Source organism: Acipenser ruthenus, chromosome 52 (genome assembly GCF_902713425.1).
Source record: "Acipenser ruthenus chromosome 52, fAciRut3.2 maternal haplotype, whole genome shotgun sequence".
In the NCBI taxonomy this organism is placed as follows: domain Eukaryota; kingdom Metazoa; phylum Chordata; class Actinopteri; order Acipenseriformes; family Acipenseridae; genus Acipenser; species Acipenser ruthenus.
The window spans coordinates 1,367,340-1,439,428 of record NC_081240.1 but is presented as its reverse complement, the minus strand read 5'-3'; the positions used below and the strand labels follow the sequence as shown (position 1 = coordinate 1,439,428).

At 40.2% G+C, this 72,089-nt stretch overlaps 4 protein-coding genes and 1 long non-coding RNA gene across 5 annotated transcripts in view; 3 read left to right on the top strand and 2 right to left on the bottom strand.

The window, feature by feature from the left end:
* LOC131723003 (uncharacterized) overlaps positions 1 to 720 on the top strand; it is a 5,306-nt gene extending 4,586 nt beyond the window's left edge. Inside the window, exon 3 of the long non-coding RNA XR_009320097.1 lies at positions 589 to 720. This is a non-coding gene — a long non-coding RNA (uncharacterized LOC131723003). The remainder of the gene's footprint in view (positions 1 to 588) is intronic.
* Positions 1 to 11,573, bottom strand: part of LOC117432639 (tripartite motif-containing protein 16-like) — a 12,444-nt gene extending 871 nt beyond the window's left edge. The window contains exons 1-6 of the mRNA XM_059016246.1: positions 10,911 to 11,573; positions 5,459 to 5,554; positions 5,057 to 5,290; positions 4,743 to 4,902; positions 4,392 to 4,457; positions 1 to 642 (exon numbers count right to left, since the gene is read on the bottom strand). The exon at positions 1 to 642 is cut by the window's left edge and continues 871 nt beyond it. Coding sequence (XP_058872229.1) covers positions 110 to 642; positions 4,392 to 4,457; positions 4,743 to 4,902; positions 5,057 to 5,290; positions 5,459 to 5,554; positions 10,911 to 11,492 — 1,671 coding nt within the window. The 5' untranslated portion in view covers positions 11,493 to 11,573 and the 3' untranslated portion in view covers positions 1 to 109. The remainder of the gene's footprint in view (positions 643 to 4,391; positions 4,458 to 4,742; positions 4,903 to 5,056; positions 5,291 to 5,458; positions 5,555 to 10,910) is intronic.
* A 13,701-nt stretch (positions 11,574 to 25,274) lies between these two features.
* LOC131722937 (tripartite motif-containing protein 16-like) lies at positions 25,275 to 35,654 on the top strand. The gene is made up of 6 exons (XM_059016097.1): positions 25,275 to 25,897; positions 29,696 to 29,791; positions 29,972 to 30,205; positions 30,360 to 30,519; positions 33,569 to 33,627; positions 34,679 to 35,654. Exons 1-6 carry the CDS (start codon positions 25,316 to 25,318, stop codon positions 35,210 to 35,212), a joined length of 1,665 nt encoding a protein of 554 aa, XP_058872080.1. The 5' UTR covers positions 25,275 to 25,315; the 3' UTR covers positions 35,213 to 35,654.
* Positions 35,655 to 43,995: 8,341 nt separating this feature from the next.
* LOC131722976 (tripartite motif-containing protein 16-like) lies at positions 43,996 to 50,364 on the top strand. Its single transcript, XM_059016211.1, has 6 exons — positions 43,996 to 44,617; positions 46,311 to 46,406; positions 46,593 to 46,826; positions 46,981 to 47,140; positions 48,071 to 48,136; positions 48,818 to 50,364. The coding sequence occupies exons 1-6, from the start codon at positions 44,036 to 44,038 to the stop codon at positions 49,345 to 49,347; spliced, it is 1,668 nt and encodes a 555-aa protein (XP_058872194.1). The 5' UTR covers positions 43,996 to 44,035; the 3' UTR covers positions 49,348 to 50,364.
* A 7,467-nt stretch (positions 50,365 to 57,831) lies between these two features.
* On the bottom strand, positions 57,832 to 65,514 carry LOC131722973 (tripartite motif-containing protein 16-like). The gene is made up of 7 exons (XM_059016204.1): positions 64,925 to 65,514; positions 61,026 to 61,121; positions 60,616 to 60,849; positions 60,302 to 60,461; positions 59,861 to 59,917; positions 59,572 to 59,637; positions 57,832 to 58,603 (listed from the first exon to the last, which is right to left on the bottom strand). Exons 1-7 carry the CDS (start codon positions 65,504 to 65,506, stop codon positions 58,074 to 58,076), a joined length of 1,725 nt encoding a protein of 574 aa, XP_058872187.1. The 5' UTR covers positions 65,507 to 65,514; the 3' UTR covers positions 57,832 to 58,073.
* Between the last annotated feature and the right edge of the window lie 6,575 nt (positions 65,515 to 72,089).

Genomic DNA, 72,089 nt, shown 5'->3' with positions numbered 1-72,089 from the left:
CCCTAACTTTCATCCAAAGTTGTGTCAGATTGAACATTCCCTTCACCCGAGGAGTGGAGAGGACAGACAGGGAGTTCAATACAAAGGGTTTCTTACAACACAAAACAGTCTAGTTCAGCTGGCAGATTGTTACAGGGGAACCAAAATAAATCCAAAACCCAGGATAGAGCGGCTCAGTGAATGTGGTTTGGAATCTGTGCAGGAGGGTCATTGTGTCAGAGACGCCATAAAAGGACAGCGTGCCGGCATTAAAGTCCAGATACACTCCTATTTTGGGGGAGTGGGGGGCAGTTATTGTAGTTTCATTGTTATTGTGCCGGGCAGTGTAACTGGAATCAGAGCAGCGCAAACTCCAGGACTTGTCATTGTATCCAAGGCCACAGGAATGATCCCCTCCTTTCCTGCTGATTCCTTTATATGTGACTCCTATAGAAGCCCATCCCCCACTGCACTCAATCTCCCAGTAACAGCGAGTCCCAGACAAACCCTCTCTGCAAAGCACTTGAGGCCAGATATCAAATCTCTTTGAGTGATCATCAGGATATCTCTGGGTCTCTCTCCTCCATGTCACCTTTCTGTTCCCTTCAGACAGACAGAGATCTCTATGCGCTGTGTTGGGGTCCAGTGTGAGCTGACAGGAATCTGATTGAAGAGAAGAGGACGGGTAGAGGAGAGACGGTTAGAAAAGTCAAATCACTGAGAAACTCAACAGTCATTGTCTGCTGCATCCTCACATCCTGTTTATGGAAGGTGTGTGTGTTGTTTTAATTATTTTTTTTAATACATTTTGACCACTTTTTTAAACTTTTAAATTGCATTCCCTGCCTCAAAATGGCTTCCTGTGGACCGGCATGGACCTCTCAGAACTACATTTCCCATCATCCTCCTGCTCACTGGTAATTCCATCTCAATTACATATGTGAGCAGGAGGATGATGGGAAATGTAGTTCTGAGAGGCCCATGCAGTTACATGTGAAGCCATCTATAAGTATAAAAAAGTGGTCAAAATGTAAAAAAAAATAAAAATAATTAAAACAATACACACACCTCACGTAAACAGTTGTAGCAACACATGGGAACATGCAACACAATAAAATACAAAGGTCCTTATGAACCCTTTAAACCCTCTTGCTGTTTGATTGTTTTGTTCATAATAATTCCTCGATCTTATCAAACTTCTTCAATTGGAACCAATCAAATGCAGCTCTGCATAGAATTACAGTTCACTTAATGTTCCTACAGGGTATGTGTTGCCATTTTACCCAATCAGACCCCTTGCTTACTAAATATCTTCAATAGAATATCATCCACTCTTCAAATATCTGTCTAATATTTTAATGAGCAATCCATCCCACAAGTGCAGTGATACTGCAATATACATTTACTACCAGCACAGGATGACTGGGAGGGATAGCTGTTCATTTTACCCCACAACTGGTTTCACATGCATTGTACATGTATTAAAAGATGGGATGATTATCTATTCAGGGATACCAAGATATTTAGGGAGAGAAAGGTCTGAGTGGAAAAACAGGCAACAAATGCCCCTCCCCCAGTCATTCTGCATGTATTCATCTGAACCAATACTTGTTGGAGAGGAGTGTAGATTAATGGCTTCACAATTACTAATAAATAATAATAATTGCTGCCCTCAAGCTCCACCCCTCCCTGTTCTGTAGTGTTAGCTCTTCTCACAATGGAGTGACACATCTTTCAATCAAATGTTTCAGTGCAAACAGACTTACATTTTAAAAACTCAGCTCTGTTCCTTGGCTCTGGAGCCTGCAGACTGTAAACTGCAACTTCATTCACTGGGCAGAAAAAAAGAGAGAGAAATAGAATTGAAACATACAACAGTCACTGTCTGCGCCATCCTCAAATCACTCCCTCCTCCCTGCTTCATCAGTCCCTGTTCCCTGCTCCCTACTCCCTGCTCCTTCCTCTATGCTTCCTTCTCCCTCTTGAATGCTCCCTCCACCCTCCTGCCTCCTCCCACAAGCATTATCCCTGCTCCCTTCTCCCTACTCCATCCACCCTGCTCCCTCCCCCCTCCACCCTGCTCCAACCTGCATCCTCCCTGCTCCCTATTCCCTGCTCCCTCCTCTATCCTCCCTGCTCCCCCCTGCCTCCTCCCACCTGCATCCTCCCTGCTCCCTCCTCCATCCTCCCTGCTCCCCCCTGCCTCCTCCCACCTGCATCCTCCCTGCTCCCTCCTCCATCCTCCCTGCTCCCTCCTCCATCCTCCCTGCTCCCCCCTCCATTCTCCCTGCTCCCCCCTCCCTCCTCCCTGTTCTATCCTCCCTCCTCTATCCTCCCTGCTCCTTCCTCCCTGCACCATCCTCCATCCTGCCTGCTCCCTCCTCCATCCTGCCTGCTCCCTCCTTCATCCTCCCTGCTTCCCCTCCATTCTCCCTGCTCCCTCCTCCCTGCTCCCCCCTCCATTCTCCCTGCTCCCCCCTCCCTCCTCCCTGTTCCATCCTCCCTCCTCTATCCTCCCTGCTCCTTCCTCCCTTATAAAGAAACCCGTCCAGCCCTCCCTGATCAATCCAAGAGAAACCTGCGTTTCCAACATCGGAACCACCTCGGCAACAGCCGCTCCGCATCCCATCTGAGGACAGAGCTGCACTTCCATGAGGGAGTCACCGCGAACATGGAGAAACCGGACACCCGAAAAATCACCCGGACCCACACCAACGGGCTTTGAAATACACTCTGATTCGGACTGAAGGGAATCCACTTCACACAAAAAGGGTTCACAGAAATGTGAGCAAACACAACCACCCTCAGAACAAACCGGTGAACACAGAAATGGAAAAATAGAAATGTGAAAGCGCGTCATTTTAACACGCTCCCTAACAATTGCCACGGAAACCCTGACGACAGAAAAACAAAACAAAAACAAAACAGGAATGTCACTCTGCAGAGAAGAAGAATTCAGCCCCACAACACCTGAAAAACTCCAGGAAACGTTAGCTTATTATCAGAAGAGTTTCTTTTTTTAAATGTATTTTTATTTATTTATTTTTTAAAGTGGTTGATACCCATTTCGTGCTTGAAAGGGAACGGGCTGTTTTTAAGTTACAAGTTGAAAGTATTCTCTTTGGTTGCAGTCTCGTATCACTCCTAGTACAGACCACAGCAATCGCGGTTTTCTCTGTACTGTCTCACACAATGCAAACCTTATTTTAAACTGTGTTCACGTTATCAAAGTTGTTGCTATTTTAAATACAATTCTTTATGGAGTTCACTCTCTGTTTAAAAACTCACTGACATAAACTAAGCAGAGTAAGGGAAAAAAATGCTCACCTGAGATTATAAAAATACTGCATGGGGCAGCGTGTGAGTGTGAGTGTGTGTGTGCGTGTGTGTGTGATAGGCAGTGTGTGTGTGTGTGTGTGTGTGTGATAGGCAGGGTGTGTGTGTGTGTGTGTGTGTGATAGGCAGGGTGTGTGTGTGATAGGCAGGGTGTGTGTGAGTGTGTGATAGGCAGTGTGTGTGTGTGTGTGTGTGTGTGTGATAGGCAGAGTGTGTGTGTGTGATAGGCAGGGTGTGTGTGTGTGATAGGCAGTGTGTGTGACCTTTTCTCCCCCCTTTTACAAATTCAATTGATGATTATTGAGTCATTAGTGTCTCAACGACAATGCAAAAATGTGTCATTTCTGTGCTCTGTTTTGTTTCACATCTTGGTTTTTCTAAATATAACTTTGCTATATCTTACATGACACAGTTTTTCTTTTTGTATCCCATGTATAAAAAGAAGCTTCTTCTGAATAGCAGAGTTATCTAGTTTACATGACATAAATATAAACACTGAAAAACTTTGATTAGCGTTCCTCCAGTTCACATCAGTCTAGACAAACGCATTTGAATCACGTTTAAAATGGAAAATGAAAGATCGCACCTAATTTAACTCCTGTCACAATTCACACAATTCACCTGCTCCCTCATCTCTCCTGCATGCTCCCTGCTGCATCCTCCCTCCTCCTTTTTCCCTGCTCCCTCCTCCCTGTGCCCTCCTCCCTCTATGCTCCCTCCTCCCTGCTTCCTCATCCATGCACCCTTACTGCTCTCTCCTCCCTTCTCCCTCTATGCTCCCGCCTCAATCTTCTTTTCTCCCTCCTCCCTCCACAGTGCTCCCTCCTCCTTCCTCCATTTTCCCTGCTCCCTGATATCTTCTCCATGCTCCCTCCTCCCTGCTCCCTCCTCCCTGCATGTATTCATCTGAACCAATACTTGATGGAGAGGAGTGTAGATTAATGGCTTCACAATTACTAATAAATAATAATAATTGCTGCCCTCAAGCTCCACCCCTCCCTGTTCTGTAGTGTTGGCTCTTCTCACAATGGAGTGACACATCTTTCAATCAAATGTTTCAGTGAAAACAGACTTACATTTTAAAAACTCAGCTCTGTTCCTTGGCTCTGGAGCCTGCAGACTGTAAACTGCAACTTTATTCACTGGCCAGAAAAAAGAGAGAGAAATAGAATTGAAACATGTGGATTAATACACAACACACACAAGACTCCAAACAGCAATCTGAAAAGAAACAAGGCTTATTCACGGCATTTCAGGGTGTAAAAATCCCTCCTCTCTGCTCATTCTTCCCTGCTGCCTCCCTCCTCCAATATTCATATAGTCAACAATCTGCAAGAGGTCTTTATTAATGTCTTGCAGGTCCTGTCCCTCCTCAAGCCATGGTCTATTTGAGAAATCTCTACCAAATGGATCTATTTCACACCAACCTGTTGTGGTTATTTTGACTAATTCACCCTTGCAGAAGTCCTCAATATGGTCTTTAAGTTCAGATACAGCTTTCCTCACAGCCCCAAAAGAGATGTCTGTATTGACAGTAACGCTGGGTAAGTCTCCAGCTTCAGGAGGGGCACAGAGAGACTGGAAATTCTACAACAGGAAAGTGGGGAAAAGGAGTTTTCAGTGAAACAAAATGGGGTCCAAAACATTCCTGGGGGAAAGCAAGGATTCATTCAATTGGAGAGGTCTGTCTGAAACCGTCCCAGTTATGGACTTGAGATTTTCTAACAAGCAGTGATGTTACCTGTAGAAAATGGATGTGATCCTCTGTCTCTGAAAGCTGTTTCAGCTCAGTGTTTCTCCTCCTTAGCTCAGCAATCTCCTGCTCCAGTTTCTTCATGCGTCCTTCAGCCTGATTCACTGCAGCCTTCTCGTTAGCTCCAATCAGCTCAATAACCTCAGTGTGGATCTTCTCAATGGATCGGATCAGCTCAGTAAAGATCTTCTCACTTTCCTTTATTTCTATGCATGCAGATCTCTGAGTGAAAGAACACAGTAGAGGAGACATGGTTAGAATTGATATCAAAAACACATCAGGGATAGACAGTAAACTTCTGTAGATGTGTTCCAGTCCATCTGTTAATAATAATAATAATAATAATAATAATAATAATAATAATGATACCCCCCTCTTGTCAATACCCACTTTCAGTGTCTCCACAGCCTGTTTCAGCTCATCAGTTTCTTTCAGTCTCTCCTGGATTCTCTGTCGTATTTCTGTCTGTGTCTCTCCCAGCTGCTTCTGTGTATAAACACAGTGACACAGTGACATTTCTGACAGGGCATTGAGTGATATCCTGTCACATTCAATACAGACTATTTCAGAGCAGGCTGTGTTTTCACACCTCTCCCCCCTTTATATGAAGTTAGATTAACATAAGAACATAAGAAAGTTTACAAACGAGAGGAGGCCATTCAGCCCATCTTGCTCGTTTGGTTGTTAGAACATAAGAACATAAGAACATAAGAAAGTTTACAAACGAGAGGAGGCCATTCAGCCCATCTTGCTCGTTTGGTTGTTAGTAGCTTATTGATCCCAGAATCTCATCAAGCAGCTTCTTGAAGGATCCCAGGGTGTCAGCTTCAACAACATTACTGGGGAGTTGGTTCCAGACCCTCACAATTCTCTGTGTAAAAAAGTGCCTCCTATTTTCTGTTCTGAATGCCCCTTTATCTAATCTCCATTTATGACCCCTGGTCCTTTTTTCTTTTTTCAAGTCAAAGAAGTCCCCCGGGTTGACATTGTCTATACCTTTTAGGATTTTGAATGTTTGAATCAGATCGCCGCGTAGTCTTCTTTGTTCAAGACTGAATAGATTCAATTCTTTTAGCCTGTCTGCATACGACATGCCTTTTAAACCCGGGATAATTCTGGTTGCTCTTCTTTGCACTCTTTCTAGAGCAGCAATATCCTTTTTGTAACGAGGTGACCAGAACTGAACACAATATTCTAGGTGAGGTCTTACTAATGCATTGTAGAGTTTTAACATTACTTCCCTTGATTTAAATTCAACACTTCTCACAATATATCCAAGCATCTTGTTAGCCTTTTTTATAGCTTCCCCACATTGTCTAGATGAAGACATTTCTGAGTCAACATAAACTCCTAGGTCTTTTTCATAGTTCCCTTCTTCAATTTCACTATCTCCCATATGATATTTATAATGAACATTTTTATTGCCCGCATGCAATACTTTACACTTTTCTCTATTAAATTTCATTTGCCATGTGTCTGCCCAATTTTGAATGCGGTCTAGATCATTTTGAATGACCTTTGCTGCTTCAACAGTGTCTGCCACTCCTCCTATTTTTGTGTCGTCTGCAAATTTAACGAGTTTGCTTACTATATCAGAGTCTAAATCATGTTAGTAGCTTATTGATCCCAGAATCTCATCAAGCAGCTTCTTGAAGGATTCCAGGGTGTCAGCTTCAACAACATTACTGGGGAGTTGGTTCCAGACCCTCACAATTCTCTGTGTAACGATACACACATTATGCACACAGATACCCTAAGGGTCGAATGCACCAGCGTGGATTAACCACTAACCCAGATTAAATCAAGGATTATATTTGAATCATGTTGCACAAAACTTTAAACCAGGATTTATATGTAATCCTTATTTAAAATGAATCCAAGGTTAAACATTTAAAAGATTAAATATAATGAAATTGCACCACTCATTTTAATCCATGTTTAAATGTGATAGCTGAATTAATTTGAAAACTTCCTTGGAGGTGGTTTAAACTTGGACAAAGGCAGCAGTTTCAGACAACATGTGTGTATAGTAGTAAGATACAGCACCATCTAGTGCACAGCTGCCAGCAATACAAAAGGACACTTGATCCACAGTAGCTGTCCACTAGATGGTACTGTTTCATACTAGTAACAGTGAATGATGGCTGATCTAGCATGTGTTACATGTTTGTTTTGTCAAGCACCGAGGAAACTGAAGCAGCTTTCTCTTTAATGGATATTTAGGGCTTCTGATTTCCGTTTTTAATCGATAAACACAGATAAAACAGCACTGATACAAAACAATGAAATCAGTGTAAAAAATGCCTAAATACACAAAATCCCCAGAAGAATGAGCCCGTGAGCAGAAGGACTTCACTGTGGAAGAGAGCAAAGGAAAGAGGGGACTAGTAGGGTGAGCAAAAGAAATTGTAGATTTTAACAAACAAAATCCTAAATAGGTTATTAAATTTCGTTTTAAACTAACTGAAACATATCTGTTTTAATCATGTAAAAATGTGTTTTAACGCACCAAATTAAGCTATTTTTTCTGCCTGATTTATATTGAATATCATCTTAATATTGTGTATTGCATATCATATTAATCTTGTATATTATTAATATTATTAATTTATATCTTAGCAGATGCCCTTATCCAGGGTGACATACAATTGTTACAAGATATCACTTTATTTTTTACATACAATTCCCCATTTATACAGTTGGGTTTTTACTGGAGCAATCTAGGTAAAGTATCTTGCTCAAGGGTACAGCAGCAGTGTCCTCCACCTGGGATTGAACCCACGATCCTCCGGTCAAGAGTCCAGAGCCCTAAACACTACTCCATATCATATTAATCTTGTATATTGTATATCATATTAATCTTGTATATTGAATATCATATTAATCTTGTATATTGCATATCATATTAATCTTGTATATTGAATATCATATTAATCTTGTATATTGTATATCATATTAATCTTGTATATTGAATATCATATTAATCTTGTATATTGCATATCATATTAATCTTGTATATTGAATATCATATTAATCTTGTATATTGCATATCATATTAATCTTGTATATTGAATATCATATTAATCTTGTATATTGTTTATCATATTAATCTTGTATATTGAATATCATATTAATCTTGTATATTGTATATCATATTGATCTTGTATATTTTATATCATATTAATCTTGTATATTGAATATCATATTAATCTTGTATATTGAATATCATATTAATCTTGTATATTGAATATCATATTAATCTTGCATATTTAATATCATATTAATCTTGTATAATGAATATCATATTAATCTTGTATATTGTATATCATATTAATCTTGTATATTGAATATCATATTAATCTTGTATATTGAATATCATATTAATCTTGTATATTGTATATCATATTAATCTTGTATATTGAATATCATATTAATCTTGTATATTGAATATCATATTAATCTTGTATATTGTATATCATATTAATCTTGTATATTGTTTATCATATTAATCTTGTATATTGAATATCATTAATCTTGTATATTGTATATCATATTGATCTTGTATATTTTATATCATATTAATCTTGTATATTGAATATCATATTAATCTTGTATATTGTATATCATATTAATCTTGTATATTGAATATCATATTAATCTTGTATATTGAATATCATATTAATCTTGTATATTGAATATCATATTAATCTTGCATATTTAATATCATATTAATCTTGTATAATGAATATCATATTAATCTTGTACATTGTATATCATATTAATCTTGTATATTGAATATCATATTAATCTTGTATATTGAATATCATATTAATCTTGCATATTTAATATCATATTAATCTTGTATAATGAATATCATATTAATCTTGTATATTGTATATCATATTAATCTTGTATATTGAATATCATATTAATCTTGTATATTGAATATCATATTAATCTTGTATATTGAATATCGTATTAATCTTGTATATTGTATATCATATTAATCTTGTATATTGAATATCATATTAATCTTGTATATTGAATATCATATTAATCTTGCATATTTAATATCATATTAATCTTGTATAATGAATATCATATTAATCTTGTATATTGTATATCATATTAATCTTGTATATTGAATATCATATTAATCTTGTATATTGAATATCATATTAATCTTGTATATTGAATATCATATTAATCTTGTATATTGAATATCATATTAATCTTGCATATTGAATATCATATTAATCTTGTATAATGAATATCATATTAATCTTGTATATTGTATATCATATTAATCTTGTATATTGAATATCATATTAATCTTGTATATTGAATATCATATTAATCTTGTATATTGAATATCGTATTAATCTTGTATATTGTATATCATATTAATCTTGTATATTGAATATCATATTAATCTTGTATATTGAATATCATATTAATCTTGTATATTGTATATCATATTAATCTTGTATATTGTATATCATATTAATCTTGTATATTGAATATCATATTAATCTTGTATATTCAATATCATATTAATCTTGTATATTGAATATCATATTAATCTTGTATATTGAATATCATATTAATCTTGTATATTGAATATCATATTAATCTTGTATATTGAATATCATATTAATCTTGTATATTGTTTATCATATTAATCTTGTATATTGAATATCATATTATTCTTGTATATTGTATATCATATTGATCTTGTATATTTTATATCATATTAATCTTGTATATTGAATATCATATTAATCTTGTATATTGTATATCATATTAATCTTGTATATTGAATATCATATTAATCTTGGTCTTTTCTGCTTTTTTAAATTAGGTGCTTGACTTTTCTGGGAATGTCATTTTTAAAAAGTTTAACTAATTAAACTATAATATCTTAAACAATGAAACTGATCTATGATTTTATTATGTTGCAAGATACATATAAAAAAACACTAGGAATATAAATCATGCTAATTTTACACTACAAATTCCAATGCACCACAAAACAGCTGAACAATTCCTTCTTACCCTGTGAGGCAGGGCTGAGGTCCTGCACGTGTAAACAGTGTGTTTTTATTTGATTGTAAATAATGTTTTTGATAATCAAGTGTGTGCTAGATATGGCAGGGCATATTCAAATCCAGGTGTGGAATGTGTCCAGGTGCTAATTGATTAATTGATTATCAATTAGCCCTGGCCACATGCCTTTAAAAAGGGTCTGAAAAGCCAGTTTCTTGGTTCTACAAGTAGGGATACAGACTGTCTGGGAAGGAGAGTGTTGCTGTAGGATCCTCACGACTGCGTGTGTTAACCAGGGTGAGAAAAACACAAGAGGAAAAATGTATCTCGGATCACTGTGTGAGTTAACCAGGATCGCTAGCACTGGATGGAATAGGGAACAAGTTTAGGGGATTTTAATCCCACCCAAGTCTAGAGAGGAGGTGTCAGGGAGACTGTTCCTGGAGCGGGACCTCCTTTCTTGTTTGGTCAACTTTTATTTTTTAGTTGTTTTCAAGCAGTGTTTAGTTTTTAAATGTTTTGTGTTTTTTGTATCATAGAAAACCTCCTGTGTCTCTCCTGTCAATCAGCGATAGCCACACCCGTAACAACGCCCCTGTTACACCCTGAAATACATTGTAGCACATCATAGTTTAGATAGAGCAATTAAAAAACTAGGGCTCATTAAATAGCTCTTAATATACAATTAAAATCTGATCTGATGTGAAACTGTATAACCTAGTAAACAGACATGTTAAATATCCCTGGGAATTCTTATCTTCTAGGATAGCTACAAGGAAATAGTTCAAACCCTTACCTGTTTCCCAGTCCTTTCTTTCTCAGCTGAGACTGTATCATGGCCTTTGTGATCCTCGTCTGTACACAACCAGCAAATACACGTCTGATCGGTTCTACAGAAGACCTCCAAAACCTTCTGGTGTTCAGCACAAAGCTTCTGCTCCAGATCTCCAATTGCACTGACCAGCTTGTGCCTCTTGAAAGCAGCCCCCTCATAGTGAGGCTTGATGTGTGTCTCACAGTAAGAGGCCAGGCACGTCAAACAGGATTTCACAGCTTTGAACTTTCTCCCAGTGCAGAAATCACACGGCACATCTCCAGGTCCAGCATAACTTTGAGCAGGAGGAGGATTGAGTCCTGTCTTCTTTAATTCCTCCACAAGTTCGGCCAGCATGGTGTTTCTGCACAGATCAGGCCTTGGGGTAAAGGTCTTTCTGCACTGGGGGCAGCTGTAGACACCTGTATGATCAGTCTGATCCCAGCAGTTCTTAATAAACCCCATACAGTAACTGTGTCCACATGGAATAGCGACTGGGTCCTTCAATAGCTCCAGACACACTGGACAGCTGAACCGATCCTCTGACCATACTTTTGAAGCCATTCTTGCTGCAGCGAGACAGAGAGACTGACGATTTCACAAGAAACGAAACTTCACTGCGCTGATTTCCTGGAGTTGTGTAAAGCTCTGAGAGGCGGGGTTTGGGACTGCGGCCAGGTTTAGACAAGCAGGGGGAGCAGAAACTGCCGAATCAGATATTCTATGAAACTGTTTCTAAATCCCCCAACAAATATTACAATGTTAAGATTAGGAATTAAACAACTGATATTAACAACTGTTTAATATCAGGGCTGAAGAGTCTGACTTTGTGTTTTAGCCCCAAATCTATAACATGTAAAATTAAGGAATGTTCTATTACACGTATGTTTGTGATGACGGTTTGAACGGCATCTCGTTACTTTAGTAACGCCTTACTGTAATAATATTACTTTAGTCAATAACGAGGTAATATGCCGCGTTTAGCTTTTAATGGCAGTAATAACATTACAGTTACTTTCCAAACAATAAACGCGCTTGCCTCGTTCTCTTGTCTCTGCTGCGCAGCTGCATCGGTTGTCTTTTCTTGTTTTAAAGCCAGTATATTTCAGTGCGGTTATAACCGGAAACGCGACGCGCTCTTTATTATTTATTTATTTGATTTTTAATTCTTTATTTAGGAAGGCCATGTGAGCTACAAGTAGCTCGTTTACAAAGGCGTGCTAGAAATAAAAGCAGCAGGTTACAGGTTTCAAAAATAAAAATAATATAAACGCACAATGACAAGACAATACACAAAGTACACCTCAGATTTACACAGCGCACACACAAGCCTGTTTAAGCACTAGAACAACAGGGTTTGTTTTTTTAATTCCCACAGGAGATGTCAGGTCTCAGTCCTGCGGGTAACAGCTTCCAGTCTGTAGCAGCAGAACAAAACGAAAGACTTTCTTCCCGCAGCACTTTTTCCAGACGGTATATTAAAGTATTGTGTGTCTCAGACATTACGATAGGCTGTATTTACAGGGAAACTCAGAAACAAGCTGTTTAAATAAACTGGTAATGTGTTGTGTGCCCCTTTAAAGAGAATCCGATTCCAGTGCTAATTCCTTGTGTTAGCAGCGATCGCAAGTTTAATGTCGAATACGCGCTGCAGTGATGCGCTAGCGGAGTACACGGGAGCACACAGATACACATCCTGTTACACATTGTATCGATCTTCTTCAGCGATTCCTCACTAGCAGACCCGCACATCACATCATTATAGTCTAGAATAGGGAACACAAGTAACTCATTTAAACCTTGCTGTAAAGCTTACACAGTGGCGCTGACCACACAATCCTCCAAGCTTCCTTCCAATTTTACTACACACATCTTTAATGGGTTTATCAAATTGAAGAGTTGTGTCAAAATAAACCCCTAGATATTTAAAAGTGTCGGCTCTCTCCAATGCTGAGGTATTTCAAGCAACAAGAGAAAAAAAAATTCTAAAAGGATACACGTGTTCCTAATGTTATAAATATTTTCAGTTCCCGGGGTAGAATCTTAATGGGGCATATTGATATAGCGCGGATATTAAAAACAACGCATCCAATTCTCTGCATGCTGCCACATCAGACCCTCCCACAGCGAGGTGTGAAAGATTAAACACAAAGAAAATATCAATGAAAGAATTTAAAATCAGTCAAATATAAATGTAGCCCACAAACAACAAACATTTCAGTTCTTGTTCTGTCCCTGTATATTTAGAGATTCACAAACCCCATTAAACACGTATTTGTCTGCTGATTGCTCTCATTCAACCCTATTGGTTTATCTCTTTCATAGTATTAAGTTAATATCATTCATGCAGTGACAGGTTGGGGGAGTGATTTCCAGATCTCTAATTTGTCACAAACAGTAACACTTAAGCAGCTCTGGGCTGCACATGCGCGGGCCAATAGCAAGGCTCATGCATGGTAATACGTGTTACTAGAAGGGAGAGCTAGCCTTGAGCTTTGCAGCATAAAACAATACATTTGAATGGTCTTTATGCAAAAGAGCTATTCGTCCAACATTGTGCCCCACGCCCACCTTTTTATACTCGATGGCACCTCTGATTTGAAGCAGAGAATGTACAAAAGACACATTGGGCAAACATTTGTTTACATTTTTGAATTTCATTCACGCAGACGTGTCGGCTTTTCTACACATCCATCCCTTTTGTGGAACAGCTGACATGTCGCAAATGCGGGAATCTCGACTGTGTCGTTTCTGGGAGTGGGGGGGCTGCGTTCGCGCTCTCCTCTGGTGTTATAGTCCAAGTTAAAAACACCGGTATCGAAAGCAATTAGCGATTATTCTATATATCTCCAGCAGGTGGCTCTGTCAGACTGGGAATGAGATGTTGTTTTTTCTTTCGGAGTGTATAATGTTCTAGAAAGCACCTCAGTGTTTTATGTACATGTATTGTGAAGTGTTTCATATTGAGAAGACAAAGTAACGAGTCAGCGGCACGTGTATCAAAGTTACAAAGTTGCTCATATTAAGAAGACGAGGTTCAGCGGTCCAGTTGTTTTTTTAAACATAGTGTTTCAGTGCTGTACAGACGTTCTATGTCGTTAGTAGTAATATTACTATAGCTTATGTCAAAAGTCTGATTTATGATCCTTTGGACCTTTTGACCTTATATGTATGAAAATATGAATATATAATGAGGGGGCGTGGATTTTATATAGGAGTATGAGAATATATATATATATATATATATATATATATATATATATATATATATATATATATGCCTTAAGCTTATTGCACGTCTTTTATAAGATATGTACAAAAATCAGTGTTTAATATGTTATTTATGTAATCAGGGGCTAGGGGGGTTACCCAAGTTTTTATAAATGCTTATGTTAACTTATGCTTGGTGCAGACAACATTAAAGTCTTAGTATTTTTTTACATAAGACACTTAATGAAAAAGAGAAAGTTTAAAAGAGGGTAATAAAAGGAAAAAGAAAAAAAGAACAACTTATTCGACATTTAAAAGCATTTAAACAAACATTACACACAGAAATCACAGTAAAACTTGGAGCGTTTTGTGGTTTTAAAAAGGGTCACAGACATATATGCTTATAGTGTAAATTATATATATATATATATATATATATATATATATATATATATATATGCATATACACTTATTGCATTTGTCCATATTTACAAAAATCCTTGTTTAATAAGACGCATGAGGTTGTTCAAAGGTTTGAGGCGCAGTGATTTTTTCATTTTGATATGCTCATGTTATCTTATGCGGGGTGTATACATATTTTTTACCAGGCTACGTTAAAAACAAAAGATATTTTCACATACGAAAACCAATAGTTGAAACAGGAGAAAGTTTAAAATAGCGAATCACAAAAGCAAAAGAAAAATTCAGAAAACAACTTATTCGACATTTAAAAAGTGTTTAAACAAGTATTACACACATAAATCACAGGACAACTTGAGCGTTAGTCGATTTAAAAGCGTATCGCCAAAACAAAATAAATAAAAGAGATACTAAATTAAATATTTATAAAAGAACAAAAACAAAACAAAATCTACCAGAGTACAATTTCCGAAAAAAAGCTCTCTTACCGTTTTCATAAAAACTCCCCGGACAAACGCATAAATCCTGCCTGAATTCTCTCTCATGCTTCTTCTCTCTTCAAACTTCAGCTGAGGAATCACTTCAAAAGCGCGTCTGTGACTTAAATAGGGGGCGGTTCCTTTACACCAAACATGCGCGCTACTACATATAGACACACTCACACGTGCGCGCACACGCACACACACCACCACACACACACACACACACACACACACACGCACACACACAGACACACACACACACACCACCATACACACACGGACGCACACACACACACAGACACACACACACACACACGCACACACACACACACACCACCATACACAGACACCCACTCCCACACACACACACAGAGACACACTCCCCCCCCCCACACACACACCACCATACACACACACACACACAGAGACACACTCCCACACACACACAGACACACAGACACACACACACACGCACACACACCACCATACACACACACACACACACACACACACACACACACACACACACCACCACCACACACAGACACACACACACACACACACACACACACACCACCATACACACACACGGACGCACACACACACACAGACACACACCACCATACACACACGGACGCACACACACACGCACACACACACCACCATACACAGACACACACTCCCACACACACACACAGAGACACACTCCCCCCCCCCCACACACACACCACCATACACACACACACACACACAGACACACAGACACACACACACACGCACACACACCACCATACTCACACACACACACACACTCACACAGACACACACACACACACACACACACACACAAACCCCCGCGGAGAATGCTTTTTGAAAATGTGTGAATCTTGATGCCGTCTGGTCTAGGCATGATCCGAAAGCGAGATGTTATTTCAACTTGAATATACAGCTGCAATCAAAAAGATTAGAAAAGAAATGTTTTAAGATAAAATAAAATAAAATTGAAATACGTGTTATATTGCAAATAAAAATAAAAGAGAACAATATTGTAAGTGCTTTTTTCACTAACAGTTTTGAATAGCCTCATACACGACCAGACTATTCACCATCAGATTTGAATAGCCCTCAAACACGATCAAACTATTCTGATGATTTTCAAATTATTAATAAGTTTTACTGTTTAGTAAAACTTATTAATAATTTGAAAATCATCAGAATAGTCCTACACCCTACTGACAGTGGTATGGCAGGTGATTCAGTCCCAGGGGGGCTCCTACCCCCTACTGACAGTGGTATGGCAGGTGATTCAGCCCCATGGTGTCTGTTTTGACACTGATGTGCTCGTCTGTCTGTTTAGATGTTGTTTCTTGAAGGGTTTTTAGGCTCCTCTGTAACAGTTCGTTCTTCACTCTTCAATAATAGCAATGCATTGGAGCAGCTGTCCAGCAGATATTTCACATGATTCCCTTTGATTGGAATTGAAGCAGCTCACTGTCACTCGTCACTGTGTAATATTGCATTATACTGGAGAGGGATCCTGGGTTTGTCTGCAGGCATTGCTCTCTGATGAAAGCCTAGGTGACGGACGTCAGAGTGTTTTAAAATGCAGAAGAAACCAGTTTGCAGTTCTGAGTGTGGCTCTTAATTATTACCAATGCTTCTGATTATTTTACAGTCGCTCCTGAGTTAAGCAACATCACTTGTGTTGAAATTCTGTAAAATGGCACTCTTGAATTCAATAAGATGATGACGTATTTTTGATTGTATTTATTTCTGTTCATTTTCACAGTAAAATAAATCCATTATATGTGACAAAGGTTTAGTATAAAGAGTCTGATTCCAATCCCACACCTCTTACCACGCAACCCCCTCCTCTCACACATCATGTGTTATATATTATATTTGAAATGGTGAGGATACACAGGTCCTTATTATCACAGCGTTTACGACTGGTAACATTAGAGCTATCAGGGTCGTTACTGATCTGAACAGCAATGCAGGGGGATTCCTCAGTGCGGTAAAATGCTCTAAAAAAACACCTTGATCAAAGGGAAGCTGCTATCCAACCACCCTTGTATTGAGGAGACTAAACTGCAGTTCTTTGTTTCTCCCAGCAGGGGGTGATAATGCTTCAGTGTTGGATGTATTTTAACCCCTATAGTTCTGACTAGCACTTCTGGATTTCTTCAAAGGGAACACAAACACAGGAAAACCTGCTACATGCAGCACACACTTTTGTGACATCCACATGACTGATTGAAACGGTATCGCTGACATGTATTCTGTGATGTGTAAAAGATGCATCTCCCTGACACAAATCCGTTTCAGTCACGACTGGACCACAGGGCAATAGATCTGACAGACTTTTGATAGAGGGCTGATAAGAGGTGCTTGGTTGGCAGATGTTTCCATTTTCAGGGCGGCACAAATTACTACTGAGGCTTTTTCACAAGGAACAGTCTCTAAAGTGATGTGACTCTCTCTATGTATGGGCCATTCTGACTTGACTGCAAATTTCCACCCCCAATACAACACAACCTGAAGGAATTAGAGGCTGGTAATCATTGAGGAATGGTCCCGTATCCCTCCAGCACAATTTAAAAAGCACCTTGCAGAATCACTACCTGCCACGTCCAATCAGTGTCGTGCTGGCTGCCCATGGAAGCCCTACACCATATTGACACTGCTATGGCAGGTGTTGCTGTTTTTGTACAAATAATGAAAAACCATTAAATAAGCAGATTAATTTAAAATAAATGACCCATACAATGAAGTGTAAATCATTTGTGTTTAATGTGATTTGTCCTGATTTGTTTACAGCTAATATACAGTTTTATATTTAAATTTATTGCAGATTTCTTAGATCTATTCAGTATTTATAACACATTAGTAAATGCTGTTATTACCATGTATTACTTGTTCTATAATGCATTATAAAAACATTATAACCCATATTTTAAGCATCTATAACGGGTTAATAAAGTATTTCAAAATGACACCTTCATATAAAGTGCTACCATCAACTTCAGCATCAAGTTCAAACGCTATTCAGCTAACAGGATTCTACTGTATACAGGAATCTGCTAGAAACTATTGTAACGGACACTTCATTTACATGTAGTATCCAGCTAGAGCGAAGAAAAGGAATCCAGGACAGTTAATATGCATCAGCAATTACTACTGTTTAGTGTCTATCCCACCAAATAGCTGACAACAATCCGCACACTCGCCATGCCAATAATACAAATGATACATCTGCCCAACCCTGAAGACATCAAAACATATTCAAAAAACGACCATATGGTAATTTAAATAAGCTGCCGTGCAAACAGATACTAGTATAAACGTTAGCATAAACCCCCCAATAGAGAAACGCCAGCTCAACCCCTTCTGCATAGATAAACTGCAGCGCAATCACTGAAATGATCTTAAAAGGAAAACTCGTCACTACAGTGAAATCACTACTTCATAGTATGAAGCAAAACATCAACAGAATGACACAGCTGATTGCAAAATGCAGAGATATTAGAAGGACCGCCAGACAATAACAGCTTCAGTTGTAAAAGACTGTAAAATAGTTCAAATAACAGTCCAAATCCAGAGATCCGCGAACAGAACAAAAAAAATGTCTCTCACAAAAAACAAAACAGAATGGCCATTCAAAAACAAAATGATAATCCATCAGCAAGAGAACAAACCCGGATCTCACGCAGTCCTGTCCAGGTTCGTGGAGTAGAGTCTTCTTCAGAACAATGAAACGATCCGGACCTTTTAAACCAGGCTTCAAAAACCCGGAGCTACCGCACTCACAGCGGCGCATCAAGATGAAAAGAGAAAGAGACGACAAAGCTCGGGCTGACCAAACGAAAATAGAAAAAAACAAATAAAAATAATAAAAAATAAAGCATACAACTTGAGTGTAAGAACAAACATTAGTAAAGCTGGGTCGACACTACAATGTCTATGTAAGACCGAATATACCTAAGCAAAGGAAACTGTGACTTAAAACAACCAGACCTGTAGACAACCCAGACTAATGAAACAGAAGATCAATCTAGATGGTAACTTTACCAGTACAGTTGTGGGGCTTGCTTTATTGGGAAAGTGGTCAAAGCAGCTGATTTGTGTCAAAAGTCACGTTGTTTACTGATTGTCTCGTGCTTAGAATGTGCGAGAATTTGAAATTTCTCAAAGTTCTATGGCAGTTAATTCAACAGCGGGAAGCAGCCTCCTGAAAGAAGTTGATGCTGTTACTAAAACAGCTGCACCTCTTGATCGGTAGACGCCATTCCTGTTTTGATTTCATATTTGAATAGCAGAGAAGTAGAGGAAGATTTCATTTCCTCTAAGTATTTGTCTAACTTGTTGGGAAAGTGGTCAAGATTTCAGTTTATTAAAAGTTAGAGAAAATTTAGTTGATGCGGTTACTAAAACAGCTGTACCTCTTGACTGGTAAAAGTTATTTCTGTTTTGATTTCAGATTTGAATAGCAGAGACGTAGAGGAAGATTCCGTATACTCTCACTTTTTGTCTTACTTGTTGGGAAAGTGGTCAAAGCAGCTGATTTGTGTCAAAAGTTAGATCGTTTACAGGAAATAGAAAGCTGGAAGTCTGGGAGTTTTTAAACAATGGGGAAAAAAGTCCCATTAAAGTGAATGAAGATGGACAAAAAAGGAAAAAAACTTAATAGTTTAAAAAGTATAAAATATATCAAAAAGTTGTATACAAGCACCCTCTTCCAGACCGGTCTACACGTTTGAAAGTTTGAACGGCGTTTGTAGCTTAAACGGTGTAAGAGGAGTAGCGTGCCGAAGAAGAAGAAGAAGTATGTCGAAGATTTAAAGTGGGGACTCTTGCTAATAAAATCAAACTTAACCAAAAATTCTAAAACGGCAAGTCTTAAGAGCGCACAGCGTACCAAACAAAACACACCCAGAGATGTCATCACCATCTTTTCTAAATCCCCGGCTACCAAACACACGAGGAAAAAATCAGCATTAAAACTATGCAAGCCGATAGGGCCAGAAAAACGAGAAAAGCGCAGCAGTAATTAGAAAGTACTAAATCTCAGCAAGGCAATACCAGACATAGAACTGCTGCCAAAACGATTAGATTAGAAAAATAAACTAATGAGCATAGTATTAGTTTATAATAAAGTATCCATTATATATCATATTATTCACTGTTGAAAAATATAAAGGGAGTATGCATGTAGTATAATATTAGCAACTAGAATATAAGATAGGACAGAACCTGGCCAGGTCCTCTGCAATTCATTTAAGAATTAAGCAGGTGTTGCGCTTTTTGCAACACATTGTGTGGCAGTCGCCGCACAGTCTATCAATGATCGCTGTGTCCCAGTTTGAATTGCAGTCTATCAATGATCTCTGTGTGCCAGTTTGAATTGCACAGTCTATCAATGATCTCTGTGGCCGAGTTTGAATTGCACAATCTGACAATGATCTCTGTGTCCCAGTTTGACTTGCACAGTCTGACAATGATCTCTGTGTCCCAGTTTGACTTGCACAGTCTGACAATGATCTCTGTGTCCCAGTTTGACTTGCACAGTCTGACAATGATCTCTGTGTCCCAGTTTGAATTGCAGTCTATCAGCGATTGCTCAGTCCGAGTTTGAATTGCACAGTCTATCAATGATTGCTGTGTCTCAGTTTGAATTGCACAGTCTATCAATGATCGCTGTGTCCCAGTTTGAATTGCACAGTCTATCAACGATCGCTGTGTCCCAGTTTGAATTGCACAGTCTATCAACGATCTCTCTGTCTCTTGTTTCTCCAGATGAGGAAAGCTGAAGGAGGTTTGGGAAGCAGGGAGCATCGGATCCAGCGCTCTGATGCCAGGAAGAAACCACACTGTCAGGGGATGAAAACAATCACACAAACAAAGCATCTAGATCCTAAAATAAAATAAACTGGATTATATGACAGACTTGAGTGCTTTATTTTGTATTGACACCTTTCTGCAATGTGATTCTGTTTGGTATCTGACCATGTGGTGCTCAACTTTGTTGAAATTATCTATGATAGATTAGCCCGTATTTTCAATGACTTTTACTCTAGTCTTTTTAATTCCTTCCTCTTTCTTGAAAGGGGTAGAACACAATTTCACAGAGCCTTGTGAAAACTGGAGGGTAGATTTAAAGATGATATGCAATGAAAAAATGTCCGACCGGGGGGTCGTTGAATTGAAACCCTTTCAAAATAAAGATCCCCCTGTCAATTCTGTAAATCAGTTTTTTCATTTTGCACTTTGAATTTCATTTTGAATTATCCCGGGTTTAAAAGGCATGTCGTATGCAGACAGGCTCAAAGAATTGAATCTATTCAGTCTTGAGCAAAGAAGACTACGCGGCGATCTGATTCAAGCATTCAAAATCCTAAAAGGTATTGACAATGTCGACCCAGGGGACTTTTTCAACCTGAAAAAAGAAACAAGGACCAGGGGTCACAAATGGAGATTAGATTAAGGGGCATTCAGAACAGAAAATAGGAGGCACTTTTTTTTACACAGAGAATTGTGAGAGTCTGGAACTAACTCCCCAGTGATGTTGTTGAAGCTGACACCCTGGGATCCTTCAAGAAGCTGCTTGATGAGATTCTGGGATCAATAAGTCTCCAGACAAGCTTCCCAGCACCAGCAATGTCTGTGTGTGTCAGTACCTGTGTGTGTGTGATTGTGTGTGTGTGTGTGTGTGTGTGTGTGTGTCAGTACCTGTGTGTGTGTGTGTGTGTGTGTGTCAGTACCTGTGTGTGTGTGTGTGTGCGTGTGCGTGTGTCAGTACCTGTGTGTGTGTGTGTGCGTGTCAGTACCTGTGTTTGTTTGTGTCAGTACGTGTGCGTGTCAGTAACTGTGTGTGTGTGTGTGTGTGTCAGTACCTGTGTGTGTGCGTGTCAGCACATGTGCGTATTTTTGTGTATTTGTGTGTGTCAGTACCTGTGTGTATTTGTATGTGTCAGTACCTGTGTGTATTTGTGTTTGTGTGTGTGTGTTTGTGTTCTTGTCTACCTATCTAAGTGGGGTCTTAGGTGTGGTTACACATCCACCAAGTGGGGACTCGGTAGCCAGGTGGGGACCAAATCCAAAACCCCACAACGGACTTGTTTCAATTGTGTTGCAGAGGAGAAACACAGCTAACTGAGGAACGAGTGATTCAGTAGAGAGAGGCATGGACCCGACTCCAAGGAGAAGAAGAAGGAGTAAAGAGAATGACCCTCCTGATATGTCACAAGAGCCTGCCAGGTACTGAAAGTCTTTTCTTATTAGTTCACGGTGCGGCGGCATGCTGAATAATACCTTTACTAAGAAGCTGTTCAGGAATCCAAATCACTGAGCTGAGTCTCAAGCCCAGGGTTAGAGTCCAGCCCTCTCTGTGCTTTACAATGCTTCCCTATGCTTTACCAGACCTCTCTGTGCTTTACAATGCTTCCCTATGCTTTACCAGACCGCCCTGTGCTTTACAATGCTTCCCTATGCTTTACCAGACCTCTCTGTGCTTTACAATGCTTTTGCATTCCCCTCTTTCTTTCTCATTCTCATTTATAAAACCGTGTTAATGAATACTGCTTGTAACATTTTTTTTTTTTTTTGGTTCCTGGGTAGTAAGTGTTATTTCCTAATTGCTTATGCCTCAAAAGTATAGAAAATGGCTATTATTCCCCACAAACTTTGCTTTTGTGACCAGGACAGTGATATTTTGAAATTTACCTATTTTCCAGAACATTCCAGATAGATTCAGTGCTGAGTAAACTTGGAGTAACTTCTAGAACTTTCTAGAACTTTCCAGTAATATCAATAGTAGTATAAATACAGGGGCCTTAAGCCCACCAGTTCAGTTTAGTTCCAGCTGCCTAAGTGGATACATATCTGCATTTTTCTGAGATGGCATCAAGAGGCTGCAATGATGGCATTCCTGATGCGTCTCTAAGGCGGTTTTACCAAGTTTCCCTGCTATCTTTGTCTTTGGGACAGCAGGGACACCAAGGCGCACTACCACAGGTGGGACTGGCCACAGCGGACCGAGTTCTCTGTGGGGAGGAACAACGTCAAGTGGGAGCCACTGGTGGACCCACGGAAGGTGCTGATGCCACCACTGCACATCAAATTGGGCCTTATGAAACAATTTGTCAGAGCTCTAGATAAGGAGTCGGCAGCCTTCAAGTACCTTCAAGACTTCTTCCCTAAGCTGTCTGAGGCAAAGGTCAAAGCCGGTGTCTTCGTCAGACCACAGATAAAGAAGATCCTGGAGTGTAATGAATTCCCCAAGAAGCTCACTAGTAAGGAGAAAGCGGCTTGGAACAGCTTTGTCGCAGTGGTTCGGGGCTTCCTGGGCAATCACAAGGCCGAAAACTATGTGGAGCTGGTTGAGACTCTGGTGAAGAACTACGGCACAATGGGCTGTAGGATGTCCCTCAAAGTCCATATCCTTGATGCTCATCTTGATAAATTCAAGGAGAACATGGGAGCGTACTCGGAGGAGCAAGGCGAGCGCTTCCACCAGGATATACTGGACTTTGAACGCCGCTACCAAGGACAGTATAACGAGAACATGATGGGAGACTACATTTGGGGGCTGATTCGTGAAAGTGATTTACAGTATAATCGTAAATCTCGAAAAACTACTCACTTCTAAATCTTTTGTAGTCATTTTTGTATTACTTTAGTATAAATACATGTTAATTTGGATTCATATGTTGTTTTTTTCTGACTTTATGTGAACGAAAAGACACAAATTCGCCCGTTTTCTCATTGGAAATAGGTAAATTTCAAAATATTACTGTCTGGTCACAAAAGCAAAGTTTGTGGGGAATAATAGCCATTTTCTATACTTTTGAGGCATAAGCAATTAGGAAATAACACTTACTACCCAGGAACAAAAATTGTGTTACGTAGTGTTTTATTACACAGGCTACGTATTAGCAGTTACCTTCATAACATGTGAATAAGTTAGTTCACATGGATTTGGCTTCAGAAACAGATGGATTTACTGTTTAATTTATTTAGAAGAATCAGGATACAGTTTCATATTTGTCTGTTTCCTGACTGGGTGAATCAGTCGGCTGCATATGAACCCCAATTCTGCAGACTCTGCTGTGTAACAGAAGCAGGGCTTGTGATTGTCGATGCTTTACCTCGAGTTCTTCTCCGCTCTCCTTTAACAATTCAATTGATACCTGTGAAGACATTCGTGTATCTCAATCACACTGAGAAACTCGTTCATAGTAACATTGATTTAATATACTGTTATTTTTCTGTGTAAATAGGCTTTTAAATCGGCCAAGCCTTCATGTTTCACTAACAAGCAGAACGAGATCGCAACATGTCAATAAGCGACTCATCTTTATTAAAACCATAATGAAAAATAAAGTTCTGTGCTGTTCTGTTGTGTCTGTCATTGCTGGGAAACTGAACGTTCTGACTTCACTGTGATGTCACAGTGTCTGTGATGTCACTGCGAACACTGACACCCAAGCTGAAGTTTATTCATATGGTAAACCAAGTCAAACCTTTTGTGAAGGAGGGCTGCAGAGCAAACTCAGATTTCACCTCTGGAGTATAGTGATAGTGCTGCTTGAATCACTATACCTTTTCTTCACTCCACAATATTAGAAGAACAAATCTGTATCAAACTACAGCATGATTTCAATAACTCTGCCAGCTAATGTAAGTGAAGAGGATCTGGTGGCTGCTGTATGTCTTTTGAGAAGTGAAAACCCAAAGCTGAACCGTCCGTCCATTCCAGATATATCTGCAGGTGTGATGAGGGACCAAAGAGCTTCATAGCTTATCATTGCCAAGCCTTTCATCACTCATGAAGAACACATGACCTGTCCCTGCAGATATACTGAGAGTCCTCGATTTCTCTCCAGTAGAAAGGAAAGATCTCTTCTGACTCACTCCAGGATTTCTCATGCAAACCCATCACGTGTCCTGTATATAGGACTGGGTTCTTGGAAGGAGGTGGGATTGTTTGTGTGGCCAGTGTCCCGCCCGCATTCAGAGTCTCTACTGGGAATTGGCCTGTCCCATTGGGAGAAAGCTTCAGTCTTGAAGGAGTGCTGTGACAGAGGGTGCCATTCTCAAACTCCTGTCCCACTCTCTCCTCTCCGCCCCTCTCACACTGATTCAGCAGTCTCTGCTCAGCCTGCTTGTCTAAACCTGGCCTCAGTCCAAACCCTGCCTCTTAGAGCTTTACACAATTCCAGGAAATCAGCGCAGTGAAGTTTCTGTTGTGAAATCGTCAGTCTCTCTGCAGCAAGAATGGCTTCAAACTTGTGGTCAGAGGAGCACTTGAACTGTCCAGTGTGTCTGGAGCTATTGAAGGACCCAGTCGCTATCCCATGTGGACACAGTTACTGTATGGGGTGTATTAAGAACTGCTGGGATCAGACTGATCATACAGGTGTTTACAGCTGCCCCCAGTGCAGAGAGGCCTTTACCCCAAGGCCTGTTCTGCGCAGAAACACCGTGCTGGCTGAAGTTGTGGAGAAATTAAAGACGACAGGACTGAATCCTCCTCCTGCTCAAAGTTATGCTGGACCTGGAGATGTGCCGTGTGATTTCTGCACTGGGAGAAAGTTCAAAGCTGTGAAATCCTGTTTGACGTGCCTGGCCTCTTACTGTGAAACACACGTCAAGCCACACATTGAGGTTACTCCATTAAAGAGGCACAAGCTGGTCAATGCAATAGGAAATCTGGAGCAGAAGCTTTGTGCTGAACACCAGAAGGTTTTGGATATCTTCTGTAGAACTGATCAGACGTGTATTTGTGTGTTGTGTATAGACGAGGATCACAAGAGCCATGATACAGTCTCAGCTGAGAAAGAAAGGAGTGTGAAACAGGTAAGGGTTTGGACCATTTCCTTGTAGCTATCCTAGAAGATAAGAATTCCCAGGGATATTTAACATATCTGTTTACTATGCTATACAGTTTCACATGAAATCAGATTAATATTAAGAGCTATTTAAAGAGCTGTAGTATTTTAATTGCTCTACCTAAACTCAAGGCCGTAGCCAGCTATGAGGCACGGGCCTCGGTTAAAATCATACTCAATTATTTATTAGGTGCTTTTACACGTTGCTTTGCGCATATATATCGCTCAGAAATAAAACACCAAAATCTTAAATATCCATTCTGCTGTATTTAGAAACATTTGACTTTTGCATTTGAAGTAAGCAGGATAATTCAAGCTACTTATTTTCACTGTACAAAACCACACAGGTCCTGCAAATGTAGAACCTCAGATACTCAAAATACTCTAAAAGGATCTTATTCAGAAAAAAAAAAACCTGGACTGGGGGGGGGGGGACTTGGAAGACCAAGATTAATATGATTGTTACAGGATGAGAGAGGTTGAGACTCAGAGACAGTGTGAAAAGTTTAAAAATAAAGCTTTTAATACTCAAAAATACAAAATAAACCGACACGAGGGCCAAACAAAAAGGTTTCAAAAACACAAAATACACACAAAATGAAACTTACAAAAATACTGCTTCCAGGCTGGGCATTGCCTTCACTGGATTGCCAAAAATGAACAAAAACAGCACACACAGAAAAACCACTCTTACTTCCTCAGATACTCTCCTCCTTCTAGAACTCTCCCTCTACTTGGAGGCTGAGGCCTCCTTTTATGCCAGCATTAATATGATATGCAATATACAAGAATAACACCGTGTAACAATTTTTTTTTTTTTTTTTTTGGTTCCTGGGTAGTAAGTGTTATTTCCTAATTGCTTATGCCTCAAAAGTATAGAAAATGGCTATTATTCCCCACAAACTTTGCTTTTGTGACCAGGACAGTGATATTTTGAAATTTACCTATTTTCCAGAACATTCCAGATAGATTCAGTGGTGGGTGAAATAAATGTATTTTTGTAGGATGGTACAGAGGGGAAAAGAGAGCCATGAAGTTCGCTATCCCAAGAATTTGGCGGGAACCCACTGACCACTCAAGGAACTGCTACTTCTGCATGGTGGACCCTTCCAAACGTCGGACTGGCAAGAATGCACCTGCTATCACGTATCCGGACCTTCCTTCATCCATCGCTCCGGTGCCACACTGCCATAAGCTCCCCGTACCCACTCCTCCAGAGAGAGAGCAGCCGTCTTTAGAAGAGAGCAGCAAGTCACAGAGCGAGGAAGACATTGTAGATCCAGATGACAATTTCAGAGGTGGAGCTGAGGAGAGAAACCCATACTACCCCAAACAAAAAGACCTCAACGACTTGATTAGAGATCTTGGTCTCACCAAGTCCACTGCCGAGCTTTTGACATCTAGGCTCAAGCAGTGGAACTTGTTGGATGAAAGTGTGCAAGTCGCAGATCAGAGGAAGCGTCACCAACCTTTTTCCAGCTTCTTCACCCGTCAAGATGGGCTCTGCTTCTGCCACAATGTGACCAGTCTGTTCGAGGCAATCGGAATCGCCTGTAACCAGAATGAGTGGCGCCTCTTCATTGACAGCTCATCCAGGAGCCTCAAAGCCGTGCTGCTCCATAATGGTAACAAGTACCCGTCTCTTCCCCTGGCTCACTCGGTGCACCTCAAAGAGGATTACAACAGCATCAAGACCTTGCTGGACGCCTTGAAGTATGATGAGTACGGCTGGGAGGTCATAGGAGACTTCAAAATGGTGGCATTCCTGATGGGTCTCCAAGGCGGTTTTACCAAATTTCCCTGCTATCTTTGCCTTTGGGACAGCAGGGACACCAAGGCGCACTACGACAGGCAGGACTGGCCACAGCGGACTGAGTTCTCTGTGGGGAGGAACAACGTCAAGTGGGAGCCACTGGTGGACCCACGGAAGGTGCTGATGCCACCACTGCAAATCAAATTGGGCCTTATGAAACAATTTGTCAGAGCTCTAGATAAGGAGTCGGCAGCCTTCAAGTACCTTCAAGACTCCTTCCCTAAACTGTCTGAGGCAAAGGTCAAAGCCGGTGTCTTCGTCGGACCACAGATAAAGAAGATCCTGGAGTGCAATGAATTCCCCAAGAAGCTCACTAGTAAGGAGAAAGCGGCTTGGAACAGCTTTGTCGCAGTGGTTCGGGGCTTCTTGTCAATCACAAGGCCGAAAACTATGTGGAGCTGGTTGAGACTCTGGTGAAGAACTACGGCACAATGGGCTGTAGGATGTCCCTCAAAGTCCATATCCTTGATGCTCATCTTGATAAATTCAAGGAGAACATGGCAGCGTAATCGGAGGAGCAAGGGGAGCGCTTCCACCAGGATATACTGGACTTTGAACGCCGCTACCAAGGACAGTATAACGAGAACATGATGGGAGACTACATTTGGGGGCTGATTCGTGAAAGTGATTTACAGTATAATCGTAAATCTCGAAAAACTACTCACTTCTAAATCTTTTGTAGTCATTTTTGTGTTACTTTAGTATAAATACATGTTAATTTGGATTCATATGTTGTTTTTTTCTGACTTTATGTGAACGAAAAGACACAAATTCGCCCGTTTTCTCATTGGAAATAGGTACATTTCAAAATATCACTGTCCTGGTCACAAAAGCAAAGTTTGTGGGGAATAATAGCCATTTTCTATACTTTTGAGGCATAAACAATTAGGAAATAACACTTACTACCCAGGAACAAAAATTGTGTTACATAGTGTAATATGATATTCAATATACAAGATTAATATGATAAACAATATACAAGATTAATATGATATACAATATACAAGATTAATATGATATTCAATATACAAGATTAATATGATATACAATATACAAGATTACTATGATATACAATATACAAGATTAATATGATATTCAATATACAAGATTAATATGATATTCAATACACAAGATTAATATGATATACAATATACAAGATTAATATGATATACAATATACAAGATTAATATGATATTCAATATACAAGATTAATATGATATTCAATATACAAGATTAATATGATATTCAATATACAAGATTAATATGATATACAATATACAAGATTACTATGATATACAATATACAAGATTAATATGATATACAATATACAAGATTAATATGATATACAATATACAAGATTAATATGAGGTACAATATACAAGATTAATATGATATTCAATACACAAGATTAATATGATATACAATATACAAGATTAATATGATATACAATATACAAGATTAATATGATATTCAATATACAAGATTAATATGATATTCAATATACAAGATTAATATGATATTCAACATACAAGATTAATATGATATTCAATATACACAGGGATTCTGTTTTTCGATATTTATTAATTTCATTAACCCAAGAGCCAGCCATGCTTGTGTTTGTAGTGATGTGGTGGAAATATGATCCTCGCTTGGAAAATTGGTGCTGCAGCCAGAGGACGGAGCGAGCTTCACCTAGTGCTGCCTCTATGATGCAGGGCCTCTTTAATATATTGAAACAATGATTGCAGCACAGGGATCATAATATCTTCTTAATAAACTAATACATCACATTTTAAACAAGACTGTAAGGGGACAAGAAAACATAAAATATATTTAAACTAAATTGATTCTGTCAGGTTCAATAGCATACTTAAACAGGCTTGTGTTGGGTGTGACAGGATATCACTCAATGCCCCATCAGAAATGTCACTGTTTCACTGTGTTTCTACACAGAAGCAGCTGGGAGAGACACAGACAGAAATACAACAGAGAATCCAGGAGAGACTGAAAGAAATTGAAGAGCTGAAAAAGGCTGTGGAGTCACTGAAAGTGGGTATTGACAAGAGGGGGTTATTATTATTATTATTATTATTATTATTATTATTATTATTATTATTATTATTATTAACAGATGGACTGGAACACATCTACAGAAGTTTACTGTCTATGCCTGATGTGTTTTTGATATCAATTCTAACCATGTCTCCTCTACTGTGTTCTTTCACTCAGAGATCTGCATGCATAGAAATAAAGGAAAGTGAGAAGATCTTTACTGAGCTGATCCGATCCATTGAGAAGATCCACACTGAGGTTATTGAGCTGATTGGAGCTAACGAGAAGGCTGCAGTGAATCAGGCTGAAGGACGCATGAAGAAACTGGAGCAGGAGATTGCTGAGCTAAGGAGGAGAAACACTGAGCTGAAACAGCTTTCAGAGACAGAGGATCACATCCATTTTCTACAGGTATCATCACTGATTGTTAGAAAATCACAAATCCATAACTGGGACGGTTTCAGACAGACCTCTCCAATTGAATGAATCCTTGCTTTTCCCCAGTAATGTTTTGGACCCCATTCTGTTTCACTGAAAACTCCTTTTCTCCACTTTCCTGTTGTAGAATTTCCAGTCTCTCTGTGCCCCTCCTGAAGCTGGAGACTTACCCAGCGTTACTGTCAATACAGACATCTCTTTTGGGGCTGTGAGGAAAGCTGTATCTAAACTTAAATACCATATTGAGGACTTCTGCAAGGGGGGATTAGTCAAAATAACCACAACAGGTTGGTGTGAAATAGATTCCTTTGGTAGAGATTTCTCAAATAGACCATGGCTTGAGGAGGGGCATGACTTGCAAGACATTAATGGAGACCTCTTGCAGATTATTGGCTTAATTAATTAATTGGCAGATTAACAGCAGGGAGGAGGGAGGCAGCAGGGAGGTATATGCAGAGAGGAGGGTAAATGAAGGAAGGAGCAGAAAGGAGGAAGCAGGAAGGAGAGAGCAGGGAGCATGAAGGAGAGGGAGGAGGGAGCAAGGATTAGGGAGCATGGAGGTGGGGCAGGGAAGGAGCAGGGAGCATGGAGGAGCTAGCAGGGAGGAGTGTGCATACAGGAGGGAGGAGGGAGCAGGGAGGAGGATTCCTAGAGGAGAGAGCGGGGACTAGGGAGCATAGAGAAGGGATGAGGAAGCATGCAGGAGAGACCAGGTGAATTGTGTGAATTGTGACAGAGGTTAAATTAGGTGCGATCCTTCATTTTCCATTTTAAACGTGATTCAAATGCATTTGTCTAGACTGATGTGAACTGGGGGAACGCTAATCAAAGTTTATCAGCATTTATATTTTTGTAAATCTGCAGTGTTTTTGCATTGTCTTTGAGACACTAATGACTCAATAATAATCAATTGAATTTGTAAAGGGGGGGAGCAAAGGACACACACACTGCCTATCACACACAGACACACACACACACCCTGCCTATCACACACACACACACCCTGCCTATCACACACACACCCTGCCTATCACACACACACACACCCTGCCTATCACACACACACCCTGCCTATCACACACACACACACTGCCTATCACACACACACACACTGCCTATCACACACACACACCCTGCCTATCACACACAGTATTTTTATAATCTTTTTTTTTTCCTTACTCTGCTTAGTTTAAGTCAGTGAGTTTTTTAAACAGAGAGTGAACTCCATAAAGAATTGTATTTAAAATAGCAACCACTTTGATAAGGTGAACACAGTTTAAAATAAGGTTTGCATTGTGTGAGACAGTACAGAGAAAACCGCGATTGCTGTGGTCTGTACTAGGAGTGATACGCGACTGCAACCAAAGAGAACACTTTGAACTTGTAACTTAAAAACAGCACGTTCCCTTTCAAGCACGAAATGGGTATCAACCCCTTTAAAAAATAAATAAATAAAAATACATTTAAAAAAAGAAACTCTTCTGATAATAAGCTAACGTTTCCTGTAGTTTTTCCGGTGTTGCTAAAGAATAAGAATCACACGAAGCTGAATAATGTATAAAGAGATATTAAAAATAAAACATGTCTATATATGTTCGTTGCTGTGAGGGCAGATTCACATCCCAGCGCTTTGGTATCTCTGGGCTTGAAACGGCGCTCCATAAGTATAACACCAATTATTATTATTATTATTATTATTATTATTATTATTATTATTATTATTATTATTATTATTATTATTATTTAGTTTTATTTATCAGAAATATAAAAACATATTATTATTTCTATTGTGTGTGTGTGTGTATGTGTAAACATTATTTTTTAAACTATAATAACGTTCCACTGCGGCTCTCATTGATGACGTTTTACGATTGCTTCAGCTCACATTCAGCAGGTTCGTCAGACTGTGTGACTGACATATAATCTGACCAATGAAAACGCAGAAAGGGTGGAAACGGTTGTATTATTGGCTGATCGCCCCAAAACAGCAAAAAAAACCGTCTGATTACTTGTGGAGAATGGAGGAGAGAGCAGGGAGGATGGAGGAGGGAGCAGGCAGGATGGAGGAGGGAGCAGGGAGGATAGAGGAGGGAACAGGGAGGAGGGAGGAGGGAGAATGGAGGGGGGAGCAGGGAGGATGGAGGAGGGAGCAGAATGGAGGAGGGAGCAGGGAGGATGGAGGAGGGAGGAGGGAACAGGGAGGAGGGAGCAGGCAGGGGGGAGCAGGGAGAATGGAGGGGGGAGCAGGGAGGATGGAGGAGGGAGCAGGCAGGATGGAGGAGGGAGCAGGCAGGATGGAGGAGGGAGCAGGGAGGATGCAGGTGGGAGGATAGAGGAGGGAGGAGGGAACAGGGAGGAGGGAGCAGGCAGGAGGGAGCAGGGAGAATGGAGGGGGGAGCAGGGAGGATGGAGGAGGGAGCAGGCAGGATGGAGGAGGGAGCAGGGAGGATAGAGGAGGGAACAGGGAGGAGGGAGGAGGGAGAATGGAGGGGGGAGCAGGGAGGATGGAGGAGGGAGCAGAATGGAGGAGGGAGCAGGGAGGATGGAGGAGGGAGGAGGGAACAGGGAGGAGGGAGCAGGCAGGGGGGAGCAGGGAGAATGGAGGGGGGAGCAGGGAGGATGGAGGAGGGAGCAGGCAGGATGGAGGAGGGAGCAGGCAGGATGGAGGAGGGAGCAGGGAGGATGCAGGTGGGAGGATAGAGGAGGGAGGAGGGAACAGGGAGGAGGGAGCAGGCAGGAGGGAGCAGGGAGAATGGAGGGGGGAGCAGGGAGGATGGAGGAGGGAGCAGGCAGGATGGAGGAGGCAGGATGGAGGAGGGAGCAGGCAGGATGGAGGAGGGAGCAGGCAGGATGGAGGAGGGAGCAGGGAGGATAGAGGAGGGAGGAGGGAACAGGGAGGAGGGAGGTGGGAGAATGGAGGGGGGAGCAGGGAGGATGGAGGAGGGAGCAGAATGGAGGAGGGAGCAGGGAGGATGGAGGAGGGAGGAGGGAACAGGGAGGAGGGAGGAGGGAGCAGGCAGGGGGGAGCAGGGAGGATGGAGGAGGGAGCAGGGAGGATTGAGGAGGGAGCAGGGAGGATGCAGGTGGGAGGAGGGAGGATGCAGGTGGGAGGAGGGAGCAGGGTGGATGGAGAAGGGAGCAGGGAGGATGCTTGTGGGAGGAGGCAGGAGGGAGGTGGGAGCATTCAAGAGGGAGAAGGAAGCATAGAGGAAGGAGCAGGGAGGAGGGAGCAGGGAACAGGGACTGGTGAAGCAGGGAGGAGGGAGTGATTTGAGGATGGCGCAGACAGTGACTGTTGTATGTTTCAATTCTATTTCTCTCTTTTTTTCTGCCCAGTGAATGAAGTTGCAGTTTACAGTCTGCAGGCTCCAGAGCCAAGGAACAGAGCTGAGTTTTTAAAATGTAAGTCTGTTTTCACTGAAACATTTGATTGAAAGATGTGTCACTCCATTGAGAGAAGAGCTAACACTACAGAACAGGGAGGGGCGGAGCTTGAGGGCAGCAATTATTATTATTTATTAGTAATTGTGAAGCCATTAATCTACACTCCTCTCCAACAAGTATTGATTCAGATGAATACATGCAGAATGACTGGGGGAGGGGCATTTGTTGCCTGTTTTTCCACTCAGACCTTTCTCTCCCTAAATATCTTGGTATCCCTGATCAGATAATCATCCCATCTTTTAATACATGTACAATGCATGTGAAACCAGTTGTGGGGTAAAATGAACAGCTATCCCTCCCAGTCATCCTGTGCTGGTAGTAAATGTATATTGCAGTATCACTGCACTTGTGGGATGTATTGCTCATTAAAATATTAGACAGATATTTGAAGAGTGGATGATATTCTATTGAAGATATTTAGTAAGCAAGGGGTCTGAGTGGGTAAAATGGCAACACATACCCTGCAGGAACATTAAGTGAACTGTAATTGTATGCAGAGCTGCATTTGATTGGTTCCAATTGAAGAAGTTTGATAAGATCGAGGAATTATAATGAACAAAACAATCAAACAGCAGCAGGGTTTAATTAATAGCAGCAGCAGTTTATTGAAGATTTTTTACATTTTGACCACTTTTTTATACTTTTAAATTGCATTACCTGCCTCAAGATGGCTTCCCATGTAGCCGCATGGACCTCTCAGAACTACATTTCCCATCATCCTCCTGCTCACATATGTGATTGAGATGGAATTACCAGTGAGCAGGAGGATGATGGGAAATGTAGTTCTGAGAGGTCCATGCCGGTCCACGGGAAGCCATCTTGAGGCAGAAAATGCAATTTAAAAGTTTAAAAAAGTGGTCAAAATGTATTAAAAAAATAATTAAAACAACACACACACCTTCCATAAACAGGATGTGAGGATGCAGCAGACAATGACTGTTGATTTTCTCAGTGATTTGACTTTTCTAACCGTCTCTCCTCTACCCGTCCTCTTCTCTTCAATCAGATTCCTGTCAGCTCACACTGGACCCCAACACAGTGCATAGAAAGCTCTGTCTGTCTGAAGGGAACAGAAAGGTGACATGGAGGAGAGAGACCCAGAGATATCCTGATCACTCAGAGAGATTTGAACACTATCTCCAAGTGCTTTGCAGAGAGGGTTTGTCTGGGACTCGCTGTTACTGGGAGATTGAGTGGAGTGGGGGAGGGGCTTCTATAGGAGTCACATATAAAGGAATCAGCAGGAAAGGAGGGGGTCGTTCCTGTATCCTTGGATTCAATGACAAGTCCTGGAGTTTGGAATGCTCTGGTTCCAGTTACACTGCCCGGCACAATAACAATCAAACTGCAATAACTGCCCCCCGCTCCCCCAGAATAGGAGTGTATCTGGACTTTAATGCCGGCACGCTGTCCTTTTATGGCGTCTCTGACACAATGACCCTCCTGCACAGATTCCAAACCACATTCACTGAGCCGCTCTATCCTGGGTTTGGGCTTCATTATGATTCCCCTGTAACAATCTGCCAGCTGAACTAGACTGTTTTGTGTTGTAAGAAACCCTTTGTATTGAACTCCCTGTCTGTCCTCTCCACTCCTCGGGTGAAGGGAATGTTCAATCTGACACAACTTTGGATGAAAGTTAGGGGGTAAAACGGCACCACCTGCAGAGCGAAACGAGGTGAATTATTTGTTTTTAGCAACAAATGGATTTCATACGAAATAACTGTATTTAATTTATTTTTTAAGAATTGTTATGTTTTATATATATTTTAAAAAATGGCATCCAATAGTCAGTGCTGTAACAGTTTTAAAAAAAGTGAACTTAAGTTTGCTTTATTGTGTGTGTGTTTTTGTTTTTTGATTTCCATAAAATGTTTAATATTTCAGATTTTAGTAATGTGATTTAATAAAAAAAATTAACGTGATAGACTGACTTTTTCTTATTTCTTAATACTCATTAACATGGTTTTTCAAATGAGAATGAGAAAGAAAGAGGTGAATGAGAGAGAAAGAGGTCTGGTAAAGCATAGGGAAGCATTGTAAAGCACAGAGAGGTCTGGTAAAGCATAGGGAAGCATTGTAAAGCACAGAGAGGTCTGGTAAAGCATAGGGAAGCATTGTAAAGCACAGAGAGGTCTGGTAAAGCATAGGGAAGCATTGTAAAGCACAGAGAGGTCTGGTAAAGCATAGGGAAGCATTGTAAAGCACAGAGAGGTATGGTAAAGCATAGGGAAGCATTGTAAAGCACAGAGGTCTGGTAAAGCATAGGGAAGCATTGTAAAGCACAGAGAGGTCTGGTAAAGCACAGGAAAGCATTGTAAAGCACAGAGAGGTTTGGTAAAGCATAGGGAAGCATTGTAAAGCACAGAGAGGTATGGTAAAGCATAGGGAAGCATTGTAAAGCACAGAGAGGTCTGGTAAAGCATAGGGAAGCATTGTAAAGCACAGAGAGGTCTGGTAAAGCATAGGGAAGCATTGTAAAGCACAGAGAGGTCTGGTAAAGCATAGGGAAGCATTGTAAAGCACAGGGAGGTCTGGTAAAGCATAGGGAAGCATTGTAAAGCACAGAGAAGTCTGGTAAAGCATAGGGAAGCATTGTAAAGCACAGAGAGGTCTGGTAACGCATAGGGAAGCATTGTAAAGCACAGAGAGGTCTGGTAACGCATAGGGAAGCATTGTAAGGCACAGAGAGGTCTGGTAAAGCATAGGGAAGCATTGTAAGGCACAGAGAGGTCTGGTAAAGCATAGGGCAGCATTGTAAAGCACAGATATGTCTGGTAAAGCATAGGGAAGCATTGTAAAGCACAGAGAGGTCTGTTAAAGCATAGGGAAGCATTGTAAAGCACAGAGAGGTCTAGACTCTAACCCTGGGCTTGAGACTCAGCTCAGTCATTTGGATTCCTGAACAGCTTCTTAGTAAAGGTATTATTCAGCATGCCGCCGCACCGTGAACTAATAAGAAAAGACTTTCAGTACCTGGCAGGCTCTTGTGACATATCAGGAGGGTCATTCTCTTTACTCCTTCTTCTTCTCCTTGGAGTCGGGTCCATGCCTCTCTCTACTGAATCACTCGTTCCTCAGTTAGCTGTGTTTCTCCTCTGCAACACAATTGAAACAAGTCCGTTGTTAAAGAGTACAGCGCTTCAAATGTCATTTTTCTTTCTCTTTCTTTAGACCGGCCCCTTATCTTTTCATGCTGTTTGAAATCATCCCGAGTGCTTCTTGTTATCACAGTTACACAAATGCTGGGTTCGTTTTTGGAAACGTCTGTGTTGCTAATTGAGTGCCATGGGAGCATTGTATTTTAAACAATTTTGTATCAATTAAGATTATGTTTCATTTTGAATTATTCATTTTGAACTTTAAATATACAGGTTAATACTAACAGTTACAACAGCACTTAATAGGAAAAAGAAACGATGATCTTTTTGTATGTTTTGTCCAGTTGTTCTGCCTGGATTTTGGTGTCTGACCAAATTTATATTCGAGCTTGAGTTTCTCGCACTGTTCATGTCGTTAGGGTTACCCGATTTGCATTGAAAAACTAAATAAGACGTTCTTTTTCTCCAATTCACTGACACAGTACCAAAATAACAGTATTGTGCAGTAAAGAAACAAGGACCAGGGGTCACAAATGGAGATTAGATAAAGGGGCATTCAGAACAGAAAATAGGAGGCACTTTTTTACACAGAGAATGGTGAGGGTCTGGAACCAACTCCCCAGTAATGTTGTTGAAGCCGACACCCTGGGATCCTTCAAGAAGCTGCGTGATGAGATTCTGGGATCAATAAGCTACTAACAACCAAGTGAGCAAGATGGGCTGAATGGGGCCTCCTCTCGTTTGTAAATTTTCTTATGTTCTTATGTATTTAACACAATAATAGTTTTTATCAAATTATAGTGGAATAGTTGTATGCTTGTGTCTTAGAATATATCAGTTTACAAAAGCTCTCTTATTTTGCAGACTCCATGTTCACAAGTATGCGGAAGCCCCTTTGGCAGTCAGCATGCTCTGACATCATAAGTCACATGACCGGAACATGCGTGACGTCGAGTTATTTTGCTTAAACATCAATAATAACCGAACAACGAAGAAGAAGAAGCGAAAAGGACGGAAAATACAAAGAAAAAATGATGTAGCCTATCATTGTGATAAGATGAAATATTGAAGTACCTTGACAAGATGTTTTGCCGGTACGCAGTTCCGGGCCGTATCGGCTGACTTTCAACTCTGATTATTATTATTATTATTATTATTATTATTATTATGCATATAGTTTTATTATCCACTATCCTCAACAATACGAAGTATAAAATCGACTCGCACAAGCGCTCCTCTTCACTGTAGCTGAAGCGAGCTGCGGGTCACATGACACAGGAAGTAAATGTCTTCAAAGCAGTTCCTTGGGTTGGGCAGCAGCTGGTTCATGACGAGAGAGAAACACAGACCTGTTCAGAGTCATGCGAGTCACGAACGACTTTAAATAATCGTGTGTGTGTCTTTATCTCACCTCGCTCGACCCGCTGACAAGTCTTGACAGCCCGCTATTAATAATGAACCGGGGAAATGCTGAGGTTCCCATGCAGCTGTGGAGACATCTTTGTTTGCTTCTCCTTGAAGTCATCTCCGTGTCTGTATCTCCTAAATCACTACTTCCGCAGACAGCTGTGTTTCGACTGTGCAACACAACTGAAATCATTAACGAGGGGAGCACAGAGCACCCCGATATACTCACAGCAGAACAGCCTCCATTCACAAAACCTATAGCAACGCGATCATTAACGAGGGGAGCACAGAGCACCCCGATATACTCACAGCAGAACAGCCTCCATTGACAAAACCTATAGCAACGCGATCATTAACGAGGGGAGCACAGATTTGTAATTTCCAGTAAAATGTAATGTTTCTATATTCCAATCTGTGCCAAACGTCACTTTAAAACCCGTGTATTATGAATGTAAAGCCTAGTCCGGGTCTGTCCCGCGACACACCCGTTTCATTCACAATGTAATGCGGACTCACATGAACACAATATTTCTACCTGTGCTGAGTGGGAGCTGCACAGGGACTGTGTTTTATGTAACTTCGTTAAACTGCAATAAACTCTCTGTCAGACTTTCTGTGTTCTCACCTCGGACTGTATAAAGCAGGATAGGACAGTCAATCCCGTGATGCAGTTCGGTGCTCCATTACAGGCGCCATTTGTGGAGCCCACTCAGTACTGAATACATTGCGGAGATGCTGTGGAGCCCACTCAGTACTGAATACATTGCGGAGATGCTGTGGAGCCCACTCAGTACTGAATACATTGCAGCGATGCTGTGGAGCCCACTCAGTACTGAATACATTGCGGAGATGCTGTGGAGCCCACTCAGTACTGAATACATTGCGGAGATGCTGTGGAGCCCACTCAGTACTGAATACATTGCGGAGATGCTGTGGAGCCCACTCAGTACTGAATACATTGCGGAGATGCTGTGGAGCCCACTCAGTACTGAATACATTGCGGAGATGCTGTGGAGCCCACTCAGTACTGAATACATTGCGGAGATGCTGTGGAGCCCACTCAGTACTGAATACATTGCGGAGATGCTGTGGAGCCCACTCAGTACTGAATACATTGCGGAGATGCTGTGGAGCCCACTCAGTACTGAATACATTGCGGAGATGCTGTGGAGCCCACTCAGTACTGAATACATTGCGGAGATGTTGTGGAGCCCACTCAGTACTGAATACATTGCGGAGATGCTGTGGAGCCCACTCAGTACTGAATACATTGCGGAGATGCTGTGGAGCCCACTCAGTACTGAATACATTGCGGAGATGCTGTGGAGACACTCAGTACTGAATACATTGCGGAGATGCTGTGGAGCCCACTCAGTACTGAATACATTGCGGAGATGCTGTGGAGCCCACTCAGTACTGAATACATTGCGGAGATGCTGTGCTGTAGCGCCAGGATATACCGGTGTTTTTTTTTTAATAACAGTACAAAATATCGTTAATATAAAGTGACTGACTGTTATTTATGTGAATTAATGCTTGATTATGTCACATTGCGAGCGCGCTGTGAAAGAGCTCTACGGGCTCCGGAAATGCGCCGCTGTTTACTAACTCCGCCCACTTGTGACATCATTGTCCTATCCTTCCTTCTATGAACGCACCCGCAATTTTATTGAGTGCGTGACGGATACCAACTAATTTTACAAAACCCCGCCCACTTCTTCCTCAAAACCCGCCCAATCTGCAACGTAAGTTGTGACATCACAATCACCTCTAATGTTGTTCCCCATTGTAACCCTAATTACACTATTTATAATTGTATTTTTTAGTGTTTTATGTTGTTAATTATGGCACTGAATTCTAGCTTTTTATTTTAAATGCGCAATAACGCAATTTAAAAAAAAAAAAAATTATCTGAGAATTTGTTTTTGTTTTTTTAGTGTGGAAAACTAGGATCCCTGGCAATTACTAAAGATTCAGCTGAAACTCGAATCAATCGTTCATTTTCTTTACTCAAGTGAAACCCTTGAGATCACATTCTCATTTCAGTAACGCCTTGTTACCAGACTGTGCCTTTTAGAAAGAGCTCCGTTTGTAGCCCAGAGTAATACACTACCCATAATGCAGTGCACGTCACATCCACAGATATTGATGCGTGTTATTATTACAATGTTTAGCAACAGTGATGTAAACACTAACGGCTGTGTAGGTATGTTGCTTAAAACATCTTTAATACTTTATAACTATTCAAAACATATCCAATTGTAATACCCGCACAAATGCCCCAAACTAACCCAAAAATTAGGCACCCGCCCAAAGCCTTTTCTTTCACTCAATAAAAATTATAATTTGTCAACACTGCTTGCAACACGTCGATGAAATAACAGACGCTACCCACTCTCGCGAGAAGTGATCATTACTCAATGCACCATGGGAATTGTATTCCTTATACAAAATCAGAGCAGAGATTGTTGATTGAAAGTCATCTGTTTTAGTTGTGAGCGGGAGAAAGGAAGAAATTGGATCATTGCTCGTTGTCTGCTGCTGAGGAGAAGCGAGCCAGGTTACAGATTACTGGAAGAGCCTTCATGTTGTTTGTTTGTTTTTGCAGGATTTGATTTTAATGTATTGCTATGTCTGTTAGACCAAGAAAAACCCAAAGCATCTCCTGGATACAACATATACTTAAGAAAAAAGATGAAATTCGTAAATTGTACAGATGTTTATTATACAAGAAACAGGGGTTAAAGGTTTTGAAATGTGTTCTTTCAGCGATCATTTATAAATGTTAAAAACGCATATCACAAATTCAACATTTAAAAATTCAACATTTAAAGTCAGTATGACAATCTTTTTTTTTTTTTTACACTTGTCAAGTCAACATTTAGCTGACATGTTAAATCTGGGAATCTAACAAATAATTCAGAAAAAAATACATGGATCATAAATCTGTATTTTACACTTGGCATCAACATTTACGAACAGATAAATCCGAATATGAAACCGCCAACACTGAGACATTGTCGCCCCCTGCTGGGAGAAACAAAGAACTGCAGTTTAGTCTCCTCAATACAAGGGTGGTTGGATAGCGGCTTCCCTTTGATCAAGGTGTTTTTTTTAGAGCATTTTACAGCACTGAGGAATCCCCCTGCATTGCTGTTCAGATCAGTAACGACCCTGATAACTCTAATGTTACCAGTCGTAAATACTGAATACCATTGGAACTGAAACTGACTGGCAACAGGGAGATGCAGCTTTTATACATCCCAGAATCCATGCCAGGGATCTGGAGAACAACTGAAGCAGGCACTGCGGCTCTGCCTGGTTCTCATATCGCAGGGGTCTAGCATCAGTAAGTGCTGACAGGTCTGTGCTGTTCTGTTGTGTCTGTCATTGCTGGGAAACTGAACGTTCTGACTTCACTGTGATGTCACAGTGCCTGTGATGTCACTGCGAACACTGTCACCCAAGCTGAAGTTTATTCATATGGTAAACCAAGTCAAACCTTTTGTGAAGGAGGGCTGCAGAGCAAACTCAGACTTCACCTCTGGAGTATAGTGATAGTGCTGCTTGAATCACTATACCTTTTCTACACTCCACAATATTAGAATAACAAATCTGAAGCAAACTACAGCATGATTTCAATAACTCTGCCAGCTAATGCAAGTGAAGAGGATCTGGAGGCTGCTGTATGTCTTTTGAGAAGTGAAAACCCAAAGCTGAACCGTCAGTCCATTCCAGATACATCTGCAGGTGTGATGAAGGACAAAAGAGCTTCACAGCTTATCATTGCAAAGCCTTTCATCACTCATGAAGAACACATGACATGTCCCTGCAGATATACTGAGAGTCCTCGATTTCTCTCCAGTACAAAGGAAAGATCTCTTCTGACTCACTCCAGGATTTCTCATGCAAACCCATCACGTGTCCTGTATACAGGACTGGGTTCTTGGAAGGAGGTGGGATTGTTTGTGTGTCCAGTGTCCCGCCCGCATTCAGAGTCTCTACTGGGAATGGGCCTGTCCCATTGGAGAAAGCTTCAGTCTTGAAGGAGCGCTGTGACAGAGGGTGCCATTCTCAAACTCCTGTCCCACTCTCTCCTCTCCGCCCCTCTCACACTGATTCAGCAGTCTCTGCTCAGCCTGCTTGTCTAAACCTGGCCTCAGTCCCAAACCCCACCTCTTAGATCTTTATATAACTCCTGGAATTCAGAAACACTGGTAAGTTTCGTTTCTTGTGAAACCCATCCCTGTCTCTGTATCATTTCAACAGAAACAGCAGAAGCACATATTCTGATTTTCAATTTGTACTTTAATCAAAACAATGTAATGGTTTTAAATTTGATCAGCAATAACTGCATGTAAATATTTTTTTTATTAAAGAAATACAATTGAAAATAGGTTGATTAAAGTATTGTTTATATCATCTATATATTCTTAATATTACATTTCTGATCTTTAATATCCTAGTATGTGTGTGCTGAATGATTCAATGTGATTTTTGCTTAGATCTTTATTTGAAATGCTTCCTAACTATTCCAGCAAGAATTGCCTCAGAAAACTCTTGTCCAGGCTGATTGTGTGGAAACAAGGTGGGGAAGCATATTGATGGTGCGCTGGGCACTGAAGTCAACAGGGTAAGCATTGTGCACTGCAGCCCGTGCAACAGTCATACGCTTCCCCCCAATCAGCCTCCAGGAGTCTTTTCAGAAGCAGTGTTTTGCTGGAATAGTTAGTAAGCATGGTGAATAAAATCTGATCAGAAACAGCCATAGAAAATCCTCATCAGGTAAGAAATGTAAAGAACATGATGACGTTTAAACCTTTAACCTCAGTGTGGTCCCCATGAGTGTTCATTAATATCTATCTATCAGGAGAGTTTTCAAAATGAGCAATTGTATCTGTTCATGAAAACACAGCAGCATGGCTGATTGAAATGAAATCTCTTTGAAATGTTTGATGAAGGGGGTCAGGAGGTGGGGTCCTATTACCTGTAACACAGGAAGGAAGGAAGTGAACGGGGAGAGGAAACCAGTGTGGGGGCTGCAGGATCAATGGGCTTCACCTGAGTCAAAGAGAGTGGAAATAAAGAAGTGTGGAAAACAAAACGAGCAACAGCAAAACAAGAAGGGACTTGAGAGGATGATGTTCTGCTGATGAGAGGGAAGACATTGTCTGAAATGAATAAAACAAATAGTGCACAGATTTGAAAAGTAGGCCCCTTGATTGTAAGCTTTGTTTGAGTGTCTGTTCTGTATAAAATGGTTTTAACTCATGAAATCAGCACTGTAATAAATGAGTATGTCAGTAACGTACACACCCTGTCTGATAACACTAGAACATGTCTAGTTCTCATAATATACAGCCTCCCCTGGACTGGATGGACCACCCTTCACGTTCTCTTAGGGGGGGAGAGCAGTTCAGACTCTGTCCCTAAAGCTTGCCCTGAAATGGAGGGAAGAAAGCAGTTGGTGCTCAGAGACAAGTTTGTGGTTGAGGACTAATGGACTTTGAGATGTGGATTAATGCCCACGAAGATCGAACTCCACCAAACTCACTTCCCTTGTGAACTTCTGAAGATTCAGACCCACACAGAAGTGAAGGTCTAGTGCAGTCAGATACATACTGTAGCTATAGAAGGGTTACTGTGACAATGCCATTCTCAAACTCCAGTCCCACTCCCAACTCTCTCCTCTCCTCCCCTCTCACACTGATTCAGCAGTTTCTGCTCCCCCTGCTTGTCTAAACCTGGCCTCAGTCCCAAACCCCGCCTCTCAGAGCTGTACACAATTCCAGGAAATCAGCACAAGTTTCTGTTGTGAAATCGTCAGTCTCTCTGTCTCACTGCAGCAACAATGGCTTCAAACTTGTGGTCAGAGGATCAGTTTAGCTGTTCAGTGTGTCTGGAGCTATTGAAGGACCCAGTCGCTATTCCATGTGGACACAGTTACTGTATGGGGTGTATTAAGAACTGCTGGGATCAGACTGATCATACAGGTGTCTACAGCTGCCCCCAGTGCAGAGAGACCTTTACCCCGAGGCCTGTTCTGTGCAGAAACACCATGCTGGCTGAAGTTGTGGAGAAATTAAAGAAGACAGGACTCAATCCTCCTCCTGCTCAAAGTTATGCTGGACCTGGAGATGTGCCGTGTGATTTCTGCACTGGGAGAAAATTCAAAGCTGTGAAATCCTGTTTGACGTGCCTGGCCTCTTACTGTGCGACACACGTCAAGCCACACTATGAGGGGGCTGCTTTCAAGAGGCACAAGCTGATCAATGCAATTGGAAATCTGGAGCAGAAGCTTTGTGCTGAACATCAAAGATTATGTGAGGTCTTCTGTAGAACCGATCAGATGTGTATTTGCTGGCGGTGTGTAGACGAGGAACACAAGAGCCATGATACAGTCTCAGCTGAGAAAGAAAGGACTGGGAAACAGGTAAGGGTTTGAACCATTTACTTGTAGCTATCCTAGAAGATAAGAATTCCCAGGGATATTTAACATGTCTGTTTACTAGGTTATACAGTTTCACATTAGATCAGATTTTAATTGTATATTAAGAGCTATTTAAAGAGCCCTAGTTTTTTAATTGCTCTATCTAAACTATGATGTACTACAATGTATTTCAGGGTGTAACAGGGGTGTTGTTATGGGTGTGGCTATCGCTGATTGACAGGAGAGACACAGGAGGTTTTCTTTGATACAAAAAACACAAAACATTCACAACAAAACACTGCTCGAAAACAACTAGAAAATAAAAGATGACCAAACAAGAAAGGAGGTCCCGCTCCAGGAACAGTCTCCCTGACACCTCCTCTCTAGACTTGGGTGGGATTAAAATCCTGGATTTGAATATGCCCTGCCATATCTAGCACACACTTGATTATCAAAAACATTATTTACAATCAAACAAAAACACACTATTTACACATGCAGGACCTCAGCCCTGCCTCACAGGGTAAGAAGGATTTGTTCAGCTGTTTTGTGGTGCATTGGAATTTGTAGTGTAAAATTAGCATGATTTATATTCCTAGTGTTTTTTATATTTGCAACTTAATAAAATCATAGATGAGTTTCATTGTTTAAGATATTATAGTTTAATAAGTTAAACTTTTTAAAAATGACATTACCAGAAAAGTCAAGCACCTAATTTAAAAAAAAGCAGAAAAGATCAAGATTAATATGATATAAAATATACAAGATTAATATGATATGGAGTAGTGTTTAGGGCTCTGGACTCTTGACCGGAGGGTTGTGGGTTCAATCCCAGGTGGGGGACACTGCTGCTGTGCCCTTGAGCAAGGTACTTTACATAGATTGCTCCAGTAAAAACCCAGCTGTATAAATGGGTAATTGTATGTAAAAAATAAAGTGATATCTTGTAACAATTGTAATTCACAGTGCATAAGGGCATCTGCTATGATATAAATTAATAATATTAACAATATACAAGATTAATATGATATTCAATATACAATATTTACATGATATACAATATAAATCGGGCAGAAAAAATAGGTTAATTTGGTGCGTTAAAACACATTTTTACATGATTAAAACAGATGTTTAAGTTAGTTTAAAACGAAATTTAATAACCTATTTAGGATTTTGTTTGTTAAAATCTACAATTTCTTTCGCTCACCCTACTAGTCCCCTCTTTCCTTTGCTCTCTTCCACAGCGAAGTCCTTCTGGTCACGGGCTCATTCTTCTGGGGATTTTGTGTATTTAGGCATTTTTTACACTGATTTCATTGTTTTGTATCAGTGCTGTTTTATCTGTGTTTATTGATTGAAAACGGAAATCAGAAGCCCTAAATATCCATTAAAGAGAAAGCTGCTTCAGTTTCCTAGGTGCTTGACAAAACAAACATGTAACACATGCTAGATCAGCCATCATTCACTGTTACTAGTATGAAACAGTACCATCTAGTGGACAGCTACTGTGGATCAAGTGTCCTTTTGTATTGCTGGCAGCTGTGCACTAGATGGTGCTGTATCTTACTACTATACACACATGTTGTCTGAAACTGCTGCCTTTGTCCAAGTTTAAACCACCTCCAAGGAAGGTTTAAATTTAATTCAGCTATCACATTTAAACATGGATTAAAATGCAATGTCATTATATTTACAGAAGCAGCTGGGAGAGACACAGATTGAAATACAACAGAGAATCCAGGAGAGACTGAAAGAAATTGAAGAGCTGAAACAGGCTGTGGAGTCACTGAAAGTGGGTATTGAAAAGAAGGGTGTATTATTATTATTATTATTATTATTATTATTATTATTATTATTATTATTATTATTATTATTAACAGATGGACTGGAACACATCTACAGAAGTTTACTGTCTATGCCTGATGTGTTTTTGATATCAATTCTAACCATGTCTCCTCTACTGTGTTCTTTCACTCAGAGATCTGCATGCATAGAAATAAAGGAAAGTGAGAAGATCTTTACTGAGCTGATCCGATCCATTAAGAAGATCCACACTGAGGTTATTGAGCTGATTGGAGCTAACGAGAAGGCTGCAGTGAATCAGGCTGAAGGACGCATGAAGAAACTGGAGCAGGAGATTGCTGAGCTAAGGAGGAGAAACGCTGAGCTGAAACAGCTTTCAGAGACAGAGGATCACATCCATTTTCTACAGGTAACATCACTGCTTGTTAGAGAATCTCAAGTCCATAACTGGGACGGTTTCAGACAGACCTCTCCAATTGAATGAATCCTTGCTTTTCCCCAGGAATGTTTTGGACCCCATTCTGTTTCACTGAAAACTCCTTTTCTCCACTTTCCTGTTGTAGAATTTCCAGTCTCTCTGTGCCCCTCCTGATGCCGGAGACTTACCCAGCGTTACTGTCAATACAGACATCTCTTTTGAGGCTGTGAGGAAAGCTGTATCTGAACTTAAAGACCATATTGAGGACTTCTGCAAGGGGGAATTAGCCAAAATAACCACAACAGGTTGGTGTGAAATAGATTCCTTTGGTAGAGATTTCTCAAATAGACCACGGCTTGAGGAGGGGCAGGACTTGCAAGACATTAATAAAGACCTCTTGCAGATTGCTGGCTATATAAATAATGTAGTATTGAGAAGGGAGGAGGCAGCAGAGAGGAGGAAGGAGTGAGGAGGCAGCATGGAGGAGGGAGCAGGGAGGGCAGAGCAGGGAGCATTGGAGAGGGAGCATGGATGGAGAAGAGAGAATTAAGCAGGGAGCATGTAGGACAGGGTGGAAGAGAGAGGAGGGAGCATGAAGGAGAGATCAGGGAGGAGACAGAAAAGAGGCAACAGGGATGAGGGATCAGAGAGAAGGGATCATGAAGACTGGAAGAGACAGCAGGGAGGAGGGAGCATGAAAGAGTGAGCAAGGAGGAGGGAGCACATAAGTGGGAGGAGACAACATGGAGGAGGGAGCAGGGAGAAGGGAGCAGGGAGGACAGAGCAGGGAGTGATGAAGCAGACTGGAGGGAGAAGGGTGCATGCAGGAGGGAGCAGGGAGGTGGTAGGAGGGAGAATGGAGGATGGAACGGACTGATGAAGCAGAGAGGAGGAAGTGATGTGAGGATGGAGCAGACAATAACTGTTGTATGTTTGATGCACAAGGGTGTCCTAATATGGACACCGTACTGTTGGTTAAAGATATGTGATGGAGAGGAAGGAACACAAGACTCCAGTGCAGTGGCAGACGTGTTCACATTGACTTTGGCTGCTGCACCGATACGGAAGGAATACATATTCATTGTAATTATGAACATCTTGAAGTACGGATTTTTACATCCTGAAATGCCGTGAATAAGCCTTGTTTCTTTTCAGATTGCTGTTTGGAGTCTTGTGTGTGTTGTGTATTAATCCACATGTTTCAATTCTATTTCTCTCTCTTTTTTTCTGCCCAGTGAATGAAGTTGCAGTTTACAGTCTGCAGGCTCCAGAGCCAAGGAACAGAGCTGAGTTTTTAAAATGTAAGTCTGTTTTCACTGAAACATTTGATTGAAAGATGTGTCACTCCATTGTGAGAAGAGCTAACACAGGGAGAGGTGGAGCTTGAGGGCAGCAATTATTATTATTTATTAGTAATTGTGAAGCCATTAATCTACACTCCTCTCCAACATGTAATGAAACAGATGAATACATGCATACTATACTACAATGAACAGCATGGCAGCAGGGTGGGAGGGAGAAGGGAGCAGGGTGGAGGGAGGGAAGGAGGGAGGAGGGTGGAGGGAGCAGTTAAGAGGGAGTACACAATAGGGAGGGAGAAGGGAGTTGAGAATAGGAAGGAGGGCAGGGGAGGAGTGAGTAAGGAGGAGGGAGCGTGGAGGAGGGAGTAAGGAAGAGGGAGTAGGGAGGAGGGAGCAGAGAGGAGTGAGCAAGGAAGAATTAATTGCAAAATGAATACTCACAAACTCTCCCAAAATAACCCAAATAATCATATTTCTCCCTCCTGTACCTTTGTACCTCAATGTCTCTTCTGTTTTCAGGTTTTAGCCTCATGTCATGCCATTAAAAAAAGATCCTGCTCTAATATGTATTTATCAGTCTGTCTTTGTTGGTTCTGTACCATTCAGACCTAGTGGAGATTTTCTCAGTGATTTGACTTTTCTAACCGTCTCTCCTCTACCCGTCCTCTTCTCTTCAATCAGATTCCTGTCAGCTCACACTGGACCACAACACAGCGCATACAAACCTCTGTCTGTCTGAAGGGAACAGAAAGGTGACATGGGGAGAGACCCAGCGATGTCCTGATCACCCAGAGAGATTTGACTACTGGTCCCAAGTGCTTTGCAGAGAGGGTTTGTCTGGGACCCGCTGTTACTGGGAGATTGAGTGGAGTGGGGGAGGGGCTGATATAGGAGTCACATATAAAGGAATCAGCAGGAAAGGAGGGGATCGTTCCTGTCTCTTTGGATACAATGACAAGTCCTGGAGTTTTTCCTGCTCTGGTTCCAGTTACACTGCCTGGCACAATAACAATAAAACTGCAATAACTGCCCCCCGCTCCCCCAGAATAGGAGTGTATCTGGACTTTAATACCAGCACTCTGTCCTTTTATGGTGTCTCTGACACAATGACCCTCCTGCACAGATTCCAAACCACATTCACTGAGCCGCTCTATCCTGGGTTTAGGCTTGGTTGTTCTGATTCCACTGTAACAATCTGCCAGCTGAACTAGACTGTTTTGTGTTGTAAGAAACCCTTTGTATTGAACTCCCTGTCTGTCCTCTCCACTCCTCGGGTGAAGGGAATGTTCAATCTGACACAACTTTGGATGAAAGTTAGGGGGTAAAACGGCGCCACCTGCAGAGCGAAACGAGGTGAATTATTTGTTTTTACACTTGGGGCTGAGGCAGCCTCATTTTTACTGTTTCATCTGTCAGGTTAGTGTTTTTGTAATTGTAAACACTCACAACTGGACAGCTGTTTGAGTATAACCTGTTCAATATGTCCTGAGTATTTATTGATTACAAACACATAAACAGCACCAAGTGGCAGACTTAGTTGGCATCTCTGCACAGTGCTAGAATTCCCACAGCAAGTACTGATAAGTATCTCTTAATGTGATTGTAGCTAACTAAATAATTCCACAATGTGTTCCTATATTGCACTTCCTTTGGCTACATAGGTCTCAAATGTGCAGGTTTGAAAAACATGAGATCTGATGCTACTTGAGGTTAAAGAAAGTTCTCATTTTCTATGCCTTATTCTCAGGGTGCATGTTTACTGTAGCAGGTGTTTCTTTCAACACTGCACATTTGAGTCCTATATAACGAATGGAAGTGCACAGCAGCTGAGATTCATGGGATTATTTTGTCAGCTCCAATCCCTATCAATGTGAGGTCGTGTAAATAGCAGCTCACAATACTTGCCATGTCAAAGGCATGTCAGTGTAGTTTCCAGCAGATTCCTGTATACAGTAGAATCCTGTTAGCTGAATAGCGTTTGAACTTGATGCTGAAGTTGATGGTAACACTTTATATGAAGGTGTCATTTTTAAATAGTTTATTAACACGTTATAGATGCTTAAAATATGGGTTATAATGTTTTTATAATGCATTATACAACAAGTCATACAGGGTAGTAACAGCATTTACTAATGTGTTATAAATACTGAATAGATGATATAAGAAATCTGCAATACATGAAAATATAAAACTGTATATTAGCTGTAAACAAAACAGGTCAAATCACATTAAACACACATGGTTGACACTTCATTGTCTGGGTCATTTATTTTGTATTTTAAATTAATCTGTTTATTGACAAAGGTTTTTCATTATTTGTGCAAAAAACAGAACACCTGCCATAGCAGTGTCAATATGGTGTAGGGCCTCCATGGGCAGCCAGCACGGCACTGATTGGACGTGTCAGGTAGCGATTCTGCAAGGTGCTTTTTAAATTGTGCTGGGGGGATACGGGACCATTCCTCAATGATTACCAGCCTCTAATTCCTTCAGGTTGTGTTGTATTGGGGGTGGAAATCTGCAGTCAAGTCAGAATGGCCCATACATAGAGAGAGTCACATCACTTTAGAGACTGTTCCTTGTGAAAAAGCCTCAGTAGTAATTTGTGCCGCCTTGAAAATGGAAGCACCTGCCAACCAAGCACAATACTTATTTATTTTTGCTTATTTTAACAATAATGTGAGTGAAATATCATCACAAGGAAGAAGATATTTCCATGGATATCGTAAATCACAATCAAATTGCATTACATGTGCAATCTGCCCACAGTGGAAAAGCAGAAACATGTTTTAAACCTGGCCTTTTGTCGCCCTCTTCAGGACAAACTCTGCAGCTGCACAGAGCCTGATTGAAAGCAATTCTTTTCACTTGGAACACCCCAGGGAATTATGCACAGAAAAAATCAAAATTAAGCAAAATTATGCAGTATCTCTGTACAAGTATGTGCAAAGTAACAAAATAATTCTATTGGGTTCTTCTCTCATACTGGATATCAAAATACTAGCATAAGTTTAAAAAAAAAAAAAAAAGTCTTTCTAAATTACCAAGATTGAAATAAAGGAACACCAGTTTTTCTCAGTTTGTCTTCCGAAAGTCAACGCCTCCGATCAGACAGGTCGAGATTATACAGCGAGGTGCTGCACTCAGCATCAGTTGTATTTGTTACTGCATTTATGTATCTGAAAGCTAATGTTTTCAAATTAGGAAAATAGTCAGCTGTCGATGACCTTCACAGTGTACAAAGCAAAGAAATGAAAACCTTTTACTCTCTCTTTTGCTGATATATTTGCAACGTGGGACCTTTGTCCTCAGTGTGAACCAGTATTTTTCTCTATCATTCTCTTAACTGCGATATAATTTAATATTACGCGCCTATGCGTGTGATACGTTTTATGCGTAAAATTGCGCGGGCGCATAATTGCGTAATTCCCCGGGGTGTAACTTGGTGTGGTTCCATTTGAAATGTAGGGCTCTATTCACACAACCTTCAGGACTGTTCCAAGCACCGTTCTGTTAAAGACTCTTTATGGTTTAAATCAAGTTGTTTAGAGAGGGGGAGCAGTTTGTTGTTTATTAATTTTATGGTTTATTATTATTATTCAAAGTACCGTTTAAGGTCAACAATCTTTATAATCAGGTTTTAAATTAAAACCAAAACATGAATGTAAATAAGCACCATTTTAATAACCTGTTTTATGTTTCTGTACTTCAATTAATGCAAACCTTTTTTTCATGTACTTTCTTTAAAAGTTTTGTAAAGTTTTTATTTTCAATAAATGTTTTGTTCTGCGCTTACTTCTGAAATGAACATAAACTAAGTGGACTGTCAACAGCAGCTGCTCTCTGGAAACGTGAAGTGAACAAAAAAGCTTTGGAGAAAATGTTAAACACACATAAAATATATTCTACTATAACAATGACCACACAGTGTTGCTTTAACTAAACATACCAGCAGACCAGCCTATTTCATACAGGTCTTTGTAACTAAACTATACCAGCAGACCAATCTATTTCATACAGGTCTTTGTAACTAAACTATACCAGCAGACCAGCCTATTGCCTATTTCATACAGGTCTTTGTAACTAAACAATACCAGCAGACCAGCCTATTTCATACAGGTCTTTGTAACTAAACTATACCAGCAGACCAATCTATTTCATACAGGTCTTTGTAACTAAACTATACCAGCAGACCAGCCTATTGCCTATTTCATACAGGTCTTTGTAACTAAACTATACCAGCAGACCAGCCTATTTCATACAGGTCTTTGTAACTAAACTATACCAGCAGACCAGCCTATTTCATACAGGTCTTTGTAACTAAACAATACCAGCAGACCAGCCTATTTCATACAGGTCTTTGTAACTAAACTATACCAGCAGACCAATCTATTTCATACAGGTCTTTGTAACTAAACTATACCAGCAGACCAGTCTATTTCATACAGGTCTTTGTAACTAAACTATACCAGCAGACCAGCCTATTTCATACAGGTCTTTGTCCAGTGACTGCTGGGTCTGATGTAAGAAGTAAAAAACAGAGCGATTCAGCCTATTGTATCTTTCAAAGGTTTGCCTGCCAGTTAATTAGATTCCGTTCTGTACGTATCTCGATGTATTTATTGGATTTCTCCATAAATAACATCTTACTGAAAAATCAGAAGAAAATATATAAACTGCTAGGAATTTAAAATGGTGTTAAAGTTACACATTTGAATTTAAAAAAGGCATTTGCAACTATACAAAGTGATTATAAGCTTCTGAATGGATTTTTCACTTCCCTCGATCTAATTATATGACAAAACCTTTAGAAATATCCCCAACTTTGCCCCCGAGTGCCCTGAAACAAACGACCGCATCCCCACACTGAACAGAATGTGTGAAGACAGCACTGACCCTGGAGACGAGACACCCTCCCTAGACATTTCAATGACAATTATACTCGCACGACAAAATGCGTTGTGTTGTGTTGTGTTGTGTTAGATTTTTTTTTTAATCTGGAGCGCTTACGTCACACGATTTTTTTTTAACTAATCAGAATGAAATAACGCAGCGAGCTGATCGGTCAGTGTGACCTTCCACCTGCGGTCTGTTCGTTGCGATCGTGTGAATCGTTTGCCTTCATCTGAAAATATCGAATCAAAACAAAAATGCGTTTAATGAAGGGGGCAGGAGTCTTTTCAGAAGCAATGTTTTGCTGGAATAGTTAGTAAGCATGGTGAATAAAATCTAATCAGAAACAGCCATATTTTTAAGCAACACAGGGTAAATATTTCAGGGCTTTCAATGACTTCCTGTGCGGGGACCTCTTCACAACCTGTCCTGCCTGCCTGGGGTCATTCAACTGCATCATCAATATCATAAAGACAGGTAGGTTGTGTTTGTTGTGAAATCATCAGCCTCTCTGTGTCATTCCAGCCCAGGATCACACTTCATGGTGAATCGAGGGTATTGACACAACTATTCCAATGGCTGGAGTTCCATCCTTCTTATATTCCTGTACAGAACTAGACACTCTGACACAGCAGTCAAACACATTGTTAATACTGTGATAAATCAGGAGAAATGGACAGTCTAAACATGGAAACAAGCTTGTTCTTGTTATTCCACTTGTTCTCCTTGTTGAAGAAGAAAACTCCCCTCCCCTCCAAAAACAATTGAGAACTGAAGTGGAGGCATTTCTGTCCATTTTACCCACTCAGATCCCTCGCTTTCTAAATATATTGGTGCGTCTGAAAAGATAATAACACCGTCTTCAAATACAAGCTAAAGATTGTCAGATCGTCAAAGAATTTTACTTTAACAATGACAATAAATACATTAATTAAATTTAAAATGAATAAATAAGATTGTATTTAAGGTTTTAATAAAATAAATATGATTTTCAATTTGCACTTTAATCAAAACAATGTAATGGTTTTAAATTTGATCAGCAATAACTGCATGTAAATATTTTTTTATTAAAGAAATACAATTGAAAATAGGTTGATTTAAGTATTGTTTATATCATCTATATATTCTTAATTTTACATTTCTGATCTTTAATATCCTAGTATGTGTGTGCTGAATGATTCAATGTGATTTTTGCTTAGATCTTTATTTGAAATGCTTACTAACTATTCCAGCAGGAATTGCCTCTGAAAACTCTTGTCCAGGCTGATTGTGTGGAAACGAGGTGGGGAAGCATATTGGTGGTGCGCTGGGCTCTGAAGTCCACAGGGTAAGCATTGTGCACTGCAGCCCGTGCAACAGTCATACACTTCCCCACAATCAGCCTCCAGGAGTCTTTTCAGAAGCAGTGTTTTGCTGGAATAGTTAGTAAGCATGGAGAATAAAATCTAATCAGAAACAGCCACAGAAAATCCTCATCAGGTAAGAAATGTAAAGAACATGATGACGTTTAAACCTTTAACCTCAGTGTGGTCCCCATGAGTGTTCATTAATATCTATCTATCAGGAGAGTTTTCAAAATGACCAATTGTATCTGTTCATGAAAACACAGCAGCATGGCTGATTGAAATGAAATCTCTTTGAAATGTTTGATGAAGGGGGTCAGGAGGTGGGGTCCTATTACCTGTAACACAGGAAGGAAGGAAGTGAACGGGGAGAGGAAACCAGTGTGGGGGCTGCAGGATCAATGGGCTTCACCTGAGTCAAAGAGAGTGGAAATAAAGAAGTGTGGAAAACAAAACGAGCAACAGCAAAACAAGAAGGGACTTGAGAGAAGGATGTTCTGCTGATGAGAGGGAAGACATTGGCTGAAAGCCTCGACACCTGTACAACATCTCTGTAAAAAAAAAATAACACACATTAGTAGGCCCTACAAAAGTTTTGTCATATAAAATATTATTTTTTATTTGCACTGCTGTGCATTATATATATATATATATATATATATATATATATATATATATATATATATATATATATATATATATATATCCCAATTTCACATAGTAGTAGCCAGCATATGTATATTATATAGAATTGGAAGGAAGAATATACTGTTTGTCAAATTACATTTTAAATGAATTTCAATTCATCTTTGTTAAATTATATATATATATATATATATATATATATATATATATATATATATATATATATATATATATATATATATATATTAAATTTAACAAAGATGACATAAAAAAACGTGTACACGTGCTTTGTTGTATTTATTATTTGTGCTGCGGTTGCCTTTTCTTAATTTCTCTGCTGCACTCCTGCTTTGTATATGATGCAGAACACGTGATTGTAATCATCTAACACTAGCACGTGCAATACTCTTTCAAATACACGTGTTATGATTTTGAATGCGCGCTTCTTCAGGACGGTATTATTGTCATTGCTTGCACCCCGGCTCCTCTTTCTTTACACATTAAGCACTGGCTATATATACTGTAGCTGGACCTGGCAACGAGGCGTGCAATTCTATAGAGGGGGCTCCGAGGAAGACGCGGGGAATGTCATGGGACTGTATGGGACACTTTCATTACATATCGTGCCCGTCTTTAACACTGCATTTATTAAATCAGGACACTCATTCAATCTGAAATAACTTCGGAGCAGTGTTAGAGCTATAGACTATAGCACAGATACACGGGAATTGTAAGTCCTATTCTGAAATGATGTTGAAGATGATGTGGCAGGTCCACGGATGACATCCTTCCACGTCCCTCAGTTTGTGGTGGTTGAGCAGCGCTGGCTGTTCCAGCCTGTAGAGCGGCTCTTACAGCAGCAGCAGCTGCGCGCTCGATGATTGCAGGTGAGATACTGGAATCCGCCAGGATGTCTTTCTGAACGAGAACCTGACCGAGTCCGTGGAGATTCACCCGCCCTTCCGAAGAGTGATGACGTCACGAAGAGGGCGGGGCACGTCTGCATACACACTCCAGATTTAGCTGCCAGTTAAATATTTAGCTAAATGTTAAATCTTGTTAAGGATTTAAGATTTATTTAAATATTTAGCTATATGTTAAACCGTGTAACTAGATTTATAAATGATATCTGAATATACAAATTTAAAATATGTATTTATTTTCACAACATATATAAATCTGGGGAAGCAATACAACATTTAAGTTAAATCTGAGAAAAAAGACATGTTAAAAGTCAGTGTGCTCAGCAAGATAATAGCAGAGTGATATTAGGTTGTGTTAGCGCCGTTCAAAAACTAAACAATCATTCTGATTATGTGTGTGTCATGTTTACATGGTTATTAATAGCTGGTCTCTTTTTAAAATCATTTTTTTTTGCATATTTAACATGTTTTGAGATGACAATATAAAGAAAATAACAAGTTTGTATCTATTATTGTGTTAAATACATAAGAACATAAGAAAGTTCACAAACGAGAGGAGGCCATTCAGCCCATCTTGCTCGTTTGGTTGTTAGTAGCTTATTGATCCCAGAATCTCATCAAGCAGCTTTTTGAAGGATCCCAGGGTGTCAGCTTCAACAACATTACTGAGGAGTTGGTTCCAGACCCTCACAATTCTCTGTGTAAAAAAGTGCCTCCTATTTTCTGTTCTGAATGCCCCTTTATCTAATCTCCATTTGTGACCCCTGGTCCTTGTTTCTTTACTGCACAATACTGTTATTTTGGTTCTGCGTCAGTGACTTGGAGAAAAAGAACGTCTTATTTAGTTTTTCAGGGCAAATCGGGTAACCCTAACGACATGAACAGTGCGAATATAAATTTGGTCAGACACCAAAATCCAAGCAGAACAACTGGACAAAACACACAAAAAGATAATATTTTATTTTTCCTATTAAGTGCTTTTGTAACTGTTAGTATTAACCTGTATATTTAAAGTTCAAAATGAATCATTCAAAATGAAACATAATCTTAATTGATACAAAATTGTTTAAAATACAATGCTCCCATGGCACTCAATTAGCAACACAGACAAAAACGAACCCAGCATTTGAGTAACTGTGATAACAAGAAGCGCTCGGGATGATTTCAAACAGCATGAAAAGATAAGGGGCCGGTCTAAAGAAAGAGAAAGAAAAATGACATTTGAAGCGCTGTACTCTTTAACAACGGACTTGTTTCAATTGTGTTGCAGAGAAGAAACACAGCTAACTGAGGAACGAGTGATTCAGTAGAGAGAGGCATGGACCCGACTCCAAGGAGAAGAAGAAGGAGTAAAGAGAATGACCCTCCTGATATGTCACAAGAGCCTGCCAGGTACTGAAAGTCTTTTCTTATTAGTTCACGGTGCGGCGGCATGCTGAATAATACCTTTACTAAGAAGCTGTTCAGGAATCCAAATCACTGAGCTGTCTCAAGCCCAGCGTTAGAGTCCAGACCTCTCTGTGCTTTACAATGCTTCCCTATGCTTTACCAGACCTCTCTGTGCTTTACAATGCTTACCTATGCTTTACCAGACCTCTCTGTGCTTTACAATGCTTCCCTATGCTTTACCAGACCTCTCTGTGCTTTACAATGCTTCCCTATGAGTATTAATGAATAAGAAAAGGTCAGTTAATCAAATTATTTATTTTATTAAATCACATTACTAAAATCTGAAAAAATAAACAGAACAAACATTTTACGGAAATCCAAGAACAAAAACACACACAATAAAAGAAACTTAAGTTCACTTTTTTAAAAACTGTTACAGCACTGACTATTGGATGCCATTTTTAATAAATAAATATATATATATATATATATATATATATATATATATATATATATATATAAACATAACAATTCTTTAAAAAAGAAATTAAATACAGTTATTTCGTATGAAATCCATTCATTGCTAAAAACAAATAATTCACCTTGTTTCGCTCTGCAGGTGGCGCCGTTTTACCCCCTAACTTTCATCCAAAGTTGTGTCAGATTGAACATTCCCTTCACCCGAGGAGTGGAGAGGACAGACAGGGAGTTCAATACAAAGGGTTTCTTACAACACAAAACAGTCTAGTTCAGCTGGCAGATTGTTACAGGGGAACCAAAACGAAGCCAAAACCCAGGATAGAGCGGCTCAGTGAATGTGGTTTGGAATCTGTGCAGGAGGGTCATTGTGTCAGAGACGCCATAAAAGGACAGCGTGCCGGCATTAAAGTCCAGATACACTCCTATTCTGGGGGAGCAGGGGGCAGTTATTGCAGTTTGATTGTTATTGTGCCGGGCAGAGTAACTGGAATCAGAGCAGCGCAAACTCCAGGACTTGTCATTGAATCCAAGGATACAGGAATGATCCTCTCCTTTCCTGCTGATTCCTTTATATGTGACTCCTATATCAGCCCCTCCCCCACTGCACTCAATCTCCCAGTAACAGCGGGTCCCAGACAAACCCTCTCTGCAAAGCACTTGGTACCGGCTGTCAAATCTCTCTGAGTGATCAGGATATCTCTGGGTCTCTCTCCTCCATGTCACCTTTCTGTTCCCTTCAGACAGACAGAGGTTTCTATGCACTGTGTTGGGGTCCAGTGTGAGCTGACAGGAATCTGATTGAAGAGAAGAGGACGGGTAGAGGAGAGACGGTTAGAAAAGTCAAATCACTGAGAAAATCAACAGTCATTGTCTGCTGCATCCTCACATCCTGTTTATGGAAGGTGTGTGTGTTGTTTTAATTATTTTTTTAATACATTTTGACCACTTTTTTAAACTTTTAAATTGCATTCCCTGCCTCAAGATGGCTTCCCACGGACCGGCATGGACCTCTCAGAACTACATTTCCCATCATCCTCCTGCTCACTGCTAATTCCATCTCAATCACATATGTGAGCAGGAGGATGATGGGAAATGTAGTTCTGAGAGGCTCATGTGGGTACATGGGAAGCTATCTTTAAACCCTCTTGCTGTTTGATTGTTTTATTCATTATAATTCCTCGATCTTATCAAACTTCTTCAATTGGAACCAATCAAATGCAGCTCTGCATACAATTACAGTTCACTTAATGTTCCTACAGGGTATGTGTTGCCATTTTACCCACTCAGACCCCTTGCTTACTAAATATCTTCAATAGAATATCATCCACTCTTCAAATATCTGTCTAATATTTTAATGAGCAATCCATCCCACAAGTGCAGTGATACTGCAATATACATTTACTACCAGCACAGGATGACTGGGAGGGATAGCTGTTCATTTTACCCCACAACTGGTTTCACATGCATTGTACATGTACTAAAAGATGGGATGATTATCTATTCAGGGATACCAAGATATTTAGGGAGAGAAAGGTCTGAGTGGAAAAACAGGCAACACATGCCCCTACCCCAGTCATTCTGCATGTATTCATCTGAACCAATACTTGATGGAGAGGAGTGTAGATTAATGGCTTCACAATTACTAATAAATAATAATAATTGCTGCCCTCAAGCTCCACCCCTCCCTGTTCTGTAGTGTTAGCTCTTCTCACAATGGAGTGACACATCTTTCAATCAAATGTTTCAGTGAAAACAGACTTACATTTTAAAAACTCAGCTCTGTTCCTTGGCTCTGGAGCCTGCAGACTGTAAACTGCAACTTCATTCACTGGGCAGAAAAAAAGAGAGAGAAATAGAATTGAAACATGTGGATTAATACACAACACACACAAGACACCAAACAGCAATCTGCCATGCTCTTAATCTTTAAACACAAAGTGCATCTGTTCATCTAATACATCTCCAGCCACTCTTTCACTGAGGCGTTAGGTCCTTCCAAAAAGGGAGAATGTCTCTGGAGATAAAATGTTTTGCTGGAAGAAAAGCCTTACCTTTGAAATGTCTGTCACTTCTCCTAGACCCCAGGGTATAAACTGCTGTTTCATTCACTAAATAAAATAGAGAAAACTGTTATAAACCAAAGACTTTATGTAGAGGATTTGGAATACAAACATGACCTCCAATTCCTATAAATCTTTGATGAGAAAGTGCAAGACTATAAGTTAGCATCCTATATGGCATGAATGTGTTGTTTAATGTGTGAATCCCTCTGTCTCTGTTTGAATGCTATTGTGTTGTTTTCTCATGTAATGCCTTTAGAAACTCTCTTCCTTCCTGCTCTCATCACTCGGGATGTCACTGTAAATGAGGTGGGGCGTTTCAACCTGGGAAATCATTTGAAATAAAACATCTGCAGTATTCATGTAGCCAACAATCTGCAAGCCATGGTCTATTTGAGAAATCCCTACAAAAGGAATCTATTTCACACCAACCTGTTTTGGTTATTTTGACTAATTCCCCCTTGCAGAAGTCCTCAATATGGTCTTTAATTTCAGATACAGCTTTCCTCACAGCCCCAAAAGAGATGTCTGTATTGACAGTAACGCTGGGTAAGTCTCCAGCTTCAGGAGGGGCACAGAGAGACTGGAAATTCTACAACAGGAAAGTGGAGAAAAGGAGTTTTCAGTGAAACAGAATGGGGTCCAAAACATTCCTGGGGAAAAGCAAGGATTCATTCAATTGGAGAGGTCTGTCTGAAACTGTCCCAGTTATGGACTTGAGATTTTCTAACAAGCAGTGATGTTACCTGTAGAAAATGGATGTGATCCTCTGTCTCTGAAAGCCGTTTCAGCTCAGTGTTTCTCCTCCTTAGCTCAGCAATCTCCTGCTCCAGTTTCTTCATGCGTCCTTCAGCCTGATTCACTGCAGCCTTCTCGTTAGCTCCAATCAGCTCAATAACCTCAGTGTGGATCTTCTCAATGGATCGGATCAGCTCAGTAAAGATCTTCTCACTTTCCTTTATTTCTATGCATGCAGATCTCTGAGTGAAAGAACACAGTAGAGGAGACATGGTTAGAATTGATATCAAAAACACATCAGGCATAGACAGTAAACTTCTGTAGATGTGTTCCAATCCATCTGTTAATAATAATAATAATAATAATAATAATAATAATAATAATAATAATAATAATAATAATACTTGTCAATACCCACTTTCAGTGACTCCACAGTCTGTTTCAGCTCCTCCACTTCTATCAGTCTCTCCTTGATAATGTGTTGTATTTCTGTCTGTGTCTCTCCCAACTGCTTCTGTGTAGAAACATAGTGACACAGTGACATTTCTGATGGGGCATTGAGTGATATCCTTTCACACCCATCACAGGCCTGTTTAAGTATGCTATTGAAACTGACAGAATCATTTAGTTTATATTTATTTTCTATTTTCTTGTACCCCTTACCTCTTTACAATGTTTGCAATAATTCTCAGTTTTTCTTGAATATATTTTGCTCTTCAGTTCCAGTTGCACGCCATAGACATCTGTAGCACAGACTAGATCAGACAACATGTGTGTATAGTAGTAAGATACAACACCATCTAGTGCACAGCTGCCAGCAATACAAAAGAACACTTGATCCACAGTAGCTGTCCACTAGATGGTACTGTTTCTTACTAGTAACAGTGAATGATGGCTGATCTAGCATGTGTTACCTGTTTGTTTTGTGAAGCACCTAGGAAACTGGATATTTAGAGCTTCTGATTTCTGGTTTTATCTGATAAACACAGATAAAACAGCCCTGATACAAAACAATGAATTCAGTGTATACCCAATAAACACCAGAAAAACACTGGACATGGTTACTCAATTCACGTTGACTTCACCCCTTTCCATGTGAAAAAATACAATAAAATAACCTAAAACCTAAGAAGAAAAACAAAAAATAAATAAATAAATAACAACCTTTCTCAGCGCAGTCAGGCAATGAACCTCCTTCCTGACTTGTATCTATCATTGATTCATTCTGAATACTTTAAACTGAGTGGCAGCACATTCCTGCATTTCTATTGGAGGATTGCATACACTTGTGAGATTTAAAACGAGATTACAATTAGAAACGGAGGGTTGTTCTTGCTTGTGGGATTTAAGGCTATATTACAGTTCAATAGGGAGGATTCACACACCCGTGGAATTTAAAACAGAATTGAAAATTGTGGTGATAACACACCCTCACTGTGAGCAGACTGGCAAGAATGACATGGCACTTTTAAAGGCACGGGCACAGCAGCTCTGCCAGTGCAGATAGATGCGTATGTGTCACTTTTAAAGGCATGGGCACAGCAGCTCTGCCAGTGCAGATAGATGCGTATGTGTCACTTTTAAAGGCATGGGCACAGCAGCTCTGCCAGTGCAGATAGATGCGTATGTGTCACTTTTAAAGGCACGGGCACAGCAGCTCTGCCAGTGCAGATAGATGCGTATGTGTCACTTTTAAAGGCACGGGCACAGCAGCTCTGCCAGTGCAGATAGATGCGTATGTGTCACTTTTAAAGGCACGGGCACAGCAGCTCTGCCAGTGCAGATAGATGCGTATGTGTCACTTTTAAAGGCACGGGCACAGCAGCTCTGCCAGTGCAGATAGATGCGTATGTGTCACTTTTAAAGGCACGGGCACAGCAGCTCTGCCAGTGCAGATAGATGCGTATGTGTCACTTTTAAAGGCACGGGCACAGCAGCTCTGCCAGTGCAGATAGATGCGTATGTGTCACTTTTAAAGGCACGGGCACAGCAGCTCTGCCAGTGCAGATAGATGCGTATGTGTCACTTTTAAAGGCAAGGGCACAGCAGCTCTGCCAGTGCAGATAGATGCGTGTGTGTCACTTTTAAAGGCATGGGCACAGCAGCTCTGCCAGTGCAGATAGATGCGTATGTGTCACTTTTAAAGGCACAGGCACATCAGCTCTGCCAGTGCAGATAGATGCGTATGTGTCACTTTTAAAGGCACGGGCACAGCAGCTCTGCCAGTGCAGATAGATGCATATGTGTCACTTTTAAAGGCACGGGCACAGCAGCTCTACCAGTGCAGATAGATGCATATGTGTCACTTTTAAAGGCACGGGCACAGCAGCTCTGCCAGTGCAGATAGATGCATATGTGTCACTTTTAAAGGCACGGGCACAGCAGCTCTACCAGTGCAGATAGATGCATATGTGTCACTTTTAAAGGCACGGGCACAGCAGCTCTACCAGTGCAGATATGATGCAAATAGACACAGCTGTCAAACCGATGGGGTCCAAGGTTACCCTAATGGTTTCTACTAACTTGGCTTGTGTTTTTTGTTTGATCCACTTTTATTGTGCCTGAAAAACACAAGCCAAGTTAGTAGAAACAATTGGAGCAACCTTGGCCCCCATCGGTTTTACAGTTGTGTCTACTTGCTTGGTGCTGTGCAAGGTTGCCCCAATGGTTTCTTGAAACTTGGCTTGTGTTTTTGATATCTCTGCTTTAAATGGCTGGGCACTTTTGATAAGTTGTCATTTTTTCACGTTTCCAGTGTGTTTTTGTTTCAGATATACATATGCATCGATAAAAGGGCCTGGGGTCTGCAATTTCATTCTGTTTTTTTGCCTGCGATGCGTGTGACTAGTTCATTTAAAAGATCAATAAATCGTTTAATATATTATTATTATTATTATTATTATTATTTATTTCTTAGCAGACGCCCTTATCCAGGGCGACTTACAATTGTTACAACATATCACATTATACATTATTTCACATTATACAGTTATCACATTATTTTTACATACAATTACCCATTTATACAGTTGGGTTTTTATTGGAGCAATCTAGGTAAAGTACCTTGCTCAAGGGTACAGCAGCAGTGTCCCCCACCAGGGATTGAACCCACAACCCTCCGGTCAAGAGTCCAGAGCCCTAACCACTACTCCACACTGCTGCCCTAAATACAAATGATACAGACATCACAATGAGTGTGTTCCCCAGTATATTTCCATGTCGACAATATACGTTAATTGTCATTAAACTCGGATGTCCTGTAATATACATATGTGTGGATACAAGTGCCCGGGGTCTGCAAAAAAAAAATCGAGGCGATGGACATATTTACCTTCGTTTGGTGACTTGTTTCTCTTACTGTATGACAGGGATTTACTTTTTTCTACATAAGAGTGTTGGGAACTACAAATTAAAAGTGAAATGGTGCTTTCGTCTGATTTACTTTTGCTGCGCCAATACCCTGAAAACACGTAAACTATCCGTGCTGTAGAGAGAGTCACTGGCAGTTCTCTCTGTAACTTCACGTTCCTCTCAATTAATCTTGGTCATATTTTTGTTTTTTAAATTAGGTGCTTGACTTTGCTGGGAATGTCATTTTTAAACAGTTTAACTAATTAAACTATAATATCTTAAACAATGAAACTGATCTATGATTTTATTAAGTCACAAGATACATATTAAAAACACTAGGAATATAAATCATGCTAATTTTACACTACAAATTCCAATGCACCACAAAACAGCTGAACAAATCCTTCTTACCCTGTGAGGCAGGGCTGAGATCCTGCACGTGTAAATAGTGTATATTTATTTAATTGTAAATAATGTTTTTGATAATCAAGTGTGTGCTAGATATGGCAGGGCATATTCAAATCCAGGATTTTAACTGGAAGGAATAGGGAACAAGTTTAGGGGATTTTAATCCCACCCAAGTCTAGAGAGGAGGTGTCAGGGAGACTGTTCCTGGAGCGGGACCTCCTTTCTTGTTTGGTCATCTTTTATTTTCTAGTTGTTTTCGAGCAGTGTTTTGTTTTGAATGTTTTGTGTTTTTTGTATCATAGTAAACCTCCTGTGTCTCTCCTGTCAATCAGCGATAGCCACACCCCTAACAACACCCCTGTTACACCCTGAAATACATTGTAGAACATCATAGTTTAGAAAGAGCAATTTAAAAACTAGGGCTCTTTAAATAGCTCTTAATATACAATTAAAATCTGATCTGATGTGAAACTGTATAACCTAGTAAACAGACATGTTAAATATCCCAGGGAATTCTTATCTTCTAGGATAGCTACAAGGAAATGGTCAAACCCTTACCTGTTTCACACTCCTTTCTGCCTCAACTGAGACTGTATCATGGCTCTTGTGTTCCTTGTCTGTACACAACACACAAACACAAGTCTGATCGGTTCTGCAGAAGACCTCCAAAACCTTCTGGTGTTCAGCACAAAGCTTCTGCTCCAGATCTCCAATTGCATTGATCAGCTTGTGCCTCTTGAAAGCAGCCCCCTCATAGTGTGGCTTGACGTGTGTTTCACAGTAAGAGGCCAGGCACGTCAAACAGGATTTCACAGCTTTGAACTTTCTCCCAGTGCAGACATCACACGGCACATCTCCAGGTCCAGCATAACTTTGAGCAGGAGGAGGATTGAGTCCTGTCTTCTTTAATTTCTCCACAACTTCAGCCAGCATGGTGTTTCTGTGCAGAACAGGCCTTGGGGTAAAGGTCTCTCTGCACTGGGGGCAGCTGTAGACACCTGTATGATCAGTCTGATCCCAGCAGTTCTTAATACACCCCATACAGTAACTGTGACCACATGGAATAGCGACTGGATCCTTCAATAGCTCCAGACACACTGAACAGCTAAACTGATCCTCTGACCACAAGTTTGAAGCCATTCTTGCTCCAGTGAGGCAGAGAGACTGACAATTTCACAAGAAATGAAACTTCACTGTGCTGATTTCCTGGAGTTGTGTAAAGCTCTAGAGGTGGGGTTTGGGACTGAGGCCAGGTTTAGACAAGCAGGCTGAGCAGAGACTGTTGAATCAGTGTGAGAGGGGTGGAGAGGAGAGTTGGAGGGGAGTTTCTACAGAAAGATAGCCAAGCAGACAGATCAAAGGTTCTCCACATTTCTGCATGCATAGACAGTTTGTTTGCTTGTTAATATTTATGACTGCCTCTTTTATCAGTTTATTATAAGTTCAGTCAGTCATGTGTTGGTCAGAGTCCATTGCAGAGATACTGGAGACTGTCACCATGGCAACCAGCACAGGGCCCCTCCCTGTGGTGGAATGGCATCCAGCAGATGTTCCTGTTCCACTGCTAACATGGAGCCCCCCTCCCTGCTCTCAGTGTGTGTTTAAACAGGAGCAGTGAGTAATGTGGGAGGAGAGGATATGAACTCATGTTACCATTTAGAAAAGATACATATTGAAATGAGTTTTAGAGCTGTGCTTTATTACTTTTGTATTTCCGTTTAAGGATAATAATCACTGTGGCTTATTAGAATGTACAGTCATTATGAAAAATAAAACATTCGCCATTCAAATATTCTAGCAGGACTTTGAGAGTGAACAGAGCAAATGTTCATGGCATCAGAGCCTCAGCTCTGCTTCTCTTATGTCATGAAGACTGATTCTCACTTAATTGAAAGAAGATAAAAAAAGATACAAAAGTTACAAACTGAATGAAAGGAGACAGTACAATACTGTGGGATCAAATAAAAGCAGGTTTTTCACATCTTCAGCAAGCCCAGCTGGCACAAGCCCCTGGGGCTCTGTTGTCTTCAGAGCGCAAGCTCGGGTTCAAATGATTTCAGTGGGTTTCCTACCTGGGAGCAGTGTGTTCATGAGCAGTGAGATATACACCCCTTCCCTTTAGACCTCTCTCCCTCTCTCTTTCTCAAGCACTTAGCCTGGGTAGACTGGCTGCACGGGGCTTTCATGTGTTTTAAATGGGATGTTTTAGTCTTTTAGGGGCTGTTAGCTTGACTAACCATCTGGAGGTGTCTGATAGCTTGATCCCAGAGTCGAGATGCGACTGAAATCATTTGAACCCGAGCTCATTTGAAGACCTGTATGAAATAGGCTGGTCTGCTGGTATTGTTTAGTTAAAGCAACACTGTGTGGTCATTGTTATAGTAGAATATATTTTTTGTTTAACATTTTCTCCAAAGCTTTTTTGTTCATTTCACGTTTCCACAGAGCAGCTGCTGTTGACAGTCCATTTAGTTTATGTTCATTTCAGAAGTAGGTGCAGCACAAAATATTTATTGAAAATTAAAACTTTACAAAACATTTAAAGAAAGTACATGAAAAAAGTTTACACTAATTGAAGTACAGAAACGTGAAAAAAATGGTTATTAAAATGGTCCTTCTTTACATTCATGTTTTGGTTTTAATTTAAAACCTGATTATAAAGATTATTGACCTTAAAGGGTACTTTGAATAATAATAATAAACCATAAAATTAATAAACAACAAACTGCTCCCCCTCTCTAAACAACTTGATTTAAATCATAAAGAGTCTTTAACAGAACAGTGCTTGGAACAGTCCTGAAGGTTGTGTGAATAGAGCCCTACATTTCAAATGGAACCACACCGAGTGAAAAGAATTGCTTTCAATCAGGCTCTGTGCAGCTGCAGAGTTTGTCCTGAAGAGGGCGACAAAGGCCAGACTTAAAACATGTTTCTGCTTTTCCACTGTGGGCAGATTGCACATGTAATGCAATTTGATTGTGATTTACGATATCCATAAAAATGTCTTCTTTGTTGTGATGATATTTCACTCACATTATTGTTAAAATAAGCAAACAATTGTAATATTGAAACTTTGAACTGCCCAATGAGTAGACCAACTGCATCTAACATTTCAGAAAGGCAATGAGATAATTTATAAACAATTACAAATATATAATATCAGGAGGAAAAGGCATCTTTTATCTACTGAGGGGGAGAAGAACATACCCAAACGTTTCTTTATTGACAGCGGTGTTTATTCAAGGGGGGCTCTATTATAAAGCTGATATCTGACTGCAGCGTCAATACGAGGACGTCTTTCATTCGAGGCCGGCTCTAATTTGAAGTAATACGGTATTTTGTTTTTCTGTGATGAGTATCACAGTGAACATGCACATTGAAATGTGCACATGTATTCTTACATATCACTAATCATTAAAAGCACACATTTAAAATGAAATCTAAAGAAATATACTATACAATAAAATCAGACAAACTTTCATTTCCCTAAAAAACAAAATCAATATGCAATTTATCAAATACATTCTGTACTTTATGCTTGTGACGTGTAAAAATTCTGGAACAAAGTCTTTAATTCCAAATCTCCAGTATACTGGACTGCATTTGTTTTGTTGAAAAAAATACTAAATCCCAACATTGAGACATTATTTATATTCTTGTAGCATCAGCAGGTTCTTAGAAAAAGATCAATGTATGAAAGTAGAAAAAATATTGAAGGTAATATTTAAAAACGTAATCTGTTTGCATTGTCGGCCAAGGCGCTTCGCTGTTGTAAGTCTCCATTTCCACCTTCCTTTGATTGATTAACGCGAACGCCTTCTGGTAAACAGCGCACCAATAGAAAGCCTAGGTGTCCAGCAGCTACAGGTAGTGGACAAAAAATTGGAATCACCTGGGTAAATGACACCAAGTATTTTGGGTGCGTCACGACACTTTTTCTGCCGGCTAGATTGCAGACGGGAGTCTGCGTCTGACGTCACGGTCTGTGCCGACGCAGCGTGGACAGCTTTGGTAGATGAACAACAGTTCTGAGCAGAACCGAAATGGAGGTGGTGTTGAGAGAAATTCTAATCGCAGAAGAAGAGGATGCAATCGAAGTTCACTTTGTGCTCCACCAGCTTCATAATTTACAGCATGATCAGAAAATGTATAGTAGAAACAGTCCCTGCTATAATGAGATAATATAAACGTATGTTTTGTGATGTGAGACAAATTAATGAGTATTATAACGGGCAGGATTTCCCCTGCCCTCTCACAAAGGGGTTGTTAGACAGTACTGTATTTTGATCTGGAACAAAAATAGTTCAAATACTTGCACATATGGTCACATATCTCACTTCAACTACCTGTTATTAAAGCTGATTTATTCTCCTTAATTCAAATTCCCTGTCCCCGACAACCTTTCATCAATAACCAATTACACCTGCTGAAAATAACAGAGCGGTTTTACGTTCATTTCAACCGTTTAGCATTATTTTACATGTTTAAACCTTTAGAATAAATATCTGCATATTTGAAAAGTATAATAACTGTGTGGAAAAAGAGTCAAATCATTTTAATTTGTATTACAAATCATTCATAAGATAATTAATGGCATGACTGGAAGTCGATTCACACCCCCTCACTAGGTGGCAGTAGCACACGCAGTGAGGATTGGATCTGGTTGCTACACGCTTCTGTTTTGCGCCGCGGCTGCTCCAGCGCAGAACCTCTTGAGAAGCTGCGCGGCTGCGCAGACTTTTAAACCCGTGGATGCGTGACCTGGTGACGTCATTCCGGCTGAGTTCACGCAGACGATGAATTTGAACGGGTTTTCCGCAGAACCTGCGCAGACTGAGCAAAGTCTGCGTATCGTGAACGCAGCCTGAACCCGTGTGAGACACGAGTTATGGCAAAGGGAATTGTATTTTGTGTTGCCTGAACTGAAGTCTTATTTTCACTTCGAAGAATAGACTTTTTTTGTGTGGTTTAGAAAGTCAATGTATATCTGTTTGATACACATTTGAGCTAATCCTATTTAAAAGGTATTACCGAAAAAAAAACACACTTCCTGCATACAAAAAAGACTTAATAAGAAGAGAGATAGCGACGGATCCGTGTAAGTATGTTTATATTTTTTTGTGTAGAGCTACTGCTGTAAGAAAGAGAGTATTTATGATCAACAGGGTCTCATTTTGAACTAAATTGTGTGTCTAAATATATGAAATGCGCAGGCTATGCACTTTACTTGCGATGTCTGAACGGCCACTTTAGGCGGATGTGCCGTTTTATTTATTTCTGTTTTGTTGATTTGTCGACACTGCGCAATTCATTTATTTTCCAATGCCTTTGTTTTCAAATGATAAGTTAGTCATTTCAAGCGGTCTTGGGCATCGCGTTGTTATTACCGGTTAAAGTACCTTGGAAAGTTGGTTTGTAGTTCGATATGCGTTTCGAGGGTTCAGATCCAGAGGGGCATACGTGACATTTTTGGCCTAAGTGCATGTAATATATCATATGAAAGCTCTTGATTAGATGTACCCGGTACCAAAGGGACCGAACTGAAATCACAAACTGCAGAATGTTGCTGAACTCGGTGCCGGGAGGTTAAGTGCATGTGCGCCCTGCTGGCACTGAGGATTGCATTGCGGGAAGGACTGTGTGACAGCAGGTAAGACCAAATAAAACAGAGAAGGGAGAAAACGTGCCGTGTAAAACAAAATCTAACTGCACAGGATGTTTTACATCGTTTTATGGAAGATTCAGACAAATAATCCACTTCATAATCAGAGCCGGGCAATGGGAATTGTAAATGAGTATATTTCACAGTTGTACTTTAAGTATACGTTATGTTAATACAAGGCTGCGTGTGTAAACATTTGACCTTATCTTCCTTTATGTTTTTATGGTAAATTATGTATTAAACTATAAAACGATCTAATATTAAAATACTTTAAGTTGATTAAAAATAATCTCAAGCCAGACAATATAAAGAAGGAGATAAAGAAAACGCACAAAAACTCCATCATTGAAAATGGTCACTTTTGATGTGGAGCAGGTTTTGACCACTCCCTGGACTCATGTAAGCAGTTTGTATGAAGCCCCGGTCACGATACCCAATCGTTTACGGAGCGGTCACACCAGAACGAAAAAGACCTCTGATGTATTGTACAGCAAATGCCAATCAACGTTTTAGTACACGCCCACTTATTTCCTGCAGGTTGAGGGACAGTGATGAGGAACATGAAGAAACACTCCTGTTGTACTGTTTGATCAACAGAAGGTGTAGGAGACAAAAGGCGGATGTGGGCACACAGAATACTACAGCGTAGGGAGGAGTTTATATTTCTTTGCATCTTTAAAGATTTTCAGTGATATTTTTAGAGGAATTTCATTTTCCCCTTTAACATGTTTAAGGTAAATATTGGTATGGGATCTCTGTTTAAATGGCGAGAAGCAGGGGCGTAGCTAGGAATGGAAATTTGGGTGGGTCCCAACTTGGACGGGCAAGTACCAAAGCTCTGACATCACAGGAAATAGTTTACATTACAAACATGATTTAAATCAATTAAAACTCTGAATACATCAAATATCTCCCCGGGGTTTGAGCAGAGCAACGTAGCCAAGACTGAAAATGTATGGAGCCGAGTGAAGCGAGGTGAATATCTTTTGCAGTTTAGTTGTACGTATACACTAGAAATACAAGGCACACATGCACACAACCTACAGAAACAAACACACTGTGCACAATAACTGCAAAAACCGTTTCATGTGACAAAGTGCAAACAGAAACAAAAAAATATCCCCAAAAACTGTCTTGCTTTTTTTTTCTTCTTGGCTGTATTGTAATCTCTTAGCCAGGGTCGTAACCTGAGCTGAAATTGTACCGAGGTCACACTAGTTCAAGGTGCCGATGACAATAACACACACAAAACAGAAAGATAAGGACTTCATTTAAAGTTAAGGTCATTCTTTGGACCGCTTGCCTCCCTCTCTTGCACATCGCTTATTTAAATAAACCTTCATTTGTATTTATTTGTGGGCCCGTTTACCTCTGTGCTGTGAATTAAATGAACTCGGGGTCTCACTCTGCTTAAGTTAATGTACAGTAAAATAATTCAGATAAACACAGCCATTCTTCATTTACATGTACAAGCATTTTGCAGACTTTTTTTATTCTAAATTTAATTTTTGTAGAAGAGCAATTGTTCACTTTGCACAACACAAGCACAACGACTACTTTGAACAAGTGAACAAAATAATATGAATACAAACATAGCTCTCTTTTTCTTAGATTGCTGTTATGCAAAATTGTACAGAAAATACAATCCTAAACAAATAGATTTTCATATATTTTCTTTATTGCCTTGGTGTAACCGTAACATAAGGCTATATTTCAGATAACACACTAAAAGTTCATGACATTTGAATAAACTTAGGCTAGGTGATATAATAGTCACGTTAGGCGGGCCCTGCTTAAATAAATAAATACAAAAATTAAAACCGTAGCCAGATTGGGACTTGTCGTGTATTTGCTAAATCACAACACAAGAACTGCTACTTATTCAATCAGAAATAAACCAACAGTGAAAATGAATCATTTTAATGTGTTTTACTGAGATCTTTATGAGCCTTCACGTCACGTGAGGCAAAAACAACCGAGGTCATGACCTTGGTGTCCTCATAGCTGGTTACGGCCTTGCTCTTAGCTATCCTAATAACCTGTTACCTCTGTAAGTCGCTC

Excerpts from the sequence above, each read along its gene's own strand:
- LOC131722976 (XM_059016211.1), top strand. The coding sequence starts at position 44,036 with ATGGCTTCAAACTTGTGGTCAGAGGATCAGTTTAGCTGTTCAGTGTGT. Across the intron at positions 47,141-48,070 it reads AGCCAAAATAACCACAACAG|TGAATGAAGTTGCAGTTTAC; the intron begins GTTGGTGTGAAA and ends TTTTCTGCCCAG. Across the intron at positions 48,137-48,817 it reads CAGAGCTGAGTTTTTAAAAT|ATTCCTGTCAGCTCACACTG; the intron begins GTAAGTCTGTTT and ends CTCTTCAATCAG.
- LOC131722937 (XM_059016097.1), top strand. The coding sequence starts at position 25,316 with ATGGCTTCAAACTTGTGGTCAGAGGAGCACTTGAACTGTCCAGTGTGT. Across the intron at positions 25,898-29,695 it reads AAGAAAGGAGTGTGAAACAG|AAGCAGCTGGGAGAGACACA; the intron begins GTAAGGGTTTGG and ends GTTTCTACACAG. Across the intron at positions 30,206-30,359 it reads ATCACATCCATTTTCTACAG|AATTTCCAGTCTCTCTGTGC; the intron begins GTATCATCACTG and ends TTCCTGTTGTAG.
- LOC131722973 (XM_059016204.1), bottom strand. The coding sequence starts at position 65,506 with ATGGCTTCAAACTTGTGGTCAGAGGATCAGTTTAGCTGTTCAGTGTGT. Across the intron at positions 60,462-60,615 it reads ATCACATCCATTTTCTACAG|AATTTCCAGTCTCTCTGTGC; the intron begins GTAACATCACTG and ends TTCCTGTTGTAG. Across the intron at positions 59,918-60,301 it reads AGTCAAAATAACCAAAACAG|TGAATGAAACAGCAGTTTAT; the intron begins GTTGGTGTGAAA and ends TATTTTATTTAG.